General features: G+C 44.3%; 3 protein-coding genes across 3 annotated transcripts; 1 reads left to right on the top strand and 2 right to left on the bottom strand.

Moving 5' to 3' along the window:
- Positions 1 to 3,401: 3,401 nt before the first annotated feature.
- On the bottom strand, positions 3,402 to 19,547 carry CHMP5 (charged multivesicular body protein 5). Its single transcript, XM_039247086.1, has 8 exons — positions 19,329 to 19,547; positions 18,460 to 18,564; positions 17,019 to 17,065; positions 14,296 to 14,389; positions 14,083 to 14,154; positions 9,148 to 9,256; positions 6,354 to 6,466; positions 3,402 to 4,105 (listed from the first exon to the last, which is right to left on the bottom strand). The coding sequence occupies exons 1-8, from the start codon at positions 19,395 to 19,397 to the stop codon at positions 4,055 to 4,057; spliced, it is 660 nt and encodes a 219-aa protein (XP_039103017.1). The 5' UTR covers positions 19,398 to 19,547; the 3' UTR covers positions 3,402 to 4,054.
- Positions 19,548 to 20,088: 541 nt separating this feature from the next.
- BAG1 (BAG cochaperone 1) lies at positions 20,089 to 32,732 on the top strand. The gene is made up of 8 exons (XM_039247082.1): positions 20,089 to 20,222; positions 21,678 to 21,806; positions 24,334 to 24,416; positions 26,632 to 26,745; positions 28,786 to 28,893; positions 29,891 to 29,953; positions 30,455 to 30,545; positions 32,432 to 32,732. The coding sequence occupies exons 1-7, from the start codon at positions 20,186 to 20,188 to the stop codon at positions 30,542 to 30,544; spliced, it is 624 nt and encodes a 207-aa protein (XP_039103013.1). The 5' UTR covers positions 20,089 to 20,185; the 3' UTR covers position 30,545; positions 32,432 to 32,732.
- Positions 32,733 to 37,229: 4,497 nt separating this feature from the next.
- SPINK4 (serine peptidase inhibitor Kazal type 4) lies at positions 37,230 to 40,823 on the bottom strand. The gene is given in 3 exon segments (XM_039247089.1): positions 37,230 to 37,346; positions 38,652 to 38,695; positions 40,630 to 40,823. Coding segments are annotated over 3 exon segments (222 nt in total). The 5' UTR covers positions 40,691 to 40,823.
- Between the last annotated feature and the right edge of the window lie 21,498 nt (positions 40,824 to 62,321).

The raw sequence follows: 62,321 nt of genomic DNA on the forward strand, positions 1-62,321 counted from the left end.
TGTGCTCGCTTCGGCAGCACATATATTGAACAGCTTTGTACTACCAAATTAGATTACTTAGATGACATGGGAAAATTGCTAGAAGTATACAAACTACCAAAATGGACTCAAGAAAAATAGAAAAGCTGAATAGAACTATATAGCAAGTAGAGATTTAATTAGTTAAAAAAAAAAAAAAAAGCTTCCAACAAAACCCAGGCCCAGATGGCTTCATTGGTGAATTCTACCATACATTCAAAGAATTGACACCAATCCTTCACAAATTCTCCCCCAAAATAGAAGAGGAGCGAATACTTCCCAGCTTATTCTCTGGATGAAAACTCTGCCTGAGGGCAGTCATTGAGTATCTTCCCATTGCAGAAATCGATGGCAACAGCCCAGACTGTCCATGAAAACAGATTCAAACTGATTAGGCATCCTAGGGCAGTGGTTCTTAGCTCTGGCTACATATAACTACCTGGGGAACTTTTAAAAATCCAAGTGCCCACACCATATTCAGATTAATTATATTAAAATCTATGGGCTAGGAAAATATAAAAGGAAAGCTATGGGATACAGATAATACAGGTTGAAGTGCCAAACTTTTACGTTCTTATCAGATCATTCCAATCTCCTTCGCCCTTGCTAAACTCCTAGGGCTGATAGATTATAACCTAAGGAGACAACCAGCACTCAATTCAGCTTCTAATAGTTAACAGGTGAGATGATGAATACAGATGCTGACTGGGGCCAAGTACTGGTGGAGTGATCACCATAGGCTATGCTGTGCCTGGCACTTTGCCACACAATTCATCTTCTCCACTTTCTTTAAATTCACCAAGATTGACACAGACCAAGGCCTGGCTTTTGTTCTTTTCCCAGTACAGCAAGAATTAGCAGAATGATACAAGTATTAAGGAATCTCCAGGAAAAGGAGACTGTATGGTCAGAGGCAGGGAACCATGACTTTACGGTGGATGGGGGAGTGGGGGGGGTGGTGGAAGCAATTATTACAGCATTGAACATTGAAAAGTGGGACAAAGCAAAGAGAGAGGCTGCAGAGAAATTTCTGGGATTCTTATTGGCAAGTGACAGGAACACAACTCCAACTAGTTTAAGCAGAAAAAGGGGTTTATTGGCAGAATTCTCAGAGAGTTCATAGAATTAGAGGAAGAGTTGCAGAGACTTGGAGCACTCTGGGAATCTCAAGGATCAGAAGTCTGGCTCAGTGCCATAAGGATTCTTTCATTCAGTCTCTCATCTTGGGTCCCCTCCAGGCTCAATATCTCAAGCTTCCCATACTGACAAAGAATTTAGGGGTTGGGAGAAGAAAGCATTTCCCCTAGTTCCCATTTAATAAATCAAGGGAAGAACTTCAACAGTCACAGCCTGGTCTCTAATTGGTATTTCTGCAATAATCACACAGTTATAATTGGGGTGGCAGTTCTGTAAAAGAAAGAATGTTGTTCTGAAAGAACTAAGCCAAAAACCATTATAGAGAGGCAGGGACCAAGTCACAGGCAGCTTTGTATGCCTTGCTGGAGGTGTCAGGGAACCATGAAAGAGTTTAAGTAGTGACTAGGCCAGATTTGTATTTTAGAAAGATAAGTATAGCTATGATGAATGGACTCAAAGAAGCAAAACTGCATGAAGAGAAAGCAAGTCATTAATTCCAAAAGACTATAGGATGGATGTCTAGGTTAAGGAGAATTGAAAGAGAAAAGGAGAGGAGGGGTTGGATTTGAGAAACATGTAGAGTTAAAAGCAGGGTTTGATGATTAACTGAATGTGTAGGGTGAGGCAAAATGCAGGCATTAATGTAACTCAGGAGCTTTCTGGGTTTTTTTTTTTAATGTTTATTTTTGAGAGACAGCGCCAGTGGGGGAAGGGCAGAGAGAGAGAGGGAGACACAATCTGAAATACGCTCCAGGGTCTGAGCTGTTGGCATGGGGCCTGACGCGGGACTCAAACCCACAAACCGTGAGATCATGACCTGAGCCAAAGTCGGACACTTACCCAACTGAGCCACCCAGGTGCCCTAAGAGCTTTCTGTTTTCAATGATGGAGGATAATGGTTCCATTACCTGAGACAGGGAAAATAGGAGGAGGAGATTCAAGTCTCAGGGAAAGGTAATGGCTATCTTGGCCACTTGAATGTGACGTGTTTTGGGGCTTCTGGAACATCCAAATAATTGTTAGGCAAAAAGCTGGATATGAATAGGATTCTGAAACTCAGGGGCAAGATCTGGGATAGAAGTATAGCTTTAGTAGTTGTTAAAGCCTTAAGAATAGTTGAGCTCAGTAAATAAAAGTGATAAAAGAACACCAGCATTATAGCTAGTGTTTCAGAGAGATGAGGATTTCAGAAATGAGTCTTAGAGGGGTGCCTGGGTGGCTCAGTCAGTTAAATGTCTGACTTAGGCTCAGGTCACGATCTCACAGTTCATGGGTTCAAGCCCCGCATCGGGCTCTGTGCTGACAGCTAGCTCAGAGCCTGGAGCCTGCTTCAGATTCTGTGTCTCCCCTTCTCTCTGAACCTCCCCTGCTCACGCTGTCTCTCTCTCTCCCTCTCCCAGAAATAAATAAAACATTAAAAAAATAAAAAAAGAAACTATAATGGAAGAAATATTTAAAGAGCTGAGTGAGAAATTATAGAGAGGCCAAGGAAGCTTTCCAGAAGGTCATGATGACTAGTACAAAGGCTTCTTGAGAGGGTGAGATTAGTCTGCACAAATGAATCATTAAAGACCCTGCAATTGGGCAGGAGTTTGGACTCCTGGCACCTTCCAAGAAAAGAATGAAGCCTCTGTTTTTGTTGTTAATAATCCCTCATATAAGAATAGCAAGTTGTAAAGTATAGTTAACCCTTCAACAACATGGGGAATAGGGCTCAGTCGAAAATCTGCATGTAACTTTTAACTCCCCCAAAACTTAACTACTACTAATAGCCTACTGTTGACCAAAACCCTTACCAGTAACATAAACAATTAACTCATATTTTGTACATATATTATAAACTGTATTCTTACAATAAAGCTAGGAAAAAGAAAATTTTATTAAGAAAATAATAAAGAGAAAATACATTTATAATACTGTACTGCAAAAAATCCATGTAGAAGGGGATCGTGTTCAAACTTGTATTGTTTTAAGGGTCAACTGTACTCATGACCATTACCTCAATGATTCCTCACAAAAGCCTTGTGAAGTGGGCATGATTTTACTAATAAGGAAATAGAAGTTTAGTGAAGTGAGTAGGCTACGTAGTAGTTATTACACCATAGATGAGGGCCCAGGCCTGGATTCTTCTTTATTCCTTCCTCTGATGCTAGCAGTTAAGTTGGATTTTTAGGCTGAATCAACATTAAAATTATATTATTCCTGTATGAGAGGTTTTAGGCTGAAGTGATATTATTAAAATTATATCCTTTTGAAAAATATTTATTGAGTATAAATAAATGTCCTATACACATTAAATATCAAGAAATAGTCATTATTGATTACAAGTCAGGCTGTAATACTGAGGGAACCACAGAATCAAAATATCCAGTCACGATACAGTAGTGATAATTCCATTCCAATATCAGACATAGTAATGATTTACTCACAAGACACAATAAAACCCATCAAAAAGGCTATCACTTTAACCAACCTACAATACCACAATAGAAAATGGTTTTGGATCATAATATGAACGGTCCCAATAATCTCATCTTCATCTTATCAATTTATCATCAATTTGAGATTGTGAAGTTACACTATCTTAGAATGTAAAGATTCAATTTCCTTCGTTTTCTTTCAAATTATTATTAATAAATGAAAACAAGTCATACATAGCCACTGGTACTTTTAAGTACATTAGTCTTTCATAAGAAAAAAGACATAAAAATTTAGTATGAAGAAAGCATCCCCCAAACAATGAGTCTCTTAACGGAAAAAATAAAGGAGCAATGTAATTGACCTTTCCTTTGAAGAAAGGAAAGAAACATAAATCTGTTATGGTAAATTTGGAAAGAGGAATATTTCCTAGTCCCACAATATGTGTTTATTTTACACAATGTACTTGAATGATGCAAGTCTATGAAGCAGGGATCTGTGGCAATCCAAATTCATCCACCAGGACTCCATCCTGTGAAAAGAAAGCAATGTATAGTGCCACTGTTTTTCAATCGGTAAAACAAAACGATCACAAATATTTAGTAGTCAAAAATCATTTCCAAGTGTTTAATCAGTGAACACCAAAATCCCACTGAGAAGATTAGAAAGCATTTTCATGAAAGATAAAGGGGGAAGTGATAAGCCAAGAAAAGATTGGAAAAGCTCAAAAGAGGTGGTCCTTTGCAGGGTAAAGGAAGAGGGAAAGAGCAAGAGATGCTAAAGAGTAAACCTAGGAGGGGTCTGGGAGGAAAGGCTGAGGAGTCAGTCCTTGCCTCCAGATTCGCATTTTCACTCTGATTCCTAAAGTGGACCATTATCCTTTGTAGCTTCCCAATCCTTAAAGGAGCAGTGCCCTAGGACAGGGCACTTCCACATTATACTTTACTATAAACTTGGAAACAGTGATACTAGTATCAATTAAGAAACCATATCTCAATGGCATATTTAACTCAGGAATCTGTGACCTTCTAAAAGTAGAAATAACATAGATGCTGCAGGGTACTGAAAAGGTAACTTGCGGTAGATAGCATTGATAAAAATCATTTCAGGTAGGGGTGCCTGGGTGGCTCAATTTGTTTAGTGTCTGACTTCAGCTCAGGTCATGATCTCATGATTCATGAGTTCGAGCCCCACATCAGACTCACTGCTGTCAGTGTAGAGCCTGCTTTGGATCCTCTGTCTCCCCCTCTCTCTGCCTCTCCTTGCTTACACATGCACTGTCTCTAAAAAATAAATAAAACATTTAAAAAAATTATCTCAGGGGTGCCTGGATGGCTCAGTCGGTTAAATGTCTGACTCTTGGTTTCGGCTCAGGTCACGATCTCATATTTCATGAGTTTGAGCCCTACATTGGGCTCTGCTCTGACAGTGCGGAGCCTGCTTGGGATTCTCTTTTTTCCTCTCTCTCTGTCCTTACCCTGCATGCTCTGTCTCTCTCAAAATGAATAAATAAACTTAAAAAATTAAAAAAAAATAATTTTAGGTATGCTGAAAAAAGCAACCTATAAACCTGGAGCCTTGAAATGACCAGAGGCAGGGGTGGGGTGGAATGAGCAGTAGAAAAAGTTAGATTACCCTGGACTCAAGGAAGTAGAGAGGGGTACAGTAGGGGGAAGATACACATTCATAGAAATTACCTATAAGGGACCTGAGAAATGATCTACTCTCCACCTTTTGTCCCCCACATTTCACATGCAGGAAAAACTGATGAGATTCTGAGAGAAAACAAGGATTTCTAATTTGCTCCAAGTCATACAGTAAACAAAGGCAGAGGTGAAACTGGCTCTCACTCAAGGATTGTGCACATTCAATGTGTACACTCGGAGACAAACACCAAGGAGGTAAGGCAAACAGGAAAAATGGCAAGAGAAAAAAATGACACATTACACCAGGAACTAAGATGGAGTGAACAGGACTTCATAAGCAACAAAATTTTACCTGTTTAGAAAAATGAAAACCATGAGCTTCGGACAGGGCTTTCAGTTTGTGAAGTCCTTTTACATACAAGATCTAACTTGGTCTAACTTAGACAATTATGTGAAATAATTGTAATTACCTGAATTTTACAGATGCAAGGATCAGAAAAGTTCAAAACAGTTAAGTGATTTGCCAAGGTCTCATAGTGAGTTAGTGGCTGAGACTTAAACCCAGGTATCCTGATTCTTTACCTTGTTAATGAGAATCTTTCTACATCAAGTTTTATACTGAAATTATTACTCCCTATTTTAAAAAACCCACCTGGGGCACTCACTTTTGAATGTCCCCTCTCTGTAAAGAGAGCTTTCATTACTATTCTTCCTTTCTAATCTTAGACACTAATAAACTTTTGCCTGCTGCTCAAAAAGAAAGAAAGAAAAAAAAAAAGTCTACCCTACAATTAAGAAGTGTGTACAGAAGATATAATAACTTTCTTTCACACTGCTGCCCAGCATGGTTCATGCACGTGCTGGTAATGCTTTTCCAGGAAATACTGTCTGAAACCTATAAATGGCACCCAGTGCAAACTCACAAGGATAATTCCTGGGCCTCAGTGACACTATGTACACAGACTGTCCACGGTCCAATGCAAGAAAACTAGGTTTTCAAGGTGTCCCAAAACAAGGACTAGGATGGACTTTTTCTGTTTGAACTTAAGACTGCCTTGTAGATTCCCAAACTGGTGATCAAGCATAAAACCTTTCTCATTTTGCATAGCAAATATAAAGAGAAAAAGGTTTCACCTTATTCTTTGTGTCAGTGGGAACGCCTTCTGGAATTGCAGGTGCAGATGCTGCTTCATCCAAGTAAGAACTGTCTTCGTCAGCCAGAAGCTCATCACCCAGTGCATCCAACTCTGAGATTGAAACAGTTGACATTTCAAAAACGTTATGGAAGAAAATTGGCAGCTAATGTTAAGAAAGTTAGCCAAATTATTATGAGACATAAATTCCAAAACAAAGGGAAAAGGGTTTTTAAAAATTTTTTATTTTTGACAGAATGCAAGCAGGGGAGGGGAAGAGAGAGAGGGACAGAAGATCTGACACACGCTGTGGGCTGACAGCAGTGAGCCAGATGCGGGGCTCAAACTCACAAACCCTGAGATCATGACCTGAACTGAAGTTGGACATTTAACCAACTGAGCCACCCAGGTGCCTGGGGAAAGGATGATTAATATCTATTTTCAAAATAAAAGATCACCATCTTAAGACATTTTCAAGGGAACGGATGTGGTAAAATCTATGAAAAACACAAATCAAAGTAAAACAACCATTCCCCACAAGTTTACAAGGCCCTAGTCTTCATGAGAGTCTATATATAGCTATCAGTTGGCCAATTCAAATTAGAAAATCTGGACAATAACAAATGTAAAAGAATTTTCTTTCAGTTATTGATGAACTTGAGAGAAGGCAGTGAAAGGAGGCATGAAATTGTTGAATACTGAGTGACCATCACATGAAATCAAGCTTTAAAAATAAGTCTATGGTAAAGTGAGTTGGAAGTGACCAGAAAGAATGACAAAAGCAGATAGAGACACAGCAGGGGAAACTCAGGATGGGAAATAAAATAAATGAATGTGAAAATAAAAGGTTCTAGGCAAAAACAGAATGGGGGATAACGGGGAAGGGCTGAGGGGAAGGGAGGGGGGAGAAAGAAAGGAGGAGAAAGGAGAAGAAGGAGTATAAGAAAGAGGAGGAGGAGGAAAACTGAGACAGGAATCATGTGACAGAAAATCCAGTGTGAGGTGGTTCTGCCATCTACTTAGTTACTCATGCTAGACACTGACAGACATTTTTTTTTTTTAATGTTTGATTTATTTTGAGAAAGAGAGAACAAGTGGGGGAGAGGCAAGAGAAGGAGAGACAGAATCTCAAGCAGGTTCCGCACCATCAGTGCGGGGACTGATGCAGGGCTCGAACTCACAAACTGCAAGATCATGACCTAATTCAAGATCGAGAGTTGGACGCTTAATTGACTACACCACCCAGGTGCCCCCGACAGACATTCTTGACCTCCCCTCCTTCCACATCCACTTTTCTGTTTCTGCTACTACCACCTTAGTCTCAGTTGCTATCATCTTTTCTTTAATTTTTGTTTATTTTTTAAATTCCAGTATAATTAACACACAGTGTTATATTGTTTCAGATGTACAATACAGTGATTTAACAATTTTGTACATTACTCAGTGCTCATCATGGTACGTGTACTCTTAACCCCATCACCAATTTCTCCTGTCCCCCACCTACCTCTCCTCAAGCAGCTTGTTCTCTACAGTTTCTAGTCTGTTACTGTTTTTTTAATTTTGTTTCTTAAAGTCCACATGTTAAGTGAAATCACATGGTATTTCTTTCTCTGTTTCACTTAGTATCATACCCTGTAGATCCAACCATGTTGTTGCAAATGGCAAGATTTCATTCTTTTTTATGGCTGAATAATATTCGTGTGTGTGTATGGGGCGCCTGGGTGGCTTAGTCGGTTAAGCGTCCGACTTTTACTTAGGTCATGATCTCGCGGTTCGTGGGTTCGAGCCCCACGTCGGGCTCTGTGCTGACTGCCGGCTCAGAGCCTGGAGCCTGTTTCAATCTGTGACTCCCTCTCTCTCTGACCCTCCCCTGCTCACACTGTTTCTCTCTCTCTCCTAGAAATAAAACATTAAAAAAAAAAAAAATTAAAAAAAAAAATATTCGTGTGTGTGTGTGTATGCATGCACACACATGCGTATGTATATATCCACATCTTCTTTATCCATTCATCTATGGATGGACACTTGGGTTGCTTCCATATCTTGGCTATTAAAAACAGTGGTGCAATAAACATAGGGGTGCATGTACTTTTTTTCAAATTAGTGTTTTTATTTTCTTTGGGTAAAGGCTCCTCTCCTTGAGGCCATGCAACAACCCCTCCCATATTTTCCTATTAACTTCTACTCATCCTTCAGGACCCATGTCTGTCCCTACTCCCAAATAAGACAGATTGCCCAGCTATGTGCTCCACAGTACCCCACGCTTCTCCTTCCCAACAGTTTGTGTGCTCTTGTAATTAATTACTTGAAACAAATAGTGTCTTACTCCTGGTGACAGAAGCTTCATAAATACAGGGACCATATTTGCCTTCTTCAATGTTGGATTCCTAGCACCTAACACAGTACCTTGCTTATGGCAGATGCACACGAAGTATTTGCCAGTGACTGTTTCTTGATCCGCTTTGTTGTTCTGAGGGAGAGGGCTCCCAAAAATAGGAAGAGCAAAATCAAAAGGAAAATGGTGGGAAAAGGCAGTGCTTAGATACCAGGCACCAGGTGAGCAGACACCTTTGCCTAGACTTTCCTCCAGAGTTTATCTGTCCCAGAGTTGGTAGTGGAGCATGCAAATCTGACACGCCAGCTTCACAAGCTCTTTGCCCAGAGGCTGTACATAAACTAACACTCACAGAACCCTCACTAGAATTGTCTCTAGCATTTGGAAGAAGATCCCAGGTAGTTACTCCTTTCAGACTCTAAGACTTTTTTTCTCCTCAATTGCTTTTCTCATAACATACCTGCTTCCAGGTCATCTTCGTCTAATTCTGGGGTGCCATAACTGCGGCTCAGTGCTTCTTGGATTTCACTGGCATCTTCCATCATATCTTCTAGCTGGTCTTGTAAATCCTTGTAGAAATGTTATGACAGTTTTCATTACTTTTTTACTATTTTCCTCTAACCCCCACCCCACTCTCTCCTCTGAATTTCAGAAGTGATTTTGAAAAAGATAATTACATAAAATGACAACCACATACCAGTTTTCAACAGTTGTTAGTTCCCTTCCCTTAACCCAGTCCTTGCCTAGTGACTGTTTTTAGTCAACACATGACCAGGTGCTCCTCTAAAGGACAAGTCTGAATAATTTCTGAATGCCCCTTCCAATTAAAAGTATGAGAGAGCTTAAGGAAGTATTTAAAAATCACAAAACTGAAGATTCTCATAATAATAACTGTGAATGCCAATGACCCACATAATCCTCCTTTTTGGTGGCAAAATGTGAACTCAAAATTAAGGAAGAATGGGGGCGCCTAGGTAGCTCAGTCAGTTGAGCTTCCAACTTCGGCTCAGGTCATGATCTCGCAGTTTGTGGGTTTGAGCCCTGCATCAAGCTCTGTGCTGACAGCTCAGAGCCTGGAGCCTGCTTCAGATTCTGTGTCTCCCTCTTTCTCTGTCCCTCCCTTGCTCACACTCTATCTCTCTCTTTCTCTTTCCCAAAAATAAACATTAAAAAAACATTTTAAAGCAAAATTAAGGAAGAATTAAATTGGGGCACCTGGCTGGCTCAGTCTGAAGAGTGTGCAACTCTTGATCTTGGGGTCATGGGCTTGAGCCCCAATGCTAGCTAGGTATAGAGATAACGATAACAACAACAGCAACAACAATAACAACCTTAAAAAAAAAATTAAATTGGTGATCTTGCAGTTGAATTTAAGGTGCTTCATGGAAATCTAAAGTCCTACTGCAAGAATAGATGCCCATTAGTCTCTGTCATTACAGAAAGTTTACCTAAAACATTAAATTCAGCATCTACACTATCAACATTTTTCTAGTTTATGGAGAAAAGGAAATAATAGAGACAAGCGAATTAATCTTAAATCAGCCAAAGACTGACTGCTGCGTAGGGAAAAAAGACAACAGTGGAAACAATTGGGTGGTACAAAAAGTTGTACTGAGCTGACCCTGGATGGAGAAAAAGAAATGTTATCAGGATAGGCTTGATATCCGAGACCAGGCTGGTGAAAATAACTGACTGAGAGTGTAAGTCATCTGTGAATGATCTGTGATTAACTAGAAGACTACAAGGCCAGAAATAATGTAAAAAGCAATCTGAAAAGTGCTACAGCATAATAAAGGGCAGCTAATATAATGGCTAGGAGCACAGACTGGAGCTCAAATCTTGCCTTACTCAATGAGAAATAAAGTCTCTAAGCCTTAACTTCCTTGTCCAGAAAATAAGATTATTAATAGACATACCTCAAAGGATTTATTGCAGTAATACATGTGAAACACTAAGCACTTAATACTACATATCTTCCATTGTGTTAAGGATATGCAGGGCAACAATATGCTCATCATATGCTGAAAATTCCAGAGAAGGCAGAGAGTAGCGTTGATAATACAGAAAGTCCAAATTGGCACCATTTATCCTTCAGAATGTTTAAAGCAATGCAAAACATTTGAGGTTTAATGTTTTTTAATTTTTATTATTAAGACAGAGAGAAACAGAGCATGAGTGGGGGAGGGGCAGAAAAAGAGGGAGACACAGAATCTGAAGCAGGCTCCAGGCTCTGAGCTGTCAGCATAGAACCCGAAGCGGGACTCAAACTCACGAACCGTGAGATCATGATCTGAGCCAAAGTTGGACGCTTAACTGACTGAGGCACATAGGTGCCCCACAAAACATTTGAAAAACTCCTCCTGGTCCACAAATTAGAGGTTTGTTTTTCCATTTAAAGGTGAGGGAACAGGGGCGCCCGTGTGCCTCAGTAGGTTCGGTGTCTGACTCCAGCTCAGTTCACTGTGTGGGTTCGAGCCTCTGTGCTTACAGCTCAGAGCCTGGAGCCTGCTTCAGATTCTGTGTCTCCCTCTCTCTCTGCCCCTCCTCTGTTTGTGCTCTCTCTCTCTCAAGAATAAACATTAAAAAAAAATTAAAAAAAAAAAAAAAAAAGGTGAGGAAGACAGAAGTAAAATGAAAAACACTTTTTCTTTTTTTTTTTTTTTTAAAGTAGGCTTCACACCCAGTGTGGAGCCCAATATGGGGCTCAAACTCATGACCATGAGATCAAGACCTCAGCTAAGATGAAGAGTCGTACACGTAACTGACTGAGCCACCCAGACACCCCCCAAAAAACTTTTTTTTTTTTTTAACTTGAGAGAGAAGGAGGCAGGGAGAAAGGATGAGAGAGAGAGAGAGAGAGAGAACACAACCAGGGGAAAGTGGTAGAGGGAGAGAGAGAGGGAATTTTAAGCAGCCTCCATGCTCAACATGGAGCCTGACACAGGACTTGAACCCATGCCTCTGGGATCATGACCTAAGCCAAAATTAAGAGCTGGACGCTCATCTGACTGAACCACCCAAATGGCCCGAAAAACACTTTTTTAAAAAAGAAAACCCTATGCTTTTATGTATTTTTAAGTGCCAAGATACCATGTTGCACACATGTAATATTCTGTTGTACAGAGAAGTGCTAGCTGAAACTAAAATAAAAAGAGAGTGAAAGCACAGAGTAAGTAATTAGGTAAAGCTCTGCCATGCTATCACGTATTAAGACAAGTCTCCCCAAATCACTTATGAATAGGATTCCTGGCAATAGACTTTATGAAAGACACACACAAATCAGCACACAAAAAATCAACAAGTTTAATATCAGATAAACAACACAAAAGTAATATAAACAAATACAAGCACTAGATTTGATGTGCAGAAACTGAAAAATAGGAACACTAAAAACAAAGGAACACACAAACACACAGGCAAAATACAAAAGAATGAGAGTTAACAAACAGAATGTTTTATAAAGTATTTTAGGAAAACAAATGAAATTTAAAATATATAGTCCAGTCAGAGACAGACACAGACAGATATAGACACCAAAAGGGAAAGAAAGGAGCTCTCTACCTCCCATGTGGGCAAATCTACTAAGAGACAGGAAAAGGATAATTAGATAGGGAACCAGACAGATAACTACAGGTAAAAGATGGAGAGACAGAACAAAACAAAACAAAACAACAGAAAAATTATAGTTTCTGTTTTGTTTATTGTAAAGAACTCTAATTAAAACAAAGGAAACAGGGACGCCTGGGTGGCTCAGTTGGTTAAGCGTCTGACTTCAGCTCAGGTCATGATCTCATGGTTTGTGGGTTCGAGCTCTGCATCAGGCTCTGTGTTGACAGTTAGTTCAGAGCCTGGAGTCTGCTTCAGATTCTGTGTCTCCCTCTCTCTCTGACCCTCCCCTGCTCATGCTGTCTCTATCTCTCTCTCAAAAATAAATAAAATATTTTTTAAAAAATTAAAAAATAAATAAATAAAACAAAGGAAACAGAAAATAAAATTCAGTTTCATTATATTACCAAATAGCATTATACGAATAAGACAAACATACGTGGAACATTTTTTTCAGTAAATATCCTGGAAGATGTCACTGTAAGCAGTGTTAACTCTGTAACCAGAGACTGGTGGAGGACTAGAAGAAAGCCACAGGCAGTGTAATGAGAGGTGCTTGAAAAAAGGAGGAATATCATTTGTACTGAGGATCAGCACTCTCAGAGAATACCTCTTCAGATGTAGTAAGATGCTAGGAAGATCATAAGTATTCAACCAACAAATATTGCTTAAATCGGGCAACTGCTTTAGCTCCTTTAATAGTCTCTTGTTCATTTGCTCATCAATCAGAAACTTTCTGAGCACCAACTATGGCCAGGCATTGTTCAAGGCATGGGATGTAACTGAACAAAACCAAGTCCCTGCCCCTCATACAAAGAGACATTCTACTCAAGGATAGAAGTGAAGACCACATTGTACTTGCAGAAAGCCTCTTTCCTCTGGCCACTCACCACTCACTCCCTCTGCTATCCCTGCTCACCATCTGGGCTGTTCACCTGACAGAAGTAAGAGGAGCCAAGTGCTTAGGGCTCACCTCCCAGCCAAAGCACAATCTCAAAAGACGTGTTAATTTTAAAAGCCTAATGACATTATTATTAAAAATCTAAAGAGAATTGGGGCGCCTGGGTGGCTTAGTCGGTTAAGCGTCCGACTTTCGCTTAGGTCATGATCTCATGGTTCGTGGGTTCGAGCCCCGCGTCGGGCTCTGTGCTGACTGCCAGCTCAGAGCCTGGAGCCTGTTTCAGTCTGTGACTCCCTCTCTCTCTGACCCTCCCCTGCTCACGCTGTCTCTCTCTCTCTCTCTCTCTCCTAGAAATAAATTTAAAAAAACATTAAAAAAAAAAAAAATCTAAAGAGAATTACTAGCAAAGGGAATCAGCTAACACACACCAAAAAGTGTGGTAAGCACCAGACTTATTTAGCCTCATTTATACTTGTGACCATCCTGGGAGATGGGTAGCAATATCACTACTTTACAACTGTAGAAACAGACTCAAAATCATTCAGTGAGTCAGAAGTAACAGGAAACTGGGGGGGGGGGTTCACTGAGTGCCTATTATATTCCAGGAATCATGTATGTAGACAGACCAGCTCATTGATTTCATCCTCATAATAACCATATGTGGCATTAGGATCCTGGCGTTAACAAGGAAATGAAGACATTTGGTACCCTACCTCAACGTTACTCTATTAGTAAATGGCAAGCCCAAGATTCAGTCTGTCTTCTGTGTTCTTCCCATCACATTCACATTCATTTAGATCTTTTCCAAAGCTAGTATACTACATTTTTACAGAAACTAGGATACTAGTATATTGTGTGTGTGTGTGTGTGTATATATATATATCTCACCTCAATCTGGTCAATTTTCACTTGCTTGTATGCTTTCTTCATTTCCTTTACTCCCAGTTTCATAGCATCAACCTAAAAAAAGGTTAAGAGAGAATACAATGGTTTAAGAAGCCATGTTAGTGAAACGGTCTTTTAAATACTATGGGAAAAGAACACAACAGTAAAAAAAAAAAAAAAAAAAAAAAATCACAGGAAAAGGTCCTATGGAAGTACCGTGGTCTTGGTGTCCTTCAAAGACTGGATGGTGTAATTGGCTTGTTCCATGTTAAATGACTGTTGGGCAAGATTGTCCCGCTGCTGCTCATACCTTTTCAGAATCAATTAAGAATGGTAAATGTGAGCCATAAAGAAATCCTCAGGAACAAAGTATCTATAACACTAAATAAGAATTTCTTTTAAAAAACTTCAGGGGCATCTGGGTGGCTCAGTTTAGTGTCCGACTCTTGGTTTCAGCTCAGGTCATGATCCCATGATCATAGGATTGAGTCTCATGTCAGGCTCTGTGCTGGCTGCACAGAGCTTGCTTTGGATTCTCTCCCTCTTTCTCTCTGCCTTTCCTCCACTCATGCTCTGTGTTTCTCTCTAAGTAAATAAATAAACTTTAAAAAAATTATAAAAAATTAAATACACAGAGAAATTGGCAAAAACCATTTAATCACTCTAACTCAAGTATCATGATGTATGCCTCCAGTCTTTTGTCTTTGTATCTTAGTTATAAGACTAATTTTCCACTTAATACCTTTGCTGTTTTCTATGTTACTATATAGTCTTTAATGTGTCATTATGACATTTCAAATGATTTCTTATTATAAATTCCCAGAAGAACCTTGGGGTAAAAGGGAAGACTATTTTTTTTTTAATAAATATATATATATTTTTTATTTTATTTCTAGGAGAGAGAGAGAGAGACAGACTGAGCAGGGGAGGGTCAGAGAGAGAGGGAGACACAGACTCTAAAATAGGCTCCAGGCTCTGAGCTGTCAGTCAGCACAGAGCCCGAGGCGGGGCTCGAACCCACAAACCGCGAGATCACGACCTAAGCGAAAGTCGGATGCTTAACCGACTAAGCAACCCAGGCGCCCGAAGGGAAGATTATTTTTAAGGCTCTGCGTACATATAACTAAACTGTTTTTCTAGTAGACTGAACTCCTTGAGGATGGGTTATTGTATTTTATTAATCTTGTATCCATAATTAGGTAATCCACCTGGCCTGATATAATGCCTGGTGCTCAAAATATGTTTTAAAAAACCCTTTTTTGGGGCGCCTGGGTGGCTTAGTCGGTTAAGCGTCCAACTTTCGCTTAGGTCACGATCTCGCGGTTCGTGGATTTGAGCCCCGCGTCGGGCTCTGTGCTGACAGACAGCTCAGAGCCTGGAGCCTGTTTCAGTCTGTGACTCCCTCTCTCTCTGACCCTCCCCTGCTCACACTGTCTCTCTCTCTCTCTCCTAGAAATAAAAAAAAATAAATTAAAAAAAAAACATTAAAAAAATAAAAAACCCTTTTTTAATGTTTATTTATTTTTGAGAGAAAGAGAGACAGAGACAGAGCATGAGTGGGGGAGGGGCAGAGAGAGGGGGACACAGATCTGAAGCAGGCTCCAGGATCTGAGCTGTCAGCACAAAACCTGATGCTGGGCTCGAACCCACAAACCATGAGATCAGACGCTTAAACAACTGAGCTGCCGAGATGCCCCCTTTTTTTTTTTAAATGAAGTTTTACATCAAAGTAAAATACTACTTCAAAGACTTATGTCATTATGGTCTTTATACAATATCGGGAAACCATCTATCTATCCAACCAGCAGAAAATTGGTCAATTCATGGTGCGGGCAAATGATGGTAGAATATCACCACTCCGTTAAAAAGTATAGCATTTTCAGAGAACATTTAAAAGGAGAGAAATGCTCAGGATGTAACGTGAAGTGGAGAAGGACAACCTATATATACACAATACATTTTTTCTTCTAAAAAGCGATATGCACATATACCATGCATGCACAAGCAGAGAAAAGAAACTCTAAGAAATTAGCATTCTAAAAATGGTTAATTCTGGTAGTAGGAATCTAGGTAAGTGTTCTTTTTTTCTGTTCACGTTTATGAATTTTCTAAGCATCTATAATGAATATTATTACTTAAATACTGCAGGTTACCTACTAGGAAGGAAATAGTTTTTACCAAACTCTCACCAAGTTAGGCATTATAATTTTTTTCCAATTTTGTCTAATCTAAAAGGACGAAGGTGTTATCTGATAAAAAGACACTTTAAAAATAAAAACAGAGATATCAACAACCTTTCTGGTTCCTTATTAGCTAAATACATCTGACCCCTGCAGCCCTGCAGAAGGTCAGGGTCAGCTGGACAGCCCACAAGGGTAAGCATCAAAGATGCTATCTGGCTTCTGCTCAAATACAGAGACACAGTCACCTAAAATAATTCAGGATCCTTAAGTCTATTCTAGTGGGAGGGAACAAGTATTCAGGATTCTCAATTTTATAACCAAAAAAGAAATAAAAAGGCATACTCTAATTAAATAAATAATGGGAGAACCCTATAGATCTGGGCAGTCCAATACAGAAGCCACTTAGCCACGTATGGCTACCTAAATTGTTAAAATTAAATAAAATGAAAACTTCCCATTCCTTGGTCACAGTAGCCACATTTCAAACACTCAACAGCCACATGCAGCTAAGAGCTACTGTACCGAACAGCACATATATAGAACATCTCTTGTAGCAAAAAGTTCTGTCTGCATGGACAGTGCTGCAACAGATACTGAACATGCAGGGGGAGAAAAGCCCAGATTACTGGATACGTAAATGAAATTTGTAACTGAATCAAGAATGTTTATAAAATAGTATGAAAAACTGAAGACTAAAAGACCATTCCCCTTTTAGTTAAACCTGCTGGAGGAAAGGAGGTTACACTTATAACTTACATCCGCTTTTGCTTTAAAACCCTCAAGGCTTTCTGTTTGACCATATTCTGGGGAGAAAAACAGATTTTAATGAAAAGAAGTAGAAAACATACAGTAAAATCTCCCATATCCTCAGACTTACATACTTACTCTCTTCTTCAAAGTTGCAGACATGGTGGCTCCTGGACTCTTCCTCACCTCCCAAGCAGTCTTTAAGCCTCAGTTTGTCTGTCTTTGCATCCCACATCTCAGGGTACTGAACTATATTCCCTTTTCCTAGTGCATATTATCTCCATGGCCACCCCCAATAGTGCCTGTTTTGTATATCCAGTTGCCTTGTGGAGATTCCCAACTTGGACATCCTGCTATCCATTCAAACTCAACATGCCCAAACTCCTCAACCTGTTCTCACCTTGGAAATTACTAACAATGGTCCCACCAATCCCTTACTTCTCTAGAATAAGAAGCTTTAAATCAACCTTACCTTTCTTCTCTCTGTTGTCTCTACATGCAGTCATCTTGTTACTGATTTTCAGAACTCACTTTCAAATTGATTACTCCCTGTCATTCTCATGACTGCCACCATGGTTTAGGCTTTCATCTCAAGTCCAGATGTGCTTTCCTGCCTCTGGTCACTCTTCATTCCATGCCATCCAACTAAGACGGCTGAGAAAAGCCTCTTGTCACTTCCCTTTCTATACTGTTCCATAAATCTTTTTATTTGTCTCCTCCAATGAAGAAGGAAAAGCAGATATTATGTCACAAATAATGTTTCTATGTACCAGACACACTGTTATGTAGGTCACATGAATTACCTCATTTAATAATCATGCTATAAAGTAGATATTATCCCCATTTTATAGATAGGGAAACTGAGGTTCAGGGACGCTAAATAACTTATCCTAGGTCAAATAGTTAATAAGTTACAGAAACGGGAAAAAAAGTAGATAGTTCTATATCCACAGTCCATGCACTTAAATATAGTAATTTATGTTTCTACCAATAGTAGAGGAAAATAGATATTAAGTGACTTTATGATGGTCACGGCTAGACAGAACACTGGTCTCCAGATGCCTTGAGTTCAGTACTTTTTCCCAGCATGGCATTCCTCAACCAGTCTATTATATACACCTAACCTGACCAGCATGGCAACTCACTGTTCTGAGCACGTCCCAGCTCTACTCTCCAGACTGCCACCTTCTCAGTAGAACATGTTAATTCTCATGTATGTGATTCTGGACATGTGGTCAGCATCTTCTCTCCACCAGGCTAAACCCCAGCCCTCCTCTCCTATCCGGCTGCAAACTCCCCTCCCTGAAGGATACAATGTCACATATTTTCTCCTTACCAGAGTGTTAGTCTCTCTTCTGTATCCCTCACCAGCCCCTACTACTGGGCCCTATTTCCACAGGTGCTCAAATTAGGCTGTCACAGTGCCTTCTGTACCTGCCATCACCCTTACCTTGGCAGGACCCTCTCTCATCTTCTTGATCTGATCCTTATACTTCACTAGCTCAGCATCCAGTCGAGAAATCTTCTTGTCAATAGATTCTGCCCTGCTGTCCACCTTAAGGAAACAGTGGTAGTTATCACAATATACTTACATGAGAAGAAGCAGGAGAGGAAGGAAGGGTGGGAAACAGTGGTTCTGAACCAGGGGGACATTCCCAGTCAGAAACACTGGGGAGCTTTATAAACTATATTCCACCCCTCAGCTTCTCATAGTCCAGGGCCCCTTTCAAGTGTGTTTAAGTAGAAAAATATTTGAGACTCACTGGGTTGAGTTGACATTCCCCTATAACTGGAGACTAGTCAGGCTGGGAACTCAACCAGAAGATGTGTGAAATAGTCTAGTGCTGAGAGCTAATGCTATTCGCTTAGATAAAGGGTGGTGGCTTAATGTGAGAGGCCAGAGTTCTGAACTTGTTGTTATGAAGATCATACGGGGTACGGATATGTGGACCTAGGATATCACGCTGAGGGTCCTGACGTGGGAGAGGGATGAAGGATAAAAGAGGGGTAAAGGTTAGGACTGAAGTGGGAAGGATGCGGGCCTACGGCTGGTTGGGGTAGGAAGAAAAGGAAAGAGCAAGTAAACACGGCAATGGGCCTCAGAAAGGGTTGGGTGCAAATAGGGCGAGACACTGATGGCTTAGGGGTCCCTGGTTTGTGACGTCAGGAATGACCTGGGTAACAGGAATGAAGGTGTGGTGGTGAGGGCCGAGGTGTCCGGGACCAGGAATGGAATGGAGTAGGAGCCGGGAGCCGAGGGTGGGCGGGGTCGGGAAAGTCAGAATCCCTCAGTCTATTTATGCGTGGTCGAGTGCCCACCGTGCCAATGCAGTCAGTCAGGCTGGGCGGCGGAGCCTTGGGTTTCGCTTTTCCGAAGAATCGGTTCATCTTGGGCAGCCGCGAAGAAAACCCAAACACTGGAGGAAAACTAGAGACGGAAGCGGAATCACCTCTGCCTCCCCCTTGACTTCCGGCCCCTCCTTGCGCAAGCGCAATGTGCCTATTGGAGTTTCCTCATCCTATTTCCGGATTTTCAGCTCGGCCTTCCGGGGAAGGAGAGCTCGGGAAGGTTGGAGGGGGCAGAGAGTCAGCAGGGGCGTGGCCTCCTTGAAGGGCGTGGGGCGGGGCCTCGGCTGAGGGGGTGGGGCCTCGGCTGCTCTGGTAGAATTCAGCCGGGCCTGCTCCGAGGGGCGGGGCCGGTAGGCCGGCGGGGCCCGGGAGGGTGGGGCCGGCCGGGCCGGGGCGGGGCAGGGAAGCCGCCAGGCTGGGGTTCTAGGCGCGACTCAGCTCCCACCGCTGGGTGGTCAACTAGCGCGGGTCTGGCGGAGCGCGGTGGCGCGCGGAGATCGCGAGGCGACCGGGGCCTGGGTCCCCGGCGGCGAGCCCCTCGGCCTGGCCGGGAGTCGCGCCAGTCGGTGCCCCCGGCCGAGCGCGGTCCGCCTCCCTCTCAGCGATCGGCCGTCCGGAGTGTGGCCAGCGGACATGCCGGATCCACCAGGGGCGCCGCCGGCGGCGCTCGCAGGCCGCGGGTGAAGAAAGTGTGGCCTCGCTCGGCCCGGAACGAAGAGGTGGCCCGAAGTGAAGAGGTGGCCTGGAGCGAAGAGGTGGCCCGGAGCGAGGAGGTGGCCAAGAGTGAAGACGTGGCCCAAAGCGAAGAGGTGGCCGGGAGCGAGGAAATGGCGGCAGGAGGCCTCAGCGTGACCGTCACCCACAGTGAGCGCAGACAGCTGGGTGGGCTCCGTGCCGGGTGGGCTCCGTGCAGGGCTACGAAAGTCCGGTGGGGGTCTGGCGACGTGTCCTCCAAAGGCGTGTGTTCTTGTGTTGGTCCTACGTCTGGAAGTGTGAGGTCTTGTGTTTGGGGCCGGCTTTTTGCGCGGGTCTTGTATCTGCACACCTTTCCAGGGGCCAGTGTATTTTGTCTCAGACATTTGCCTTTTGTTTTATCGTCCGTGTATGTGCTTCACACACATCGTCCTCCTGGTTATATGTGCCAGTGTGTGCCTGGGCAGTTCTTGTGAGTCTTTGTAGCAGGATTGTGTCTGGCCATGTCATATATAACTGCTGTGTGTCTGGACACCTGTGTATGTGCTGAGTTTAAACTTATGTCCCTTGTTTGAGTGGGCATACAAGCATACACTCTGGGAACCCTTTGAGTCTGTCTACTGTTGGAGGTGACACGGCTCTAAACAAACTAAGTCCACCCAAGAGCTGAATCTATGAAGTTGCCTCAGGACTAGGGAGACCCCAGGGCCTCAGAATCTGGAGACCAGTATTCTAGATCCTTCAGTTTTGAGTGACCTTGGGATGACCCCAGGGCCTCAGAATCTGGAGACCAGTATTCTAGATCCTTCAGTTTTGAGTGACCAGGCATCTGGTTTCTTCCCTGTGAAGTAGAATTGGTAACACCTGTCCTGCTGACTTCATGTGGCTGTTGTGCAGGCTCAAGGCTTGGCATATGCCCTGGACATGGGCTATCTCCTTACTGCCCACATACCTGGAAAAGAACTGGCACTTGTGGTTCAAAAAGAAGTTTTCTGCTGTTTGAGTTTACTCACTCATTGTTTATTTGCTGAGCACCAGCCATGTTTGTGCCCAGGTGTGCCCAGTGGAAGAGACCTGGAGGAATAATAATCCCTCACCCATTACAGCAAAAGAGACAGGAACAGTACAGTACAGAGTACAGGGTAGTCAGGCCACAGGAAGCAGATGGCTTGTGATGAAAAGCATGGCCTTGGAAATCAGATAAATGTGAAGTCAAGCTCTGACTTCACAGTTGGGTCTCAATAGGCAGGTCTTTTAATTTAGGTCCTGAACTTAGTTTGCTTATCTGTAAAATGGGAATTAATAGGTAGTACCTCCTAAATGGGGTTGTTCTGAGGATTAAATAAGATAATGTATGAAATGAGCCTAGTCAGTCCTTTATGCATATTAAGTGCTTAAAATGCTAGCTGGTATCACTAGATTGCTAGTTATTATCAAAGAGGACACAAAAATCCTTGAGAAGGTTACCAGACAAAGCTGAGCAGATGGGGGGACAGATAGGCTCTTTGCGGAAGGTGGCAAATGAACTGGGCCTTGAAGACTGAGTAAATAAATATAATACAGTGTCGCTCTTTTTTGGTTTATGTGAAAGAGTTTTCTTCATCAAACACTCTTCTCTGTCCCCAGGCAATGAGAAGCTTGATCTTCATGTTACCCCGCAACAGGGCTGGAGTGAGCCAATTGTTCAAGACCTGGCCCAGGTTGTTGAGGAAGCCACAGGGGTCCCACTGCCTTTCCAGAAACTTATATTTAAGGGTAGGCATTTCTCTTCCAGCTTTGATTCCTTATGGCTAACGGGCCTACTTAAAACTGCTTAACCTTACCTAAAGGTAACTCATAGTTTTCAAACTGGGATAATTCTTATTTGCTTGTTGAGTCATCCATTCCTTCGACATGTATTTTACTGAAGCCCTACTATGTACTGGACACTTTGAAACGTTTGGACAGGTGTTAGAGTTGAAGTCTCATGAGAATGGCAGAAATCTTACCATTTTTGGTGAAAGCACACGGGCAGTGTTCCCTGGCTAAACTAGATCCTCTTCCCATCATGTGCACATGTGGCAATTCTGATCACTTCTGCGTATAACTTTTATCAAAGTTACTATTAAATAATTGTTTTCATGGTTGCTGAATATCTGATTTCCCTGTTAGAATAGCTAACATTGAGGGAACACACTGCTGTGTCCAACACTCAGCATCGTGCTGACATAGAGAAGATGTTGAACAAAATTACGAGGGGTCTGGATATGGCAGACCCAGTAGATGATACTGATTTCTGCCAGGACCCACCTCCCCATCCTATCCCCGTTCTCTCTTCCCATTCCTGAGGAATCCCATATTTGTGGTATCTGATAGGGCTAGATATATCCCATTTGGTGCCAGTCTTAAAGAATTTAGTAATGGGAAGCATTTTTATTTATACTTCATAGCACAACTCCTTGTCTTTTTTTTTTTTTTAAACATTTTATCATGGAATTATAAAAGGCAATAGAAATCCACGTTTCAGGGGTGCCTACGTGACTCAGTTGGTTGCGTTTCCTCTTGATTTTGGCTCAGGTCATATCCTGGGTTGGGATTGAGTCCTGTGTCGGGCTCCACACTAAGCATGGAGCCTGCTTAAGGTTCCGTCTCTCTCTCCCTCTGCCCTTCTCTCCTGCTCTCTCTCTCAAAAGAAAAAAAAGAAATCCATGTTTCAAAATAGAGGAAAGCACAAAGAAGAAAATGTTCTATGTTCTTCTGAATAAAACTCATCTTAGAATGTATCTTATATATATTTTTATTTTTTACTTTTATTTTATTTTTTTTTATAAATGTTTTATTTATTTCTAGGAGAGAGACAGAGAGAGAGACAGCGTGAGCAAGGGAGGGCCAGAGAGAGAGGGAGTCACAGACTGAAAGAGGCTCCAGGCTCTGAGCTGGCAGTCAGCACAGAGCCCGACACGGGGCTCGAACCCACGAACCGCGAGATCATGACCTAAGTGAAAGTCGGACGCCCAACCAACTAAGCCACCCAGGCGCCCCATTTTTTAAAAATAACTTTTTTTAATTAAAAAGTTTTTTTAATGTTTACCTTTTTTTTGAGAGAGAGAGAGAGAGAGAGAGAGAGTGTGTGTGTGAGTGGGGGAGGGGCAGAGAGAGAAGGACACACAGTATCTGAAGCAGGCTCCAGGCTCAGAGCCCGATGTGGGGCTGAAACTCATGGACTGTGAGATTATGACCTGAAATGAAGTCAGATGCCCAACTGACTGAGCCACCCAGGTGCCCCAAAATAAAATTTTTATTTGTTTTATTTATTTTCGAGAGAGAGAAAAAGACACAGAGTACACATAGGGGAGGGGCAGAGAGAGAAGGAGACAGAATCAGAAGCAGGCTCCAGGCTCCAAGCTGTCAGCACAGAGCCTGCCTCAGGGCTTGAACTCACAAGCCATGAGATCATGACCTGAGCCCAAGTTGGATGCTTAACTGACTGAGCCTCCTAGGTGCCCCTTTTATATATGTATATTTTAAAAGTAAGTTTCACACCCAGCACGGAGTCCAACACATGGCTTGAACTCATGACCCTGAGATCAAGAGCTGAGCTGAGATCAAAAGTTGGGCACTGAACCAACTGAGCCATCCACGTGCCCCTTGTTTCAGTATATTTCTATCCAACTTTTTTTTTTTTGTTCAGGCATCCTGAAGTGTGGGTTCTTGTTTGTGTGTTTTTAGTTGACAAAACTGAGATTATATTGACTATACAATTTTTTTTTTTCATTTTTCAGACTAAGGTACTGGCTGAGACATTTTTTATTTTTTTATTTTATTTATTTTATTTATTTATTTTATTTTCTAATATAATATGTTTTATTATTATTTTTACAAATAGTTTATTGGACTATACAATTTTTATAACATTTTTCTTATAATGCTGAGCCACAGCATTTATTGTAGCATTGAAGTTTCCTGAAAAAATTAGCTTTAATGCCTACAAAGTCTTCTACTGTACCGATGTATAGCTAATCAGTCCCCTATTCCTAAATGTTTGTCTTTCCAGTTTCTCACTATTACGATTATGGTTGCACTGAAGATTACCTTGTAACACTTACTGTGTAGGCATATGTCCAGTTATTGTTTAGGAGAAAATTTGAAGTGAAATTACTGGTTCAAGAAACTGTCTGAAAAGACTATTACCAATTTATCCTCTTCTCATTAGTGAACACACTTGTCTGTTTCCTGTACCCTTGCTGAAATCTCTTTTCAGTGTTGTACAATTATTACAACTTGGCATAACTTCTCTTTTCAGGAAAATCTCTAAAGGAAATGGAGAAGCCATTGTCAGCACTTGGAATACAAAATGGTTGCCGTGTCATGTTAATTGGGAAGAAGGTAAATTGCTTTTTCCACTAGAATACCTGAGAATCAAATGACTAAGGTCTTTTATACACATTTCTATTTAAAAGGCCAACCTGGGGACCCAGATTCTGCATTAGTGAAATAGGTCTCTCTAAATACGTGTAGCTCCATTCATTTGATAGGGTTACTAGTTTTGTTATTCTCATGCTCTCCCACTCCTGTTGGTTATGGCTTTTGTTCTGGGAATTAGGAACAGTTATGCTGCTTTAGTAAAAGCTCTTATGTTGATGGTGGAATCTCAATCCAGTTAAAATGGGGCCTGAATCAGGCCTTACTCACTTGGAGGGATTTGCAAGAGAACTTTTTGTTAAAATAAGCCTATAGATTTTTTAAATTTCTTTTTAAAAACTTTTTTTTAACGTTTTTTATTTATTTTTGAGACAGAGAGAGACAGAGCATAAGTGGGGGAGGGGCAGAAAGAGAGGAATCCAAAGCAGGCTCCAGGCTTTGAGCTGTCAGCACAGAGCCTGATGTGGGGCTTGAACCCACAAACTGTGAGATCATGACCTGAGCCAAAGTTGGATACTTAACCAACTGAGCCACCCAGGCACCCCCAGCCTATAGATTTTTTTTTTTTTAAATAGTTTATTGTCAAGTTGGTTTCCATACAACCTCCAGTGCTCATCCCCATAAGTGCCCTCCTCCATGCCCATCACCACCCCTCCCCCCACACCCATCAGTCCTCAATTTATTCTCAGCATTCGAGAGTCTCTCATGGTTTGCCTCCCTCCCTCTCCCCCACTATTTCCCCACTTCTTCTCCCCCACGACCCTCCGTTAAGTTCCTCCTAATCCTCCTATACGTGCAAACATATGGTAGCTGTCCTCTGCCTGACGTATTTCGCTCAGCATAACACCTTCAAGTTCTATCCATGTTGCTACACATGGCCAGATTTCATTCTTTCTCATTGCCATGTAGTATTCCATTGTATAGATAAACCACATCTTCTTGATCCATTCGTCAGTTGATGGACACTTAGACTCTTTCCATGTTTTCAGCCTATAGATTTTTAAAATAAGTACTCTGCAAATCTCACCTCTTTCACTAAAACCTCCTATAGGAGAAAACCCTTTTTGGCCAGAAAGAAAGGTTCAGACTAAAGAACTGAGGGAGGAAAAGAGCCAGTTGGTGAGGACAGTAGCCCTTGGGGTAACGAGTGAGGTTTATGGCCAGCCTTGCATTGTGACACAGTGGAATTGTTGGTCATAGGAAGTTTTCTTATTTTGAGTGAGGAAGCTGATTCAGAGTGGAGAAAGAGCAGAGACAGCAAAGTGGAGGTGGAAAAAGAATCCAGTTCAGCTGCAGAACAGCCAAGAGATTGGCACTTAGGATTTGGCCACAAAGAAGAATGTGATCAATTTGAGATAGTGTAAAAGCAGGAAGCCACTGGCCTTGACTACTAACTGTTTAGATGAGAGAAGGAGAAATATTCTAGGTTTCTTGCTCAAGGGTCACGGGGAATAGTTCTGAGCAATGGGCAAAACATAAGGGTTGAGTTTGAAGAAGCTATAGAACCCCTAATTCCTGGGGTATGTGGAGCCAAGCCTGATTCAAGTCCAGTTCCACCTCTTTGGGGTTGTGTGATCTTAGGTTACTTTATATTAACCAGTTTCATCATCAAAAATGCGACTTTCGTCACTGGGTTGTGGTAAGGTTTAAAATAATAATACAGGTAAAGTGTTTAGTGCCTGGCATTAATGTTGAGGAAACGCTTAACAAAAGTATTCATCGTTGTCATCATCATCATCATATTAAATGGGAGAGCTCAGTTGGTGGGTGACACTTAGGAATTCATTTAAAGGAATGGTAGAATTCCACCTGTCTCACCGTTCTGGACTCCTTACAGGTGGTCACTGTAATTTGTTCCCTCTTGAGGTAAGTCTGGAGTTGGCTATGGATCAGCCCCAGGTTTAGGTTGAATCTGGCACTTGGGTCGGCTCCTTCCTCCCAACCCAAGCTGTCAGGGCCCCTGGCCAAATGTTTACATAGTATCTACTCTCTAGAGTGTTTGTGAGGAGAAAAGCCTAATGTGTAATCCTCCAGCTTGCTTTCCAAGAAGCAGTAGAGTTAAGGCTTTTTTTTTCCGAGCAGAGTGTATAGCCCAGTTCTGGTCAGATTTTTTTCTTTTCCAGACAAAAGCTACGGTTCTTGGTGATTATTGACTTTATTTTATTTTTAAACATTTTAGAACAGCCCAGAGGAAGAGGTTGAACTCAAGAAGTTGAAAGATTTGGAGAAGTCTGTGGAGAAGATAGCTGACCAACTGGAAGAACTGAATAAAGAGCTTACTGGAATCCAGCAGGTCACTGTCTTGGCAGAAATTCAAATGTGTGGTTACCAGGGCAGCTTCTCTAGTCAGATTCCCTGGGTTCAGATCCTGGCTTGACCCTTTCTATTACTTTGGGCAAGTGTGCCCTATCTCAAGTTCCTCACCTGTAAAAAGATAATAATGATGGTACCTCCTCTTAAGGCTGGTGTGAGGATTTAACAATGCAGTATGAGGGGCTCAGTTGGTAGAGCATGCCACTCTCGTCTCGATCTTGGGATTGTGAGTTCAAGCCCCACATTGGGCGTAGAGCTTACTTTAAAACAAAAAATTATGAAATAAAATGATGTACTTTGAATCTGACACATACTAAGTGCTTTATTAGTATTACTCTCATTGTTATTTTTACACCCTGGCCAGCATCCATTTGTGCTCCTTGGGGGGACACCTGCCATGTATTATCTGAAATGGAGCAGGTAGCTTCTCTCAGTCCAGTCTGTTATAATGTGTTTGGAAAGGCAAAGAACATTTTGTTAGGCATAAAAGGTCCATGTTGCGCTTGATCTTAGGGGATGGTCATCCTGTTCAATTTCTTCTATTAGAGAAGAGGTACAGAAACCAAGTAAGGATTGTGAACAGCCCCAAATCACATCCCTCCCCCCTCAGTTTATAACATTAATAGATGTATGTTTCTGTTTTAATTGCAAAAGCAATACATGCCAATTGTATATAACTTTTAGGTAAACATATGGGCACTAATACCTGTAAGGCCCTGACTCAAAAGATAACCAATCCTGGGATACCTGGGGGGCTCAGTTGGTTAAGTGTCTGACTCTTGAGCTCAGCTCAGGTCATGATCTCGCAGTTTGTGAGATGGAGCCCTGCAGTGGGCTATGTGCTGACAGCATGATTCCTGCTTGGGATTCTCTCTGCATCTCTCTCTCTTTCTCTCCCCAAATAAATAAACTTAAAAAAAAAAGACAACCAATACTAAAGACTGGGATATATTTTTGCATCTTAAAAAAATTGATATAGTGTTGTGTACACTTTGCAAATTGTTGTTCTATTAGATTTAAAAAAACAACGTTTTCATATGTCATTAAAAATGATCATACATACTGGGGTGCCTGGCGGGCTCAGTCGGTAGAGCATGTGACTCTCTGGGTTGTGGGTTTGAGCCCCATCTTGGGTGTAGAGACACTTAAAACAAAAATAAAATCTTAAAAAAAAAAGGTCATGTATTTGGAAACTTGCATATGTATTATGGTTTACTCAACCAATTCTTTATTGTTCATCAACCTAATGCTACTTTATCATTATGCATTAATGCTTCTCTGAACATCCTTGGACATAAATCTTTTTTGACCACTTCTAACTTTTTTTGGTAGCATAAATTCTCTCACTTGAAATTGCTGGTTAATGTTTAGAGCCTTTACTACATGTGGTCAAATCTGCATCTTTGATAAACATCCTTCAAGATCCCTGCTGTCCACCTGTTGTCACCAGCTAACTGGTCACTGGGCCAAGCAATGTGAATAAACAGCAAGACAGTTTAGCAAGAATAATGTAAATGCTGCCATTTGTTTACACAGGTCTGTGTCAGAAATTATTTTAAGAGTTTACATATATTCCTCTTTATCCTCATAGTAACCCCCAGGGGTGAGGTATCATAATCCCTATATTAAAAATGAGGACATTAAGGCTCAGATAGGTTAAGTAACTTGCTCAAGATCATGAGCAAGTAAAGGGTAGTCAGAATTCAAGCCTGGGCCCATTAGACTTTAAACCTTGTGTTCCTAATGTCTGCCTCCTATGTGTGGGTATACACTGGTGACTGGAGGCTTCACTCAGGAGGCATTTGCAGTCATGTGAGATAGAGTGGACTGCAGCCTGTTACAGTGCATGGAGTGACCCTGGGCCAGCTTTTTTGTTTTTATCCAAGAGATGAAGTTGCGAGTCTAAGGTGTGGCCCAGCGTACTGGGGGGCTGTAGGCTCAAGGTGTGGCTGCTTTATCATTGCCTTGGCATGGAGTTTTCTGTCAGCCTCAAGGACAATAATGCATTATTCCTGCACAGGGTTTTCTGGCGAAGGATTTGCAAGCTGAAGCTCTCTGCAAACTCGATAGGAGAGTAAAAGCCACAATTGAGCAATTTATGAAGATATTGGAAGAGATTGACACACTGGTAAGTATTCAGCTGAGAAGAACTAGTTTCCTTTGAATACGTTTCAGTCAGTTTCAGTCTTTCAGTAATAAACTCTTATTGTGTGAGGATATTGAGCACCCACTGTGTGCCAGCACTGCCAGTCGTTGATGGATACACAAAAAGATAAGACAGTTCCTGGTTTTTAGGCACTCACATCACACTAACCTAAGGCTTCTGTCAATTTTATTTATGTACACTAATAGCATCCAGTCCTTGCAAAGTTGGGACCCAAATGGACTCTGATTTTATAGTCAGAGAAACACAGGGCTCCGCTTTCCTGATACTCCTGTGACTGGCGTCATTAGCTGGTCAGAATTCAGTTAGTGTCCACTCTTATGAGACTGTTGGGCCTCATCAAGTCCATGTTCCCTTCTGCAAAGTAATGGTAATGGTATTTCTAGCCTGATGCCTCTTTTTTTTTTTTTTTTTTTTTTTTTTGAGAGACAGAGACAGAGAGTGAGAGGGGTTGGGGCAGAGAGAGAGGAAGACACAGAATCCGAAGCAGGCTCCAGGCTCTGGGCTGTCAGCACAAAGCCCAATGTGAACTCATGAACTGCAAGATCATGACCTGAGCTGAAGTCAGATGCTTAACAGACTAAGCCCCCCAGGTGCTCCTGATGCCTCAGTTTTGAGGGTGAATTTCTCTGCTTGGGATTCTAGGGGAGTTAGGGGTTTGTAAAGAAGAAGCATAGTGAGCTCATGGTGTGGCCAGGATATACATAGGAAATAGAGAAAGGACAAAGTCTGTATAACAGATCAGTGTCTATGGCCCAGACACTGAGACAAAGGGAGCTTTTATAGAGGTGAGAGCCATGGAAAGGGCCATGTAAGATACAGACCAAGGGAATCATTCCTGAAAATTCATGTCTCATTCATGCTGGTGACTTAAGATGCATTTGGTGTACTGTGGGTATTCTATCATGTTATTATGCCATTTTTACTGAGATCATTTATGTATCAATGTATTCTTCCACAGATTCTGCCAGAAAATTTCAAAGACAGTAGACTGAAAAGGAAGGGTTTGGTGAAAAGGGTTCAGGTGAGTTGTATGGTCAAATGTTACAAGATTTAATATGCTTCTGTGTGTGTGTTTATCTGTTCAAAGTAGGGTAGGGTAGAAGTGTGATGTGTGGTGTGGACTTTTTTTTTTTTGGTTGTTATTTCATGAGCCCAGAACATAAGAGAAGAGCTCCTTTCATATCCCTGTAATACTATTTGGATTTAAACTAACTGGGGAGGAAAATCACACAATTCCAGGAGACACTATTCATGTGAATACCACTCCCTGAAATTGCACATTCACAGTGGCAAGCCTTTCTGTCCTCACCACCTTCTGGGGGTTGTTGTCAGAAACCCTGGTTCTGTGCCGCCTCTGCCCTCACCCTCCACTTACCTTAGAGCCAGGCCAGCTCCATCCCTACACAGCCTGTTTTGAGTCAGTCACCCACAGGTTCTCCACAATGGCTGAGCAAAGAGCCTTGCACGGGCGGGGATTGGCTAGCCCAGGATGGTCCCTCACTGCCCAACATTTGTGTTTCAGGCATTCCTAGCAGAGTGTGACACTGTGGAACAGAACATCTGCAGGGAGACAGAGCGGCTACGGTCCACAAACTTAGCTCTCGCCGAGTGAGGTGAGGCAGAGAGAGCGTGTGCTGCCCTGAAGAACAGTGCCACCACCTCTGTCCTTTTTGGAATAGAAGTGACCTGATTTTTCCAGGGCCACTGGGGACAATTGACCGGTTGCCAATTTTCTTGCTCCTCTACCTGTTCTCAATGAACAAGTATTGTCTGCAATCTTCAGTAGAGCTCCTGTCTGTTTTCTCATTCTGTCTCTGTATGGCTGTGCTGTCCCACAGCCCACCTTGTCCGGAGAGGGCCTCTCCTGCCCAAGTCTTCCCGGCTCTTTTGACCTTTGGGTGCTTTCTTTGGGCTGGAGAGACCTCTCGTTTGGGTTTATAGGCCACCCCATCTTTAGATACATGAGGCTTTTTTGCCCTTGTGATTCTATAGCCTGTAGATGTAACCCAGAATCACCAGGAGGTTACATCTAGTCAGGAATGTTGGGAGTAGCTCAGAACAGGTGTTTTGCATGTGGGGTGGTCCAAACATCCCTCGTTGTAACCTGATTCTGGCACAGCTGGCTGGGCTGTTGGTTCACAGACCCTGACCTCACTTCCCAATGACCCTGCCCAGCCACAGGCCCTGAGATCTCAGAGGCCTATTCCTGGGTGGGGCTTGTATCGATGCTTGGACTTCCTTGTCCTCAGATAAATCTCTAGAAGGTTAAGGCTAGTGTTGACTAAAGCTCTGCTTGAAACCAGGCCACAAGTATGGTTTGGTGGGGGCAGAGAAGAGTCACAGTGAGGCAGGTGGTGAAGGCATCCGGAAACTTCTCAGGAGTTCCTTCAAAGGCATTTCTGTTTCATTGTACCCTTCTGAGTTTAGTATTTCCCTCAAGGCTGTTCCTGATTTTTTGTGGCCTTTTCCCCCTATATTGTTATTTTCTTTTAAAAAAGCAGTTATGTACACATCAGCAAGCAAAAGAATATTTTAACTTTTCTTGATGAAGTATGAGAAGCAAAAGCCTTGTGTGGTTCTAGCTGTAATTTATGTTTAATAAGGTTGAGAGAGCTCTGTATGCTAGAACTCTTAACCGGGTCGGCTGCCTTCACCCCGGGTTTTCCCACAGTGCGCAGGAGATTGGCTTCCAACAGTCCACTCTGAAGCTGACCTTATGTGGCTGAGAGGGAGTCCTTGAAGCCCCAGGAATTTAGGGCTGTGCGGGCGGGGCCTAGGACAAGATAGTGGTGGGGGAGTGAGGTGGTGGACAAGTGGATGAGGCTCTGCCCTGCCCAGCCCACCTCACACTTTAATCAGCAGTTCAATATTTGTCTGTTTTTATACAGTAGCCACATAGCCCTGTGGTGTGGGGCCAAAACGTGCAAGGAGAAGTCCCTGTGCGCCAGGTGCTGGTCTAAGTTTTTGAGGTGTATTTAGTCATTTAATCCTTACACATTCTAGGAGGCAGACAGATACTCTCCCCATGTTAGAATGTGAGGAAGCAGAGAGCTCAGGTAATTTCTCAAAGTCATAAATGGCAAGGGCAGGATACAAAGCTAGGTGGTTTGATTCAGAGTCCACCCTCTTAATCTCCACTGTACTGCCTGACAATATGGGCTTTCTCACTCCCTTTCATCTTCTCTCCCCCCCCCCCCCCCCCCCCCCCCCCCCCCCCGTGTCTCTCTCGTTGATCTCCACTTCCCCTCTGGCCCTCTGCAGAGCAGCTTGAGTGGTCATAAAGTACAGATCTTACCATGTCAGTACCCATAGGATGAAGGCCAAGGTCCTGCCTGGTGTGCTCTCTCTGTCGTCTCAGGCCACTCTCCTGTTTGCTGTCTGCTCTTGGGCACACAGTCTCCAGATGCTCTGTGCCCTCTCCTCTCTTGGGGTCTTTGACGCTGTCCATTTGGACAGCTCCTCACCATCTCTCTCCGTCCTTACCCCACCCCTTTCCTAGGTATCTGAACATCCCTTGAACTTAAGTCAAATGTCTCTTCCATGGAGAAACCTCACCTACTGTCCGAGAACACATCAAACCCCCAGGCGATATCGCTTCCCATTTTGCCATAACTTTTCTTTATGATAAATAGCATGATAAACCATGTTGATTTATTTGTGGGATTATTTGATTAATATTTACCTTTAACCCTAGACTCTCTAAGTTCCTTGGGTTAAGGAGCTTCTTTGTCTTGTTAACAGCATATTCCAAGCACATTGTCTATTTATAATGGGTGCTCAATAAATATTTGGAGAATGAATGGGTGAATGTTGAACACACACATCTTCAGTGAAATTCCCACAGCTGCTCTCAGCCACTGAAGCTCTGTCAGCACCGGAATTTACAGCATCAACAGCCGTTGTTTTATTTAAGGGTGGAGAAGAGAGGCCCTGAGGCACACGCTGCTGGGCAGGTGTGCAGGGTGGTGACTGGGGTCTGTGCACAAGGCCCACCCACATAGATCTGCACATCCACAGGGTATCTCTGCCTGAGATACCATCGTCCACTTTCCCAGGACACGGTGACTCCTACTGCGGGGGAACAAATGGGGCTCTGTGATCCCACAAACATCTTTTAGCCTCACAGAGCTGGAAAAATCCTCCCATACATTGTCTGTGTAGTCAACAATTTCTACTTATTCTTTAAGACAGAGAGTAAAGGTTACCTTCTCTGAGAAGCCCTTCTTCAGGACTGGTAGTCAGGACTCTTAGTTGAAAGCACCAGAAACCAAATTCCAAAAAGACTGTCGAAATAGAAATTTTGGCAGGATGTCTAGTTACCCATGTAACTTTGGAACATTCAAGGGCAGTTGGGCTTCAGGAACTCAAATAAACCTGGAATTACTCTCTGTATCTCTCTCTCTCTCTCTTTTTTATTTTGAGAGAGAGAGTGTGTGAGAGTGGGGAGGGGCAGAGAGAGGGGAGAGAATCTCAAGCAAGCTCCACACTGTCAGCACAGAGCCCGATATGGGGTTTGAACCCACAAACCATGAGATCATGACCTGAGCCAAAATCAAGAGCCAGTCGCTCAACTGACTGAGCCACTCAGGTGCTCTCCCTCTCTCTCTCTCTTAAACTTTTTTTAATGTTTATTTTTGAGAGAAAGTATGAGTAAGGGAGGGACAGAGAGAGGGACAGAGGATCTGAAGTGGGTTCTGCACTGACAGCAGCAAGCCAGATGCAGAACTTGAACTCATGAACTGTGAGATCATGACCTGAGCTGAAGTTGGAGATTCAACCGACTGAGCCACCCAGGTGCCCTGTATCTTTCTTCGCATGATGGTACCATTCTCTCAATCCTACTTCTTCCACAAAGTAGGAAACATGGCTGTCAGCAGCCCCCATTTCATACATCTTACAGCTTCATTACCAGAGAGGAATTGATTGCTCTTCTTATTTTCAACTCAAAAAATCCTGGAGAAGAATCTTGGCCAATCAGTAATGGCCAGGGAAGCAGTGTCACAAGCCACAGATAGGGCCTTTAGGGGCCCACAGTTATGTTTCCAGAGACAGGGCCAAGTTTCCACATCTGTAAGGTGGGGAATTAGGTATTACTTCCAGTGTGGTGCCTGGGGCCTGGCACGTTGTTCAGGCATAATCTTTGAGATTCCTGATGTGTGAAGGCCTGGCAGGGGGGAGGGTCAGTGAGGGGAAACTTGACTGAGAAGCTATATCACTTGAGTGTAAGTATGGTTCCCCACTTAGGGCACAAGCTTAGATATCACCAATATTTACGCTCCTTTAGTAAGTGAACTGATTTTCAGCTTAACGCATGGCCAACCAGATAGCATTTTTTCACAGTTTTATTGTGCCAGCATGGCCAAGCGACTACATTTTAGCCAATGGGATATAAATAGACTGTGTACATCTTACTGGAAGTGTCTTCAGAGGCAGTAGAGCACCCTTCTCTACCTCTCTGTGGACTGGAATGTAGACATGATTGCTGGCGTTGGAGCAGCTGTATTGTACACTGAAGAGGAAACTGATGAGGATGGCAGAGTAACAATATATAAGGAACATGAAGGTAGCATACCACATAGGTCTATGTGTTAGAGAAATTAACTTTAAGCCACTGTTACTTTGGCTTTTGGTTTCTCACAGCCAAATGTAATACAGCATCATTCCTAGCAGGAGAGGAGCAAAAGTTTCTGTTACCAGTAGCAGTAGTAGGGCCTATAGGTAACCTCCCAGTCCCTGCCACCTGCAAATCTATCAGCAACAATTCCTGCCTGTGTCCCCATTTCTGTTGTCTGGGGAATGCTGATTCCTGCCTTTCCTGCCCCCACTATCTTCCCAGTATGTTTTCCCACAGCACATTTCCTGCTCTCTCTGCCCACCCTAAAGCAGGAATCTGGGTCCATGTGACACTGCTTCTACTAGTCAGACTCCTCTCCACACTCTTTTCTTCTGCCACCATTATCAAGTGGCTCCTTCTTTGGCCAAAAGAGGGTATATTTGACATGGACCACAGGCTGGGGCTGGATTTCTGGATGCTGTGTGTTTTCGTGGGCCATTGTATAGGTCCATGTATGCTGTGTGTGCCTGGGGCTGTGTCCAGTGCCAACATACTTAACAGTCAGAATGGATGGTGACCAAAAGAACAGAGTGAGGTCTGGAAGTCATCTTCCTGAGGGTGACCAGGGTGTAGGGGGACACTCAAAGGCTTGGGGCAGCTATTTTTAACTGTTATAAAACTAGGTCACTATTTTAACAAGTAGCTCAGATATATTGTATATACTACCTAGATATCAGCTGTGGTGATATCAGTGTGTGTGTGTGTGTGTGTGTGTGTGTGTGTGTGTGTGTGTGTGTAAGAGTTGGGGTGCTGGTACAGCCCAGGGAGAAGGCACTGAGGGGTGTAGGACTCTCCCAAAGGCTGAGACATATCCTCAGGCAGTAGTAGACGGTACATGCGTCCCCTAAGTTCTTGACCTTAGTGACAAGCAGGCTGGGGCAGACAAGTGCGTTGGGGACAGGGGCTGACCTCTACAACAGGGCCAAAGATACTTGGGACCTCTTGGGGGACAGGTGACAGCGTTGAAGAGCGCTAGAGTGATGGAGAAGACATCAGATTCAGAGTAGGGAGGTCAGGGCAAAATCACCCGCCCCCCCCCCCACTCAAACCACCACCCACCTCACCAGAATCCTCAAAGCCGCTGGCCCACTTGGTTGATTTAGACTGGATCTTTTATTTCATGTCACCTCCCCCACTCCTACCACTCTTCTCTAGCCTGAAGCTTCATGGCTTAAGAGGCTGCTATGGGGTCAGCATTTGCCATCCATGATCTGGATGTCCTATTTGGTTTTCTTAGGATCACAGGAGACAAAGATGAGGCCATCTCCTCAAGGACTAGAACATACCCTTCAGGGACCCTGCCTGGTCCTGTCTATCCAGAGACTCTCCTGAGATCTCTCCCCCCAACTCCCCACCCCATGCAGGTGCAAGGCAGGTCCTGGAGGTCCCTGGGCACATCCCTCTATAGCTTTTCCTTCTTGCAGGAGATCTGAACTTTCTGGGATTTTGTCTACCACTGCATACTGATGGCTGCTGAATCTATCTCCAGCCCTAACTCTGTCTTGAACTCTAGCCATACCTCCACCAGCCTGTCCCAGAGGCTCAACTGTCCATAGACCTCAATGCCCCACAAACTGCCTAGACCCCCACTTCCTCCCATCTGAGGACAGTGTTCTGCTGATCTCCTGCACTCTCTGTCGAGAGTGCTATAGCTTCTAAAGACTATTCTCTCTTCCATGATCCTGCTTAGCTCTGGCCCAGCTCAAGGGTTTTGGTTTGTTGTTGTTGTTGTTTTTTAAGTGTAATTTATTTTGAGAGACAGAGAGAGTGTGTGAGTGTGAGTGGCGAGAAGCAGAAAAAGGGGAAAGAGAGAATCCCAAGCAGGCTCTGCACTCCCAGAGCAGAGCCCAACATGGGGTTTGATCCCACAAACTACGAGGTCATGACCTGAGCCAAAATCAAGAGTTGGATGCTTAACCAACTGAGTCTCCCAGGTGCCCCTCAATGGTTTTATTAATGAAGAAAAGAGACCAAATAGGTGATAAGCCATACCAAGGTCACATTCAAGCCCTTCTCACCTCTTAAGACTCATTTCTTGCCTCTCCCCACTCTGCTTTAAACTTTATACTCCAGAATATACAATTTCTTATATTTTCCAAATACAAACTTTTCTTTCCCTTCTAGACCTTTCCAAACCTATTTCACTACTTGGAATTGCCTTTCCTTGTTCCTTCTTTTCCAGGCTAATTTCAACTTATCTTTCAGAGCTAGGAAGTCGTCCCTGCCCCCACCTAACCCTTGAACATTCTATGCCACAGTTGGTTGACCATTAGCTTGGTTTCCCCTTTGGACTGACCATATGCCCCAGAAGGCCAGGGATGCTGTCTAGAGTATGCCCTGGTATATCACCAGTGCCTAGCATATAGTAGGCGCTCAATAAATGATTGTTGGCTGCAGGAATAAATGAACAAATGAAGTCACCTAGTCAGTCAGCTACAGAACAAGGGAAGGAACCCAGGGTTTCTGCAGTGCTCTCCCCCCGACCCCCCAACCTTCTGCCAACTGAGGCTTTGTGCTTGGAGCCATGTGCTTTCTTTGAAATACACTTGTGCTCATTCTATTGGGGGCAGTGTTGGAGGAGTCAGGCCAAGGTGTGTGAAGGAAGAGGTAGGTCAAGTATTCCTCCTTTCAGACTTGAATGTACCAGAGATGGGTCTAGCCAAGAGGAAGGTGTGCGGCAGACTTATAGCCAGGTCAAGCAGAGGTGGCATTCACTTTCCTATGTGACCCCATCAGTGCCACAGACCAGGATGGATGTCTGGAAACAGGCTGGAGATTCTGCCATGTGCTCACAGATGGGCTGTGGAAGAGAGGAAAGGAAGAAGGGCATTCAAGGATTCAGAGGCAGTGAGGAGGGACCCAGGGACTCTGCTTGGAGTCATGGGCTCCAGGGGAGAGCCAGATTCAAGACGGCCCCACTGTTGGTCCAGGAGGCATGAAACTAAACCCTTGTCATGTTTGCTTATGTGTGCGTGCATGACTAAGTGTATGGCTGTGGCCGTGTGCACAAATGTGTGCCTGTGTCTGTATGTGCAGAGTGAATTTATGCCCTCAGGCTTCTGGGGATGGGTTCCCTCTCTTCAGAGGGCCTAACTAGAACCTCTGCTGCTGGTCCCAGTGGGGACCCCAAGAGACAGAACAGCCCAGCAGTCCCAGGGGGCTCCTCCTCACTGAGGGCCCCTCAACTCACTCTGGCCTACATGACCCATCAGGCCTCTGGTGTGGGAAGACTGGAAAAATGAGACAGGGCTTGGGGTGGGAGCATGGGACAGCATAGGGTGAGAGAGGCAGTGCCAGCAGCAGTGACGAGATCTGGAGCCTGAGTTCTGTACTGATTAGCTGTGTAAATTTGACTGAGCCATTTCTACTCTTTAGGCCTCAGTTTCCTCATCTACAAAAACTAAGTAAATAATAGTATTCTTCTCACATAGGGTTAATTGAAATAATGTATGTAAAGTACTTGGTTCCTTGGCACAGTAATAGGCCTCGGTTCTGATGGGCTGAGAATGAACTTGCTGAGGCTGCTGGATGGGAAGGTTTGTGCCTTCTTGTTCATTTACATGAAGGAGGGTGTTGGGGGTCTCAAGGAGGCCAGGCCAGCACCACTGCCTTGGGATCCCTGGGGACATCAGACCGAGGGCCGAGGTGGAATCAGGGTTCAGAGACAACTTGGTGTCTGTCCTCCAGAGTGAAGGGATGGATGATGGGCTGTGATTGCGGGAGGCTGGCACACACCAGGGGGCCATGGAGCCTTGGCGTGAACCCCATAGCCTGTCCCATCTGCACTACACAAAGCAGAGAATGCACTCGGTCCTGCTGAGGCTGGGCAGGGGATCTCACTGCTAGCAGGGACATTGGAGACCACGTTGGGGTAGATCTCTCGAGGTCATTGAAGGCAAGTTTGGGACCTTGGCAAAGGGGCTGAGCCAGCTCGGCCTGGAAGGGCTAACCTAGGGAACATGCAGGCTCAGGAGCCATGCTGGCCTGGGAGCCATTGGAGTTATCTGAGCAGGAGTATAAAGAAGAAAAATGATTTCCTAGCACAGGTACAGAAGGAAGGCCAGAACAGCAGCCCTGGGGCTAAAACTACAAGCTGCTGCCTTACCATTCTTGAGAAAGTGAGCTCTTCCTCTGCAGACACTGGCACTTCTGAAAGGAAAACATGCAAGAGTTAGGTGATTATGGTTCCAGGCAGCAGGTCTGGAGTCTGAGAACTGCTTCAGGAGACCTGTTCCAGCTACTGCCCAGTCTGGAATTCCTCAAGGAAAGGTAGAGTCACCAGACAGTGGGGCCCCCAGAAAGCTGATGTGACCTTGGGTTGCTAGAATAGAGACACAAAATCTAGAGTTGGGGAAGTGATGCTCCAGCCTGTTCCTTATTAGTCAGATCCCACTGGGATTGTTAAATCCCATATAATAATGAAAAGAATTCAGGTACTGTGTACCAGGCATCGAGAATACATGATCTTAATTAACTAGTCTTCACATCTCTATCACTATTACGTAACAGGGAGGAAAAGGAGGCAGTAGTAGATGCTGTGGTCTGCTACGCAGATCCCACGTGCAGGACTGAGGTGCTCATTTCCTCAGCTGCTGGGGGTATTGCCCACTCCCAGCATGTCCTTTCCTAGGAATTACCCTCAGAACAGAGCTGCGTCACCTATGTTTGCATCCCCTACCCAGGAACAGCCAATATCCAATGACAAGTTGATGTTGGTACAATGGCCAAAAACACCTCATATCTATTCAAAACAATGTGGAAGGGCCACCCCAGCTCCAAAGCTCCTTGTGGGATCATTGGAGGCTTCTGTCGCACAGCATCACAACTTTCCTCATCCCTTGGGGGTGTACCCTATGAGCACACCCCAAGACACGGCATGCCCATCCGTGCCTGCTTCCCGGGGAATTGCCCAACCTAGGAAAGAGGCTTAGAAGGTAAAGCAAAGCAGTTTGTCAAGGGCAGAGCTGGGATTGCACACAGGTCTGTCACTCCCCAGCCTGTTCTTGTCTCATACGTAGTTATGCCACCCAACCCTCCATGGTCTAGGTACACTGCTTGCACATGAACAAACTGGTATGACTGGCAAATATGACAGGTGCAAGGAGGAACGGAGCCACATCTAATGCCATAGGTGGAAAGTAAGGTGTCCACATGAATTGGAGAAGGGCAGGATGCTTCCTGAAGTCTGAAGGGCTGTCCTGGGGCCAAGGGAGAGACAAGCTCTTCTCAACCTCACAGGGCAGAGCCCATTTGTGCAAGGAGACTGCAGGGAGGCAGGTTTGAATTTTAGAATTTTCTCTCAGTGGAAACATACCTCTGCAAAGGAGGCTGGCTGCAGAAGTGGAGAGTTCTCCATCACTGGAAGTGTGACCACCACTGTGGTTTTAGCTTTCCCTGAGGTTGCCATTTTAAATGATTTCCAAGGTAGAGAGGGAGGAGGGAAGTGAGCTGGAGTGACCTCTGATGTGCTGTTTAAGCATCAGGACAGTTCTCTTTCTGTTTGCTCACTGATACATCTTAAGGGCCCAGAACATTGGCTGATACACAGTAGGTGTGAGACTGGAGAGGGGCTCCAGGGCCTGAGGAGGCCCCACTCCAGCTGCATGTGTCTAGCCTGGGACAAGGGCTCCCCTGGGTGCACACAGCTGCTGTCTGTCCCACAAGCACAACCTGTCACAGCAGACAGGAGCTCAGAGGACCCAAGCCAAGATTCCTTCAGCACCCACCACCTTGCAGCCGGAAGACTTACCTGTTTCCTGAGATAAGCCTGCTCTCTGCTGCCTCTTCTATCTCTCACCAAGTAGTTGCTGAGAGAAGCTTTGAACTAGGACAACTTCCTATGCTACAGCTGGAGAAACAGAGGCCCCAAGAGAGGAGGGATTTTTGCAATTCTGGGCCAGAGTCAGGATTTGAACCCAGGTTTCTTTTCTCCTAGCCCAGGGCTTTTCCCACCACAGTGGAGAGATACAGAAAGAGGGTATATGCAGAAAACTGAGGCCTCACAGGGTGCTCTAGTTCCTGTCTCCGCCACAAGCTCATCTACTAACACCAAGCCACAGAGAATCCAGACTCTGTCCACTCACCCATGTCCACAATGAGGAGGGCGACCATGGCCAGAGTGACTACCTACAGGCGGACGGCCATGCTGACCCTGGGCTGACTAGTCCTGGCTGGATGGGGCCTGGGCCAGGGCAATGATCGGGGCCTGTTTACAGGGCTGATCCCCACCCTTATCTGGGACCAGATGGAGAGGCCAGGAGCATCATCCAGAGAATATCTGCACCCTGGCATCAGAGATACTGAGCCTATGGTGGCCTGGAGCTGTGCCTATGGGGCTGGCAGATTTCCAGAGTGAGGAAAGTTTGGACAACGTAACAAAGCTAACACCAATCTGAGGGCTGGAGCAAGTGGGAGAAGGAAATTGAAGTAGAAAAACAGAGAGAAACCAAGTCAGAGACAGAGGGAGATGGACAGACAGGCAGGTCAGCAGGAAAAACAAAAAGTAAAGCAGCCACTGAAAGGCGAAGAGGTAGGGAAAAGGGGCTGGAGCCATGGGTTCCTCTGCCGGTGCCTGCACTAACCAACTCTGTGACCTCAGAACAAACACCTTCCTTAACTAGGCCTCAGTTTACCCATGCACAAAATAAGGAGGCAGTTCTGACTCTGTCTCCCTTCTGGGGCTGCTGTGAAGAAGGGAGTGGGAATAGCAGATGGGGAAATGTTTTTGCAGAGGATGAAGTGGGGTATAAATATAAGTGAAATGTTCTTTTTGGGGCACCTGGTGACTTCAGCTCAGGTTATGATCTCACAGTTCACGAGTTTGAGCCCCACATCGGGCTCTGTGCTGACAGTTCAGAGCCTGGAGCCTGCTTTGGATTCTGTGTCTCCCTCTCTCTCTGCCCCTCCCCTGTTCATGCTCCCATCTCTCTGTCTCTCAAAAATAAACAAACATTTAAAAATAATAAAAATAAAGAAATGTTCCTTTTACTCCCTCCCCACCATGAAAGAGCACAACTTTCATGACACAAGGTGGAGGAGGGGGAGGCAGAAAATGTAAAGAAGATGTGTTCATGCCTTTCATGCCATTTGCATTTTAATGGCTTAAATAGACAAGATTCTTTTCAAAAAAATCAGTATCTAAAACTCCCCCATACTTATAAAATATATATGAATGAGATATTTGGTTATTTGCTTTCAAAGAATTTTCTGATTTATAAAACAAAATAATGAAATGTTATTATATATGCGCTTTTCTAATTAATTTAGATCAGTGATTTTTAGTTCCATTGACAGATTCGATTTCCCTGGAGAGAATTTAAAACTACAGGTGCTGAGGTGCCTGGGTGGTTCAGTCGGTTGGGCATCTGACTTTGGCTCAGACCATGATCTCATGATTCAGGAGTTCAGGAATTTGAGCCTGGTGTCAGCCTGGCATCAGGCTCTGTGCTGGCAGCTCAGAGCCTGGACCCTGCTTTGGATTCTGTGTCTCCCTCTCTCCCTCTCTCTCTGCCCCTCCCCCACTCATGCTCTGTCTCTGTCTCTCTCTCCCTCAAAAATAAATAAGGACACCTGAGTGGCTCAATTGGTTAAGTATCCGACTTCAGCTCAGGTCATGATCTCACGGTTTGTGAGTTCAAGCCCCACATCAAGCTCTGTGCTGACAGCTCAGAGTCTGGAGCCTGCTTCACATTCTGTGTCTCCCTCTCTCTCTGTTCTTCCTTCACTCATGCTGTCTCTCTCTCTCTCAAAAATAAATCTTAAAAAACATTAAAAAATTAAATATAAATAAACATTAAAAAACTTAAAAAATAAAACTATAGATACTGAGTCTTTTTCCAAAATGAATCAAAGTTTCAATGTTTTTTAAAATTCTTTTTATTTTACAACATTTCAAGCCTACAGATAAGTTGTAAGAAACTTAAATGAATCAATGGGAAGGATCCTTCTTCAAGAATAGTACTCCAGGCAGCCAGACAGTCACCCCTACAGACTGATAAGAGGTCCCAGATCTGCAGCCACACCCAGTCTCAGGTCCATGACTCATCTTCAAGATGAGGAAGCTCACAAGATCAGGAAGCTCACAGGCCCACAGATGCCTCTGAGCCAGGTGGTAGCTATCCTTCCATTGCTTAGCCAAGCAGGGCAAATATTTAATGACGATTTCCTGTCCTAAAGTAAGAACATTTCATTAATGGGGAGGGGAGGAAACTTTAAAGGTCACTGAGGTCTTGTCTACAATCTTCCTCGTGGACCTTCCTACAGCAGCTCTGCCAGGAAGTCATTCATCCTCTAGAGAAGAGAAGCTCACTACCTACCAGTTTCATCATTGCATGGCTTTTAACTGAGTCCTTCCTCACACAAATGGTCTGTTTCTCTGAGACTCCTTGGGGGAGTCCCAGCTCTGTCCTTAAGCCTCCTGCACTGACATGAACCACAGTGAGCACCTCCAGGCTAAGCAGGTCAGGCCCCTTGCCTGTCCCCATCCTTCCACATGATGAAGCTCTTGGGCCTTTCTGCATTTCTCATCTGGTCCCCAGGTCTGCCTGCCAGTGATCCAGGTTAGAGTGAGAAGGGGACAGAGGGAAACAAAGGAGTTTGTCACCTCCCTTGTTTTTGGACCTTAGGCCTTTATCAATATGGCAGGAAGGTCTGTTGATGCTTCTAGATGTTTCAAGGGACCAAGCACCCTGAATTCGACATCCTTTAAAGTTCAGAGTAAATTCAAGGGCAGCCTGTGGGGTGCCGAGCCCACCTATCATCCTCCCTGCCCAAAGTCTCTTTCCTTGGTCAAATACTTCTTGGATTCACTCATAGTGATAAACTTCAAATATGTCCTCTCACCAAAATAATGAACCTGAATTCCTATATTCAACTGCTATTGGACAGCACTCCTATAGATGTCAAGGTATACAAATAAACCTCATCCATTAATGCAGAATTCATTCATTCACTCAACAAGAATTTAATAAGCAGCTAAGCTCCATGCTGAGTGTTTGGACACAGCAAAGAATAAGTCAGACACAATTCCTGCCCTCAAGCAGCTTGTCAGGAAGTGGATGGGTGACTGGTACCAGAGCTTTATTATTGCCATTGAAGTAAGTCTCACACATGAGACACGCTCAGTGACTTGGAAGAATCCAAGACTGACCTATCCGTCTGGGAAATCGGAAAAGGCCAAGGGTAAGTGGGCGGGGCAGGCTGCAGCAGAGGGGAACAGTGTTGCAGACAGAGGAAACAGAATGTGTGAGAGCCTGGGGGCAGGAAGAAACTTGGCACATCCAGGAAACAGAGAGAGGCCGATGCAGCTAAAGTGACGTCAGTTGAGTGGACATAGGCACGCAGTGAGTCTGGAATGGTCAGGGAGATCAGAACTCCGCTTCCCACCCCACATCCCACCTTCCAGCAGTGGAATCTAGAAGCTGACTCTGTGACCTTGTTTGGCTTCCCACTGAATATATAGGTGCTGCTTCCTAAGTAGCTGTTGATCGTATAAGCGAGAAGGAGTGAGTCCTGTAGAGATCTGGGGGGAAAGTCTGCCAAGAGAAGTAGCTGCAGGAAAAGGCCCTGGGACAGGAGCAAGTTTGGTGTGCTAAGGAAGTAAATACCAAGGAGTGCAGTATGGCTAGGGTAGAATGAACATGGATGTGAGTGGCAGGAAGAGAGGGCCAGCTCCCCTCACGTCCCAGCCCAGACCAACTTGTTGGGTGAACTTGAGTGTATCCCTTCCTCTTTTTAGGCTTGTGCACATGCTCCGATCTGGGAAATGGGCCCGCTGGTCACTAGTCTGACTCCCAGGGCAGCTGTGAGGACCCTGAAGAGGAGATTGTGAAGTGAGATGTGTGCAGGCCCTGTGATGCCAAGAAAGCAGCTTGAGTGTATATTCCTTTAAGCAGAGCAGAAGCCAAGCGCTCAAGGCCCTATAAGCTGTACATACACTACACAGGTGTTGGGATCAATACAATAAAGACAGAGATGCCCTTAAACTGGGCTCTGGCAGAGTCGCTGCTGGTTCCTCCATCTTTTCCACAGGTCAGAGTGAGGGCTGGGACATGCGCACTGGCTGAGCCAACACCTCCAGGCCTCACCCCACAGCCTTCATGCTCTCTGCTGTCTTGGATCGAGCCAAGGATTATAGCCCCTCATCAATGATGACAATGCAAGATCCATTAGGTCTGAGTCACCAGCCCTGCTGTGGGCAAAGGAAACAATGGCCTTGTTTGCTTTAAGGTGGACGAACTGAGCTCAAGCAGGTCTTGGGCTTCCAGATGGCACGCCAACATGGCCAGCCTGCCCCTGGACCGTCTTTCCTGGCCCCTCATCCCACGTCCTCCTCCACCTTCCTCCAACCTCAAGTGCCTCTTGCCTGCACTGAGCATCTAGGTATGGGCACCTTCTCCCAGGAGGCCTGGTCTGGACACAGCCAGCTCTATGGCTTGGCCTGTCCTGGGCTCCTCAGCCACCTGACTCTGTGTCCCAGGTTTAGCCACTTCCCATTCAGCCTGGTCCAAACTGCAGGGCCTTCACACAATGGCAGGAAAAGGAAAGGGCACTCCCCCTACCCCTTTATTTTTTATTTATTTATTAAAACATTTTTTAAAACATTTATTTATTTTTGAGAGACAGAGTATGAGTGAAGGAGAAACAGAGAGGTAGACACAGAATCTGAAGCAGGCTCCAGGCTATGAGCTAGCTGTCAGCACAGAGCCCAACACAGGGCTCAAACCCACGAACCAGGAGATCATGACCTGAGCCGAAGTTGGACACTCAACCAACTAAGCTACCCAGCCAGGCACCCCACCCCTCTACTCCTTTAAAGGGAGATTTCATCTATTTGCTTGGGATCTGACTCCTAGGAGGACTCGGAGATGGCAATAGACTGAAGTCATCCAATCATGGGGGCACCTGCCCTACTATTCAACAGCCCCTTATTGAGTACCTGTTGTTGGGCACAAGTCATTGTGCCAGGTCCTAGGACCGTAGAAATGAAGGGTAAATGGATCCTTATGCTCAAGGAGCTTGCAGTTTGCAAGTAGTGAGGAAATGGAATGGACACACCAGCACTGAACATTTATAAATTTATAAAGGTATTTCTAAAATGCAGCGGTCAGGGAAGTGATGGAAATGGTGATAGAGATACCCCATGGACCCCTCACTAAATATGTCTAAAAGTCAGTTTACTATCTCCTCTCCACCCAGAGAGGCTCCACTTCCCAGTGCCCCCATCCAGGTGGACAACACTACTATCATCCAGGTGCCCTTGGCAGACATGGGCGTCCCTCTGAATGTGCCCTAACTTCTTCATTCTTACTGATTTCACCTCCTTCTCCTTTCACATATCTATCACCTCTTCTACATTTCCACGCTGTTGCTCTGGTTTAGCCTCTATGACCTCTTGGCTTCATTGTCTCCCTGCTTCTGGTCTCACCTCCTCTAACTTGTCTCCATACTTCTTCCAGAGCAATCTTTCTGAGATGCAGAAATGACCCCATGATCCATCTGCTTAATATATTCAATTATTATTATTCCATTCAATTGAAATTATTTAATCTCTATTGACTCAAGGGTGAAACCAAATTCATTGGATGGTACACACATTTTTCCATGAGTGGGCCTTTGCCGGCCTCTCTAACTTCATCTCTGGTCACTGAACCCTGAACTCCATCAGACAGAACCACCCACCATGCTCTTATTCCTCCAAGTCTTCGCTTGTGTGGCACTTCTGCCTGGCATGCTCCTCTACCACCTCCCTTAGGCTCTCTTCTGGGATGCTTAGCCCTCCCCAGTTTGGGCCCCTCATCTGTACAGATGCAGCACATGTAATGTCCCATGGCCTTTTCTTCCTTATGAGACTATGCTCTCTATTTCCTTACAGAGAGGAATGGGTAGGCATCCATTTTACCTTAGATCCCCAGTACTCTGTGCAGGGCCTGACACACGTGTGTTGGGTATATGAATATCTCCGGGACTGGATGCAGCTTCAGGACAGCAAGGAGTCCAGTTCCACATTCTTTCACCTGGGCTTGAGGGCTTCAGAGAGTTCTGAGGACCAGGTTGGGCCAGTGGGTCCAGCCACTGACCATTGTATGCTGTGTTCGTATGGGAACAAAGGTGGCACTCTATTCCAAGGGTCCCATTGTTCTAGTTCGTGGCCCACCTGTCGGGGCCCCAGAGCACTCAGCATCTCCTCCAAGATCTAGATGTGGTGTTTTATTCCAAAATCTGTCCCAAGTCCATCTGTAGGATTCACAGATAACAGCTTCACACCTGCCTTCTCTCTCAGTGTATGGAATCCTGGCTTGATTATCATCATCGAGGAGGAATTTTTAGGTCAATCCTCACTCTAGGAGTGTCCTGGGGTCATAAGAGACCTGGTGTTCTCAGGTCATGTTCCATCTAAGGACTTCCATTCACAGACATAGCTCAGAAGTCAAGTCTTCTGAACTTAGCTGTGAAAGAACTTAGGACAAAGTCTCATAAGACCTTCTTGCTTCTTCTAGATCTCTGATGGTCTTTAGAAAGAAGACTATAAGTTCTTATGGCCAAGTGCAAAGTCACACCACCCTGGACCACTGTTAATTCTGTTAGGGTCTATGATTCGGGAGGTGATACCAGGAAGCATTGGAGGGGGAGTCAGGATAAGTGAGGCAAGAAGGGAGGAGAATTAGTAATGTGCATTAATGAGGTTATCACTGTGGGAAACCAGGCCTCAGTCCCGCAGGGATGGATGGGGCACTTTGTGGATCCCATTTCAGTTATCCCCATTGAGGGGTAAGGGAGCTGGGATATACATCTACCAACTCCCATAAACCACTCATTGAGAACTGCTGGAGGGAGGTCCTTAACTCCCTGGCTCTAATCGGCTGCCCCTCTCATGTCTTTGAGCACATGGAGGAAGCCTCCAGCCAAAGAATTGCGGGTGTTATGGACGGAAATGCAGGTGTGCAGAGGAATGGTGAGTGCCAAGGAGATGTGGGTGGAGTACTGACAGAGTACACACCATATAATTCCACATACATGATGTTCTACAACAGGCAGGACTTATTTACAGTGTCAGAGACTGATCAGTGGCTGCTTGTAGGGTACTGTGTAGGGAGGATTTCCTGGGAAGGGCAGAGGGAACTTTCTGGAGTGATGGAAATATTCTCTATAGTGTTTAAAGTGATGATTACACTGATGTACCGGATTGTCAAAATTCGTGAGTTAAACATTTAATATCTGTGCATTTTGTAGTATATAAATTCTATCTTTAAAAAACCTGAATTAAGGGGCACCTGGGTGGCTCAGTCAGTTAAGCATCCGAATTCGCCTCAGGTCATGATCTCATGGTTCATGAGTTCAAGCCCCATTTCAGGCTCTGTGCTGACAGCTCAGAGCCTGGAAGCTGCTTCAGATTCTGTGTCTCCCTCTCTCTCTGCCCCTCTCCCCACCTCTCAAAAATAAATAAACAGTAAAAAACAAAAACAAAAAACCGTTAACCGAAACAGACCTGTAAGTACAGATGGCTACCTGAAGGAAGAGATGTGAGGGGATGGACAAAATGGATAAAGCAGAGTGGGAGATACAGGCTCTCAGTTCTGGAATGAATAAATCATGTGCACAAAAGGTATAGCATAGAGGGGCAACTGGCTGGCTCAGTCGGTGAGGTGTACAATTCTTGATCTCAGGGCTGTAAGTTTGAGTCCCATTCTGGGTGTGGAAATTACTTAAAAATAAAAAATCTTGGGTGCCTGGGTGGCTCAGTAGGTTGAGCATCTGACTCTTGATTTCAGCTCGGGTCATGGTCTCGCAGTTCATGAGATCGAGCCCTGCTTTGGGCTCTGTGCTGACAGCATGGGGTCTGCTTGGGATTCTGTCTCCCTCTCTCTCTGCCCCTACCCCGATTGTTCTTTCCTCTCTCTCAAATATATAAATAAACATTAAAGATATTTTAAAAATAAAAAATCTTTAATTACAACAACTAACTAGGGTGACATATGGTGACTACACTTGTGAGCATAGCATAATGTACAGAGTTTTGGGATCACTATGTAGCACACCTGAAAATAATATAGCACTGGGTGTCAACTATACTTCAATAAAATTTAAAAAATAAAGCTACGTTGTGATAGTACTACATATCACAAAGATGGCTAAACCAAAAAAGGACAGGCAGCATCAAGTATTGGCAGTTCTTACAAAACCAAAATAAAACAAAACAGCACCCCAAGAAACCCACTGGAATTATGCCTCAATTTTGAATTGCTGCCACCAGGTGGCAGCGGTGCCTGAGTCCTAAGCGTTCAACTGTAAAGTTTGTATGGTGACCAAGATTTGCGAATCATTCTATTTGTGAATGTTCTTGAAAGCATGAGGAATTGTTTGTGGTCATGTATTTTTAATTTCAATCGATAGATCAATAGTATCGTTCTGGAGGTCTCTTGTTCTTTACTCTCCCCCACCCCGCCCCCCCAATATTCAGCACCATGTTTTAAAGATCTGTTTACATTGTTGTGTGCATATCTGGTTCATTGCCCCTTGACGGTGATAGAATATTCCAGTGAAGCATCCAGCACTCCAACTATCACAAACAACTTTGTGATAAAAATCCTCTTACATGTCCCTTCATGCACCTGCGCAAAAATTTCTATAATTGCCTAGACAGGAGTCAGATCCTTCTCATCTCTCCTCATAATATTTATTTATTTGTACCTTTTTATCTCCTACTTAGGAAATCTCCCCCAAATTCTTTGTGTTAAAACAACTTAATCTGAGCAACATCTTAAACTTTTAAATTAGGTAAAATATTTGCTGTGAGTCATTTTATTTCTATAGCTCCCTGCTTGCAAAACATGTCCCCTTGTTTGTGATGTGATTTAAGCTTACAAAATACTATTGTTGAATAAGATTTGGGCCATGATACTGATGATCATGGATTTTCTTCTGCTAAATTAACTTTTCCCAATTCTTTACAGCAAAACAGCTGAATTTAAGCAACATCCTAAATTTTATTTATTTTTTATTATTTTTTAACATTTGTTTATTTTTGAAAGACAGAGAGAGGCAGAGCATGAGCAGGGGAGGGGCAGAGAGAGGGAGATAGAGAATCTGAAGCAGGCTCCAGGCTATGAGCTGCTTGTCAGCACAGAGTCCAATGCAGGGCTTGAACTCAAACCATGAGATCATGACCTGAGCTGAAGTCAGACGCTCAACCGACTGAGTCACCCAGGCAACCTAACATCCTAAATTTTAAATTGAAGGTGAGATTTCAGAATATTTAAGGCAAGTTTTCTCAACAGTGGCACTATTTTAGCCTTTTAATTTTTTTTAATGTTTATTTATTTATTTTGAAAGAGAGAGAAAGAGAGAGCATGCAAGTGGAGGAGGAGCAGAGAGAGACGGAGAGAGAGAATCCCAAGCAGGCTCCATGCCCAGCACAGAGCCCAGTGCGGGGCTTGATTCCACAACCCTGAGATCATGACCTGAGCCAAAATCAAGAGTTGGATGCTCAGCTGACTGGGCCACCCAGGCACTCCTTGGCCTTCTAATTCTTTGTGCCATGGAAGATGTTTAGCATCATCCCTGTTCACTACGCATTAGATGCCAGTAGCACTTCTCCCCAGTTCTGACAACCAAAAATGTCTTCAGACACTATCAAATGTCCATCTATTTGAGAACCACTGTTTTAAAGTAAATGAACTCTGGGATTCACATGAGGCCATTTTCTAGGCTCTTCCTTTCTTTTCTTCAGTTTATTTCAACCCTAATCTCAGCTATAAACTTGCTGTATGTGATCCCTTTTAAAACGCACCTCCCACCCCCTTACTTTCTGGCTGCACTAAAGCTCTTCCTGGAGATACTTACTGGAGCCCTTAGCCTCTTAGGGGCCTAAGCTCCAAGCAGTCCTCTGGGTTCTCTTTTCTCCAGGTTTCCTGGCCTCCCCCTCAGCCACTACAGTGCAGCAGAGCAGAAAGAGGGAGTCCACCTCCCCGGGTTATCCAGAAGAGAAAGGAGAGCCCCACAGTGGCTGATAAAACCTTAAAAGACTTAGGACTCAGTCTGCAAGGGGGACAGATAAGGGAGTCTCTTTTTTCAGCTCTCATATCCTCTCTTCTCGTAAGGAGCTATTCTCTCTCTAGATCTCTCATGTAACTTAATTTTTATCTACAATCCTTGGATGAAAACGCAGAGTGACAACTGTCCACTACATTCCTCAGTATACTAGCCCTGAAAGATGCTTCTGAGGAAAGTTTCCTGTGGTCAAGTAAGGGAGGGTAATGCTGCCTCCTGGACCCCTCCCTTAGACACTGGCAACAACCATTAGTTTATTAAAGGCTTTGAGAAGCTCTTCAGATGTCTATTTTTAATCTAGCATTTCCCAGATTGAATACAGAACCTTCCCATTCCCCCTCATCATTTAACAAGTATCTATTAACACCCCTCAGAGCTGATGTCCCAAGGTAGACAGTTTGGGAAATGTTGTCCTAGCTATTAACGACCTACATCTTTTATAAGTTGCCGTCAAAAGCCATTAATGTGTTCATTCATTTATTGAAAACTGTTGGGTATCCACCATGTGAGGAATTAGAGCTACAAAGAAAACTTATGCTGGCAATCACCAGGCTAGCAAGGGGACAGATGAGTCAAGTCAGACTGTTGGTCAGAAGATATGTCAGGATGCCTGGGTGATTCAGTCAGTTGAATGTCTGACCTCATGGTTCATGAGTTCTTTTATTTTTTTAACTTTTTTAAATGTTTTATTTAGTTCTGAGAGAGAGACAGAGAGAGACAGACAGAGAGAGAGAGAGAGAGAGACAGGGACAGAGAGAGAGAGAGAGAGAGAGACAGAATCCAAAGCAGGCTCCAGGCTCTGAGCTAGCTGTCAGCACAGAGCCCGACGTGGGGCTCGAACCCATGAACTGTGAGATCATGACCTGAGTCAAAATCAAGAGTCAGATGCTTAACCAACTGAGCCACCCAAGCGTGCCCCCCACCCCCACCTTTTTTTCTTTTGATTCTCTTCCCCTCTTAACAGGTCATGCCTTTGTCTGGGCCTGGCCCTGGGCACTGGTGGCATGAGCTCTGCATGCAGGCTAGGCCTTGGCTAGGGGCCTTGGTGAGGACCCCACGGAATGCTCTTGGCTTTTGATGAGTGAAGGGTGGCTAGTTGGGTGGGGGGGTCACTAAGGGGAGGGAAACTGAAAACCACAACTCAGTAACCACCACGAAGGGTGGTGGACCACATCATCTCAGAACATGCCACTTTGGCATATTGATTATGTTGAGCTGTAGGTCCTTGAAAAGCAACCCATGCTGAGAGAGGTTTTCTCTAAATTCTTCTTATCTGCCTAAAGATAGATCCTCCAGGGGCACCTGGGTGGGTCAGCCGGTTAAGCGTCTGACTTTTGATTTCAGTTCACGTCATGATTTCACAGTTTGTGAGTTCAAGCCCCACATTGGGCTTTGTGCTGACAGTGTGGAGCCTGCTTGGGATTCTCTTTCTCCCTCTCTCTGCCCCTCCCCTGCTCATGCTCTCTCTCTCTCTGTCTAAAAAATAAACTTAAAAAGATAAAAATAAATTAAGATAGATCCTCCAAAAGGAGCTCATTTATCATAGATCCCTTCCCCAAAGGTGTCATCAACCAGGGAAAATTTTTTGTTACAGAAGAGGAGACTAGAAGTCAATACCATACCCAGAAGACAAACTTTGTCTCAAATTATTATACTCTTCTGAAGGCCCATTCATCTTTCCTAAAAATCATTTTCTCTCCTCTAAGAGGCCTTCATTCCCTCTTCCCTTTCCCTATTCAGATGGTATTTAACTCTGAATTCTAAACCACCTCAGGGACCTCCTCTTCTCCTAAGTATCTCCCATGTACACATGAAGTATACATGTTAATAAACTTCTGTGTTTTTTCCCCGCATTAATCTGCCATTTATTACAAGGGTCTCAGCTAAGAACTCAGAAGGGTAGAGAGAACATTATTTCTCCTCCCCTACAACAGCAAAACTAAACAAAATATTGAAATACCAACACAGCCTTTCAGCATACTTCCCTGCCCCTTACTCCAGGTCTAATGTGTGGCACATTCTCCAGCAGGGGACGCCTGTCTGCTCCTCCAAAGGGCCAGCACAGAGCAGCCAATGCCTGGATCCACCATGATGAACTCTCCTTGTTATTCTACCTGGATACTCAAAGGTAAGTCAGCAGAAATTTGATAGACAAACATAAGGTTTCAAGTAGATAGAAAGGCCCACGCAAAGGCCTAAAGGCACGCCCGCCCACATTCACCTGGGTGGGGAAAGGGACATCAACTTACATGTCTCTATCCAGTCCTGAGTAAGCTGGCCTTATGTTTTCCATGCTCCAAAGACACCATTCATACCCTGTACATGTCACTGGTGATAGAGTCCCGTGTTTGTTCCCCAAGGACAGGGCTAGTTCTGATTCAACTTGTTTCCCAGCAGCCCACTACAGGTGGCCCAACCTAACCCTGACTGGAAGACTAAGAATTCCCCATATCTCCATGGCAGGTGCTTAGGACAATGGGATCCACTGTAGCAACCTCATTCCTACAGGTTGACCTCATCAGAAGGGTCCCTGTCTCACCACCTCCTACTCTTTTGTGAAGAAAGAGTTAACTCAGAGAGCTGTTGGCTGAGGTTCCTGGCACTAATCAGGCCAACGCATATCTGGAGGCAAATTCCTTGGCTGGGACTTGCCAGGGTCAGTCTGATTTGTTTCCGATAGTGTGAGCAGAACATGATGTATGTGTTCTTTAAAAAAAAAAAAAAAAAAAATTCTAGCTACAAAAGTAATTTGTGCTCATTGAAGAAAAATTTGAAAATAAAGAAAAATATAAAGGAAAAAATAAATACCACCCCCAAACCCACAACTGCCCAAAATCTGCCATCTGTTCACCACCTGCATTCAAGAATTCTAAGCAGGCTCCACACTGTCAGCACAGAGCCTGATGTGGGACTGGAACTCACAAACTGTGAGATCACAACCTGAGACGGAAACAAGAGTCATTTGTTTAACCAACTGAGCCCCCCAGGCACCGCTCAAACTCTAAATGTTCTTTTTTTTTTTTTAATTTTTTTTAATGTTTTATTTATTTCTAGGAGAGAGAGAGAGACAGCGTGAGCAGGGGAGGGTCAGAGAGAGAGGGAGTCACAGACTGAAACAGGCTCCAGGCTCTGAGCTGGCAGTCAGCACAGAGCCCGACGCGGGGCTCGAATCCACGAACCGCGAGATCATGACCTAAGCGAAAGTCGGACGCTTAACCGACTAAGCCACCCAGGCGCCCCTCAAACTCTAAATGTTCTAATGAAATGAATATATCATGAGAGGAGGTGCAATGTCTCTTAAAGTCAGATTGTCTTAGTTAAGTCTCTTTGCGGCTGAGAAAGAGCATCCCGGGCAGGGCGTCCCACCCCTACTCCCAGGGCTGAGATCTAGACCTTGCTGGGGAGAGTGTGGCTGTGGCTCATTGGGCAGTGGAGACATCTCTGTGGTGCTGCGCCAGCAGAACGTGCTTGGGATGTGTTCACTGGAGTCACTCCTCTACAAGAGGGAATAGAAAGAGTGCCAGAGGATGCAGGCAACCCTGAACTGCAGGAGCTGGACACTAAAGAAACCATCTGTCCTGCAGGAACCTGATGCTAGAGACGTCACTTGCATTGCAGGGGCTGGGTACTGGAGAAGTTGCCCATGTTGTAGGAGTCAGGTGCCACGTGCCACGGGGGTGGGGTAGGGTTGCAGAACAAAGCACACCCAAATCCGGAAAAGAATATGCCTCCCACAATGTCTCTCCAGTGCCCTCTACTGACAAAGCTTGACATCAGTCACTTAGCATTTTGAGGTGGTCTGCTGTATTTTTTCAGGGCGGGTAATGAAGACTGATTTTGGAGCTGAGAGGCATTAGATTGATAACTAGCACCATCACAAGTCTGTAGGCCCAAAGAAGGGATGTTGATTGGTTGGGCTGGTGCTACCCTGGATTTGTCAGTCACCTGCACTAAGAAGGGAACTACATTACTATAAAGAGAAGCATGAGCATGAAAAGGCAGGTGCAGGAAAGCAGACTCATCACCAAGCAGCCTCTGCTCTCCCAGGAAGAGAGACAAGCATTTCAGTCACTAGAGACATTGCCTATCCTATAGATCAGGAACATTTCATCAAGCCTCACCATTGCTTGAAAAATACTCCTTCAGAACTACCCATTTTCTTATATTCAAACATACAGCTCACCAAGAAATCTGAATTTTTGTACCACTTATCCCACTATCAGCTGAAGGACAGATCTTGGGCAGTGGATACACATATTCTGCCATTTGGAAAGGTATGTCATTCACCGTGATCTCATAGATTGGCCTTTGATGGCTATATAAGCCTTGAGCAGTATTAGTGAAAATCTGTCATGAAGACTCTGCTCTTAGCTGGTGCACTAAGAAACACCAGTCTCTGATCTTAAGAAGCTGAGAACCAGGTTTTGGACTTGAGAGACTCAATCAGAGTGTTCTCCTAAAGGGCCTGCAGCCTTCACCCCAGACAATTATTGCTGCCAGCACATCCCCCAAGGAAGAACTCTGCAGAACACATAATTAGGCATGGATAAATAATATTCTATAAATGTCTAACCAACAACCGTTCTATAGTTGCTGGACTTACAGGCATTTTTCAGTCTTTTACTATTACATATAACACAAAGATGAATATCTTTGTGATTAGTATTTGTGATTTGTGTTCTTTTTTGCTGCTGTTTTTACATTTCAAGTGGTTCCTTTAGGATAGATGATCAGAATTGGAAATAAATTGGTGTCAAATCGTATCTTCCTTTTAGTGGGAGGGGAAACATGAACATTTTATTTGCACTTGAGACCTACTCCCCTGTTATTTCAGAAATGCACCAACTACAGTTCCACTTGAGACCATTTCAGGACATTCTGACTCACACAGAACGTTACGGTTTAAAATGTGTGTGTGTGCACGTATGTATACATATGAAGTCTTGCTTTCTCTGCATTTCTTTAGTTAATATTGATGTTAGCTATTCATATGCACAAAAGGTATTCAGTCCTCTTGCCCTCTTCTGAGAGTCATCTGTTCAGATCCTTCACAACTGAGATGATTGTATTTCCATCTCTGGGGAACATCATGTCCCAGATTCTTCATTCTGTCCTCTTTTGAATGGAGGGGAGCTCTTCTCCCACCTCTAACTCCTTTGGAAAGTCCCTTCTAGACTCAAATGTCTTTGGTGTAGGACTGGGCTTGGGTGGCCAAGAGCTTTGATGAGAATAGAAACAAGGGTATGGAAGTCTGAAGCCTGCAAAGCAGATCGAGTTTCAGTCTTGGGTGGAGAGTCTTCAAAGGGAAGGAATTGGTCTGTATATAGTTTTCTTTTCACTCCCCATTTTTAAATACCCCAGAGGGACCCTGGGTCTTTTTCTTCTCCTTATTTGACTCAGATTGAGTCTTTAAATAACCTATGCTCCTCTGAGGAGCCTAAGACACACATCTAGAGGAAATGTGTCATTGAAAGTGCTAGTTTGAAGTCATGTGATAAGTTATCGGAGCAAGAATCTCCTCATCCCCCTCTGAGTTCTGTGCCTTCTTTGGCTCCAGATAAGAGAGAAACTTTCTTTTTTTCCCCTCTTCCACTCCTTTTGCCTTCTTCTTTTTTTTTTTTTTAATTTATTTCTAGGAAAGAGAGAGAGAGAGAGAACGTGAACAGGGGAGGGTTAGAGAGAGAGAGGGAGACACAGACTCTGAAATAGGCTCCAGGCTCTGAGCTGGGAGTCAGCACAGAGCCCGACGCCGGGCTCGAACCCACGAAGCGCGAGATCATGACCTAAGCGAAAGTCGGCCGCTTAACCGACTAAGCCACCCAGGCGCCCCTCCTTTTGCCTTCTAAAACTGACACAGAGAACATGGCTTGCCCTGAGAAACTTGAATGCAGGTGGTGAACAGATGGCAGATTTTGGGCAGTTGTGTGTGTTGAAGTAAGTGTGGCATGTGTGGGAATGCAAGTGGTGACAGTAACTCCTTCATGTGGAGAGTGGGGCTTAGCTATGGTAATCAATGGAGCTTTGGGGAAGGGGACCATTGGTGGTCACCTTAAATGATGGACAGGGATGGGATAAACAGCTAAGGTGTCAGCTAAATTTCTATTTGTTTTCTCTCCTGTCTCACTGGTGCCACCAGGAATCCTGGTGCTCCATGTTGCTGCCAGAGACAGTCACCCATTCATTCATCATCCATCCATCCATCCATCCATCCATGTATGCATATATTCATACAGCTGACATTTTATTCATCCATTTATTCATCCTTCCAGTGATTCTTCTGTCTTTCCATCCATTTTTACACTATCTACCAAGGCCCTACTCTCTGTTGCATGCTGAAGGCCCAAATATTAATAACACAAGATTCTAGCTTTCAAGGAGCACACAGTCTAGTGGTTAGCCAAACAACTTAAAAATAGGTAACCGTACGGTGCAGTAAGTGTATCCTGTAGGAGTTGGTCTAAAGGATGCCTGTATAAATGTCTCTTTTACCCAAAAGGCTTTGCCTGACCACCCAGTCTGAAATAGGGTCTTCTTCTTACTCTTTATTATAATATTCTTTTTCTTTTCCTTGGAGCATTTATCACAATTTGTTGGTATATATTTAACAGTATGTTTATTTGCCTAATATCTGTCTTCCTCAATTGACTGGAAGCTCCACGGAGATAGGTTCTACCTCTGCTTTGCTTATTACTGACTATGCAACAAGTGGTCTATGTACAGCATACAGCAAGCCTGCAGTAGACATTCACTGAATGAATTAATAAATAAGCACTGATCATACCCAGGAAGGATCATTTATTATGCTAAACCAGTAGTTCTCAAAATATGATCCTTGGACCAGCAGCATCACTTACTGGAAATGAAAAGTCTTAACCCCACCTGTTGTTTCATAAGCTGGCCCCATGCACAGAGGGCAGAGAGGACAAAGAAAGAGGCAGATCACTCCAGATTGGTTGGAGGCAGAGGTTTAATAAGCAAGGAAACTTACTTAGGAGGCTTGGCTTTTAGGGCCACAAAAGAAATACATGTCTGCACCCACCCGCCTAATCTTAAAAGTTCATACAGAGGCCTAACTGGGCTCAACCATATCTTCAGTCCAGGTGATCACAACAACACCTTACCCTTTCAAAACTTCATCCTTGGAACAGCTCCCGCTGTGGGAACAGTTGGCAGAGCATACATTCCAAGGACAGGGGAGGAGGTGATGAGCCTCCCATTGCCCAGGACCTCCTTGAGGTTCAACCAGCAGTCATGTCCTCTCGATTACCTCCTCCCACACCACCCCAGGGCAGAACTAGAATCAGAAACTCTGCAACAGCAACCCACATTTTGAAAACCTCGTGGGTGATTTTGATGCACACTAAAGTTTATGAACATTGTACTAAATTAATAAATGGCAATTCTAGTTTATTTTAGAAATCTATAGATTTCAGTGCAGAGACCAGAGTAATTGTGTCTGGATTGGGGAATACTTCATGGAGATAGTGATATTTGCAAGGAAGCCTTGAGCTAGAGGAGCCAGAAAAAGACAATTCAGGTAGAAAACTGTATAACCAAAGGCACGGGTTAGCCGGGCCTTTGAAGAGATCCATAAATAGTTCTGCAGGGCAGAGAACGGCATGAGATGAGGATGGAGATGTAAGCAGGGGTCTTGAATGCCTGATTTCAAGAAAGGAGGTAACACATACCCCATCTCCCCTTCCTACAGCTGTCAAGACTGGCCTGAGTCAGACTTCCCTGGACTCACTTCCCATTTCTTCCCGCCTTTCTCTTCCTTCCCTCCTCCTCCTCCCTCTGCCCTCCTCTCCACCCTTCCCCTGGGGGTGAGACAGCCTGCTCGGAGGCCAACTCCACCCCTCCCCCATCTGGCCAGCTCACTGACGTAAGCTTGGCCGGGGCGGGGCGTGTCTGGTTTGCAAACGCTGCCTCCCTCACCGCTCCTGGCTTTGTGGGAAAGCCTGGGATGCTGGTGTGCTCTAGGAGCTCATCGGGGCTCCAGGGCTCAAGAGAGTCTCTTCCTCTGGAGACATCTTGCTCTTGGGGAGGGAACAGTGGTGTCAGAGCCAGGGTTTCTTGGGACCGAGGCTTGCGTCACACCACCTCCAGGGGAACTGGCTTGAGGCCCTCTCCTCCCCTAGTGACTCACTGCAGGCCTGGTCGCCAGGGTCCTCAATCCAATTGTGCTTGGAAGTGATGAAGTATGATAACAGCCCTAATGACAATAGGCCCTGTGTATCCAGCTCCTAGTGTGTTGGCATTATGAGTCACCTGCACTTTGTAACTCTCAACTTTATGCAACCCAGTATTTTTCAACGCCAGTTTTAGCATTCATAGATAACATAACCAACCTGCATCACAGTTTCATAATATTAAAAAATGCCACAATTAATTTAAAGGCAGAAATAAAAGGTATTTAGAATATAAGAACATATATTTCTTGCTTGCTTGCTTTAGTAGCACATATACTAAACTTGGAACAATACAGGGAAGATGAGCATGGACAACATGTAAGGACATGCAAGGACAACATGTAAATTTGTGAAGCATGGGGCACCTGGGTGGCTCAGTCAGTTAAGCATCTGACTTTAGCTCAGGTCATGATCTAATGGTTTGTGAGTTCCAGGCCTATGTTGGGATCTGCGCAGACAGTGCGGAGCCTGCTTAGGATTCATTCTCAATCTCTCTCTCTCCCTCTCCCTCTCAAAATAAATAAACAAACATTATAAGAAATAAACAAACTTACTTTAAAAAAATTTGTGAGGGGCACCTGGGAGGCGTAGTCGGTGAAGCATCTGATTTCGACTCATGTCATGATCTCCAGTTTTGGGAGTTTGAGCCCCATATTGGGCTTGCTGCTGTTAGCACAGGGCTGGCTTCAGATCCTCTGTTCTCCTCTCTCTCTCTGCTCCTCCCGCACTTGGCGCTCGTGTGCGGTCTCTCAAATAAATAAACATTAAGAACACTGTGTGAAATATTCAGTACGGGAATCGTTGGACAGACCCCAGCCGATATAATGAAGCAGTCGTCCCCCGTGAATGGGCAACAACTACAAATGCAGACTGTTACAGACATGTTCTATTACTGGCTCCAATACCAACCACCAGCACTGTTGCCATTCACTTATCATTTCTGCAATGGTGAACTTTCCTGCTGAAGTTCCAAATAAAACAGAATCCAAGCTTCCCTGATTGACAAGGTACTCTGGTGTCTTTTGTTTGCCCCTTCAGATCCAATCTCTCCACCCCCCAACCCCGGTTTTGCTATTGGCCCTGGGAGCCTGACACACCCACCACACTCATGGCCTCTGATTTCCTGTTGGGTTGGCCAATGAAATCCCTGATAGATGGAATGAGGGAAGGAAGGGTGATTGGGGTTTTTATTTTTCTGCTTACTTTCTTATCCGTATCCTCACCTTAAAGTCATTGCTGTTCTCAAGGTGGCTATAGAAGGTTGAATGAGAGCCCCCAAAAATTGTTTGTGGGGTGACCTGATATGGTGGAGGCCAGCAGCACAGGTGGTAAAAGAATTCAGCCAAGGCAAAATAAAGGAGATAGAAATCTATTGAATAAGTTGCACAGGAAGCAGCAGGCAAAAAGCAAAGAAGGCTATGGTAGGGGGTGGTAGTTAAGGGGGGAAGGTGAGGAGGTATGGGAACATATGGAATTTTCCCTTTTTGGTAGCTGTGCCTGGGTGTAAGTAGCCCATTGTTCAGCTAGGGCTCATGGGTGTTTTGATGGGGTTGCCTACAGGGCCTGTTTGCTTTCAGCTTGGTGGTCACTGTGGGCCCTTTTACCTTACTCAGGTTTCCATTGCTCAAGCCTGTTGCCTAAAAGTGGCCTCAACAATGTCCATGTTCTAACTTCTGGAACCTGTGCATGTAACCTTATTTGGAGAAAGGATCTTTGCAGATATAATTAAGGCTCTTGAGATGTGATCACCCTGGATGATCTGGATTAACCCTAAATTCAATGACTAGTGTCTTCATGAGACACAGAAGAGAAGACACAGAGAAGAGATGGCCTGTGAGAATGGAGAGAATAAAATTTTGCTGTTTTGAGCCACCAAGGTTATGGTGCTTTGTTGTGGCAGCCCTGGAAATCTGATACTGCCAGCAACACTTCTCCCCTGTCAGGTTGCAGGTTCCAGTAATCTCGCCACCCCCCACCCCACCTTGAATATAGTGGGGGTGACAGCTGTGCTTCTGCTGAACCTGGGTGTCTGCCCTGTCCTGTCTAGCTTCCCCACACCTGTCCACACCTTTGTAATTAGTCATTTTGCAAGTTTACCCCTCCCTGAATTATCCTCATGTGCTGTTTCCTGTCAGAGTGCTGACAGCAACACAGGGCAAACACATTCCGGGAACGTTCATCTAACATTAAAACCATGCAAAAATATTTTGTGATTCTTTATAAAACAGAGTCTAATTTCTAGGCTCACCTAATTGTAGCATCAGATAAATGAATGTCCAATGGACTGTATGAAAGCTTGGGGACGAGTGACAGCTTGTTACTGTGGAGGAGTGTCCTAAGCATCACAGGGCATATAGCATCTCTGGTTAGAAGGGTTTCACAGTCACGGTTACAACAAAACATGACCTTACAAAATTTCCAGCTCCTTCCTCCCTCCCAAGACCCTCTCTCCCTCCCAGGGTGACATCATTCTATGGTGAACCACTGATTATATGATATCTTTTTAAACCCTACAACCGCAATGGGAATGGTCTCTACTTGACACATGTGGAAATAGGCTCAAAGAGACAAAGAAACCTGCTTGGGTCTGTCTGGGGGGTGGGAGCTTCCGATTCAGATATGACTGGATTTAAGGCCTGTATTCCTAATCGCAAAGCTGTACTGCGCCTTTGTATGTGGGTCTTTGTCAGGGTCAAAGGGCAGAGTCAGTGCTGGAAGAGGTCAAGTCTAACTCATCATGGAGAAGAGGGGTTCCATCAGAGAGGTGTCAGCCTGAGAATGCTATGCTACACCTAATAATATATGACTTCAAAATGTCAGTGGCGGGGCGCCTGGGTGGCTTAGTCAGTTAAGCGTCCGACTTTCGCTTAGGTCATGATCTCGCGCTTCGTGGGTTTGAGCCCCGCGTTGGGCTCTGTGCTGACTGCCAGCTCAGAGCCTGGAGCCTGTTTCAGAGTCTATGTCTCCCTCTCTCTCTGACCCTCCCTTGCTCACGCTGTCTCTCTCTCTCCTAGAAATAAATAAAACATTTAAAAAAAAAATGTCAGTGGCTTCACACAGTAAGGATTTGTTTCTTGCACCAGTAAAATCCAATGCAGATCTTCTTGGTAGGGTGACTCCTGGACAGCTCTCCTGCAAGCAGTGAAATCAGAGATTTGGCCTCTTCTTGCATGAGGAGGCTTCCATCTCAGAGCCTTTTGTTTTCAACCTCACAGAGGTAAGAGAGAGGGTGTGGAAGATTACCTGGTATATTTTATGGGCAAATGTGGAAGTGGCATGCTTTCCTTCTACCTTCCTCCTACTGGCTGAACTCAGTCATATGGTCCATATCTAGATGGAAACATAGTCTACATCTGGGAAACATAGTCTACATCTATGAACACAGTATTGTCTCTGCAGAGGTGTCAAGCTCTCCCAGTCCCTATATTAAGAGCATAAGGAAGAGAGACTTAAATTCAAGTGTTATCTTTGCTATTGATCTGCTAAGCAACCACCCTTATATCCTGTCTCTTTTTAGGACCTCAGTTTCCTTGTTTGTC

This window comes from Hyaena hyaena, unplaced genomic scaffold (assembly GCF_003009895.1).
Source record: "Hyaena hyaena isolate Hyena2069 unplaced genomic scaffold, ASM300989v1 scaffold_289, whole genome shotgun sequence".
In the NCBI taxonomy this organism is placed as follows: domain Eukaryota; kingdom Metazoa; phylum Chordata; class Mammalia; order Carnivora; family Hyaenidae; genus Hyaena; species Hyaena hyaena.

Coding starts and splice junctions, on each gene's coding strand:
- CHMP5 (XM_039247086.1), bottom strand. CDS start 19,397: ATGAACCGATTCTTCGGAAAAGCGAAACCCAAGGCTCCGCCGCCCAGC. Junction 18,565..19,328: donor TGACTGACTGCATTGGCACG/GTGGGCACTCGA, acceptor TGTTTCCTTAAG/GTGGACAGCAGGGCAGAATC. Junction 9,257..14,082: donor TGAAAATTGACCAGATTGAG/GTGAGATATATA, acceptor CATTTCTACAAG/GATTTACAAGACCAGCTAGA.
- BAG1 (XM_039247082.1), top strand. CDS start 20,186: ATGGCGGCAGGAGGCCTCAGCGTGACCGTCACCCACA. Junction 20,223..21,677: donor CAGCGTGACCGTCACCCACA/GTGAGCGCAGAC, acceptor CTCTGTCCCCAG/GCAATGAGAAGCTTGATCTT. Junction 21,807..24,333: donor CCAGAAACTTATATTTAAGG/GTAGGCATTTCT, acceptor TTCTCTTTTCAG/GAAAATCTCTAAAGGAAATG.